The sequence below is a fragment of the Myotis yumanensis genome, unplaced genomic scaffold, assembly GCF_028538775.1.
Source record: "Myotis yumanensis isolate MYYU_CA2020_CCGP unplaced genomic scaffold, mMyoYum1.0.hap1 SCAF_23, whole genome shotgun sequence".
Lineage (NCBI taxonomy): Eukaryota > Metazoa > Chordata > Mammalia > Chiroptera > Vespertilionidae > Myotis > Myotis yumanensis.
In genome coordinates this window covers 4,231,831-4,293,353 of record NW_027223774.1, presented here as the reverse complement: position 1 = coordinate 4,293,353, position 61,523 = coordinate 4,231,831, and the positions used below count along the sequence as shown (strand labels likewise).

General features: G+C 47.7%; 3 protein-coding genes across 11 annotated transcripts; all 3 read right to left on the bottom strand.

Annotated features, from left to right (window-relative positions):
• Positions 1-8,451: 8,451 nt before the first annotated feature.
• On the bottom strand, positions 8,452-26,199 carry LOC138999680 (T-cell-interacting, activating receptor on myeloid cells protein 1-like). Of its 8 annotated transcripts, none has more exons than XM_070401872.1 (7): positions 26,145-26,199; positions 15,905-15,937; positions 15,478-15,783; positions 14,864-15,160; positions 9,718-9,856; positions 9,496-9,536; positions 8,452-9,360 (listed from the first exon to the last, which is right to left on the bottom strand). In XM_070401872.1, exons 1-6 carry the CDS (start codon positions 26,176-26,178, stop codon positions 9,530-9,532), a joined length of 816 nt encoding a protein of 271 aa, XP_070257973.1. In that variant the 5' UTR covers positions 26,179-26,199; the 3' UTR covers positions 8,452-9,360; positions 9,496-9,529. The 8 variants fall into 8 exon arrangements, with proteins under 8 accessions (XP_070257973.1, XP_070257974.1, XP_070257975.1 ...); XM_070401873.1 differs by having other exon boundaries at positions 8,452-9,338; XM_070401874.1 differs by having other exon boundaries at positions 8,452-9,262.
• A 2,229-nt stretch (positions 26,200-28,428) lies between these two features.
• LOC139000288 (T-cell-interacting, activating receptor on myeloid cells protein 1-like) lies at positions 28,429-35,699 on the bottom strand. The gene is made up of 8 exons (XM_070402533.1): positions 35,597-35,699; positions 35,440-35,503; positions 33,365-33,372; positions 32,724-32,960; positions 30,629-30,925; positions 29,019-29,157; positions 28,797-28,837; positions 28,429-28,638 (listed from the first exon to the last, which is right to left on the bottom strand). The coding sequence occupies exons 1-7, from the start codon at positions 35,697-35,699 to the stop codon at positions 28,831-28,833; spliced, it is 855 nt and encodes a 284-aa protein (XP_070258634.1). The 3' UTR covers positions 28,429-28,638; positions 28,797-28,830.
• Positions 35,700-43,316: 7,617 nt separating this feature from the next.
• Positions 43,317-60,912, bottom strand: LOC138999682 (T-cell-interacting, activating receptor on myeloid cells protein 1-like). Of its 2 annotated transcripts, XM_070401877.1 has the most exons (11): positions 60,693-60,912; positions 55,506-55,538; positions 55,088-55,384; positions 54,474-54,770; positions 48,531-48,641; positions 47,163-47,201; positions 46,672-46,755; positions 46,540-46,567; positions 46,088-46,125; positions 45,605-45,642; positions 43,317-43,988 (listed from the first exon to the last, which is right to left on the bottom strand). In XM_070401877.1, the coding sequence occupies exons 1-11, from the start codon at positions 60,724-60,726 to the stop codon at positions 43,845-43,847; spliced, it is 1,143 nt and encodes a 380-aa protein (XP_070257978.1). In that variant the 5' UTR covers positions 60,727-60,912; the 3' UTR covers positions 43,317-43,844. The 2 variants fall into 2 exon arrangements, with proteins under 2 accessions (XP_070257978.1, XP_070257979.1); XM_070401878.1 differs by lacking the exon at positions 48,531-48,641.
• Positions 60,913-61,523: the final 611 nt, after the last annotated feature.

Genomic DNA, 61,523 nt, shown 5'->3' with positions numbered 1-61,523 from the left:
TCAGTCTTGTGTGGGAGACTGTAATCATGAGAAAGATCAGGAAAGTTTGGTGACTGGGTGTAACCCTGTCTTCACCCTTGTTGTTACCTGAAGCCCCACATAGGCCTGTGTCTTCCGACAGTTTCACCTGTAATACAAGAACCCCCATAGTAAAGTCTACCAGGGGCCTTGGGTGATATAAATAAAGTCATAATATTTGCTTCCATTTTAAAAAAATACGTTTTTATTAATTTCAGAGAGGAAGGAAGAGGGAGGGAGAGAGAAACAACAATGAGGAGAGTGAATTATTGATCGCTGCCTCCTGCACACCCTTTACTGGGGATCGAGCCCACAACCCGGGCTTGTGCCCAGACTGGGAATGAACCTGGACCCTCTTGGTCCATGGGATGACACTCAATCCACTGAGCCACCACAGCTGGGCTGCTTGAAATTTTTAAGAGTTCATGGAAGACTATGTACTTCATACCATGGGGAACGCAAGATGTCACCATGAGCAGGTGGAAGACAGAGTCCATGCTGTTCACCACATTATTCCCAACGTTCCACAGGTCCTGGCCCGTAGTATGACCTCTGTGAAAGCACATTGACTGACTGGTGAGGTGCCCCAGGTTAAGAATGATTGAGAGATCTTACCAGGATGTAGAAAGTTGGCAACCTTACAGTCTATTCCTATCTTCCATCAGCTTCACTCCATCCCAACCTCACACCATAGAGACTCACATTCATTTGGTGGCGCAAGGAATTGGCTGAGAGGCAGAGAAGCCCTATGGTAGGATAGTGCCAGTTGTGACAACCTTAGTCTTCTTTAAAGGTTTCTGACCCCATCTTTGCCATTGTGTGTTTCATCACATGATGTCTAAATGGGACAAAGTTTACTGCTTAGTGTCCTAAAACAAACCTTGAAAAATCCAAATGGATATTCCAGAAAAGAGAAAGCATACCTTCTTTCTTGTCTCCCATACAGCTGTAGTTTTAGGATATTTCACTCAATGGTTCTTAACTTTGCCTGCACATTGGGCTCCCGTTGTGACTAGTAAAAAGTCCAGGGTCAGACCGAACCACAGTAGAATAAGTCAAAGAGTCTTCAAATGGAGCTCAGATATCTGTATGTTTTTACATCTGTTCCTTGAGTGATACAAGTATGTAGCCAAGAAGGGGAACCGCTGCTATGACTGAACCAGGGCAAACATTGCTCAAGCCATGTGAAGCATCCTCAAAAGCAACTAATGGATAAAGAGACTTCCAAGTGAATCATGACTGGTTTTCTCAATGGTTAGTGCAGCAGTTCTCAACCTGTGGGTCGCGACCCCTTTGAGGGTCAAACGACCCTTCCACAGTGGTCGCCTAAGACCGTTGGAAAACGCATATATAATTACATACTGTTTTTGTGATTAATCACTATGCTTTAATTATGTTCAATTTGTAACAATGAAAATACATCCTGCATATCAGATATTTACATTACAATTCATAACAGTAGCAAAATTACAGTGATGAAGTAACAACAAAAATAATTTTATGGTTGGGGGTCACCTCAACATGAGGAACCGTATTAAAGGGTCACGGCCTTAGGAAGGTTGAGAACCACTGGGTTAGAGCATCAGCCCGCAGACCAAAGGGTCACAGGTTGGATTCCGGGTGAAGGACACATGTCTCAGTTGCAGGTTCAATCTCCTGCCCCTGTCAGATCATGTGCAGGAGGCAACCAGTGGTATGTCTCACATCTGTGTCTGTCTGTCTCTGTCTCTCTTTCTCCCTCCCTCACTCCCTCTTGTGCCCTCCCTTCTCTCTTCCACTCTTCCTCTAACAATCAAAGGGAAAAATATCCTTGGATGAGTATTAAAAAAAAAAGAGAGACTTACAAGTGAAAGTGATTGTGTCCATCTCAGACCATTCATAGCTATTCTCCCTTAAGTGGAATGGAGGTAGCACACTTTTGTCTGAGTGTTAAATTTACCTGAAAATATCATGCCTATACAGCCATAGCATTGTAATGAACATATTAACTGAACAAGGAGTTTAGTTCAGCATGTATTGCTAAGAACGGGAATTTCCTCTCTTTGTTCCGTACGAAGCATCAGTTTAGTGTTTCAGGGGAGGGGAAATGAGAAGGCACCAGGCTTTCTCCACAAGCACATGGATACAGCAAGAAAATTGAATCTGTGGCATGAAAAAGGCAAGGTAGTGACTGTGCCAAACACTGGAAGGAAAGGTCCAGTCAGGGTGACCACAGAAAATGGATGAAGGAAAAGTGCAGAGAGAGCAGACACCTGTGGACACCTGAACGCTCTCAGATGCTGCATCTGGAGAGAGAGCCTGTGTCCGGAGCATCAAAGTCCTGGGAGCCTGGACCTTTGTCCCCTGCCCAGCTCTGTAGAGTGGGTGGAGCCCGAAGAACAGAACCTCTCCCAGGTAGCGGACTGTGCTGGGCGGGCAGTATAGCACCACGTCAGATGTTAGCACAGCTGCATAGGTGGGGGAAGACCAGTGCCAAACAGCTGCCTGTGTAAATGTACACGGCAAACTGAGCAACTGTGGATGTGAGATTGAGATCCTATGGGAGCAAGTTGGTGTCAGTGAGTCCGACTGTGAGGGCTCCTGAAGTTGTCTGTAGCTGTTGGGAGATCAGGGTGGAGAAAGGGACTGGCATGTGTCCAGCTTAACCTGTAAATTAAGCTGAGACAATAGGAGATACGATCATAAAGCCTCATGAAGCAATTTGAAGTGCAGAACCCAATCCTCTTGATGTGACATCCTCTAGCTGAGTATCGAGCAAGATTCCAAAACATTGAAATGCTCCTCAAGTCCCACCTCTTCAACACCAGCCCCTCGCAAACTCTCAAAGACACTGGTGATGGGGAACGGGGAGCCTGTCATTGGAGGTGTCGTGAGTGGGGTGTCCTCTGATGCCTGAGGCTTTGCCCAGAATGATTGGAGGAACTTGGCTGTTGAGATATAGACTTTGAGCCACCCTTTCTTAAACTTGCCCAGCCACAGACCATCTCATCTCATCTCAACTTTGCACATCACCCACACAGAGAAGAGAGGAGACCCTTCTCAGAAGACCTGATAAAGGGACATAGTTCTCTGAGGGACAAAAGAAGGGAGGGACATACTTTCTCACTTGTAGATGATGGGGAGTGCTCTGCAGGGGGAGCGGGAGAAAGGGAATTTCCAATAGAAATAGCACCTGAGCCAAAGGGAGGAGACGGGAGGTTAAAAGGGTTCATTCCCATGGAAATAAAGAGACTTAAGATACATACAAGGCCTCTGATCATAAAGATAGCGCTGCAGATGTAGTAATTCTCCTCTGTACAGATAAGGGTGTCAGCCCACTCCGCATCCTGTATGTCAAATGCAGCTCAGCCACTGTGTGCAGAAGAGAGACTCCAAACGTGAGCTGGGTTCTCTTACCTCCTGGAAACAACCAGAAGGCCTCGGGATGGAACCCTACACTTCCTTCAGATGAGATTCTCACATCAAGAAAGCCCTAAGGGCTCTCCTAGAGTCTAGTGCTCAGACAAATGTCAGAATCAGGACCTAGGTCAGTGACCACACCCAAGCCAGGAACCTCACACTGTTCCTGTGCGAGGAAACCTGGGTTTCCTGTCACAGAGAGACACCCTGAGATGCACCCCAGCTCCACACCAGGGCACGTTCATAAAGAGCGTTATTGATTCACAATTCACACACCATATAGTCTCCATTGACAGTGCATGTTTCGGTGGCTTTCCTGTATTCCCCGATGTGTGCAGACTTCACATCAACTTTAAAACATGTTCAGGGCCTCACGATGACATCCCATGCCCTCAGGCCATCGCTCCCCTCTTCTCCTGCCTCCCCCACCCTCCCCCAAACAACCACTAATGTACCTTCTGTCTCCATAGATTTCTGGACGGAAATCACACCATGTAATCTTTGTGATTGGCTGTTCACTCAGCAGGGTGACCCAGGCTCCTGTCGTGCCCTTAGAATCCCCCAGCCCAGCATCTGTTCACTCGGCCCAAGGACATTGCGGTTCTGAAGACCACATACCTGTTTCCCTTTACATTTTGTGAAAACCAAGAGAAACGATAAAGCTTAGGAGGAAGACAGGCCTGGACTTGCATTTTGAGTTTTCTGCTCACTGTGGGACACCCCACTTTCAGTCTCCAGGTCCTCACTTACCACTGTGGACAGTTCCCATCACACAGGATTGTTTGAAAGGATCTGAGAGGTGTTTCCCGCCGTGTGGAATGCGGAGCACAGGCGCTCTGTGGGATGCTGTCAGCTAAGCCAGTGACAGTATTCTATAGCCCTGGTCACGGCATCACACACTTCGCTCCCTTTCAGATCACACTAAGCCAGTGGTTCTCAACCTTCTGGACCTTTAATTACAGTTCCTCATGTTGTAACCCAACCATAAAATTATTTTCGTTGCTACTTCATCACTGTAATGTTGCTACTGTTGTGAATCATAATGTAAATATCTGATATGCAGGATGGTATTAGGCAACCCCTGTGAAAGGGTCGTTCGACTGCCAAAGGGGGCGCGACCTACAGGTTGAGAACCACTGCACTAAGCCATTTTTTTGTTGTTAATCCTCACGTGAGGGCATTTTTTCCATTGCTTTTCAGAGACAGTGGGAGGGAGGGAGAGAGTGAGACAGAGAAACATCTATGTGAGAGGCACATCGACTGGTTGCCTCCTACATGCACCTGAACTGGAGGGCGGGAAGCTAACCCACAACCCAGGTACCTGCCTTTGACAGAACCGAACTGCAGCTCTTTGGTGCTCAGGCCGATGCTCTAACCACTGACCAAACACCCACTAGGGCTAAACCCCTTTGTTCAAATCAAGGAGAAAAGTTAATGTATGGAATCACACTTCTGACACCGCCTAAAAAAGAGAGTGTTCCTCCATGGGCTCAAACTTGACAATGAACAGCAAAGACTAGAATTCTTAACATTTTCCACCTCTCCATTGTATTGTTTTTTATAGTAACCTTTCTTTTTTTTTTTTTTTTTTTTTTGGTAAGTGACTACATTATTAGTTACAGTCTTGCTACATTATTTCAAATAAATACATTCATTTGATATGAAGAAAAAGAGTTGACACAGGGCCAATAAATTATTAATTACATGAAGGTGGTTAGACATAGAGCACGATCATGACTGTGGAATACACATATTGCTATACTGAGAAACACTTGATACGTAAGTGGCCATAAAGCCTGCAGCATGGGTCCTGACATGTGTGAAGCAATCAATAAATAGAAGGCAGTGTTATCTCTGTTGTATTCATCACATCTCTCAATCAATCCACCCTTGTCTTGAATCCCAGTATATCAATGCTAAGAAACTTACCAAATAAGAGGAGAGAAAGGAATTCAGCCACCATACTGAGCCTGCCACTGGATTCAAGGACAGTTTCAGTTTTACAACCACAGGAGGAAGGACAGCTTGATTAGGGTGGTGGCATCTTTGTTCCAGCCCATTTCTTCCTTCCCTTCACGTGACCCCACAAGTTTGATGTCACAACCACATTCATTACTTTTTATTGTTAATCCTCACTGAAGAATATTTTTGCCTTGGTTCTTAGAGAGAGTGGAAGGAAAGGGGAGGGGAAGAGAGAAGAGAGAGAAACATCAGTGTGAGAGAGACACATTGATTGGTTGCCTCCTGCACAGGCTCTGACCGAGGCCATGGATCAAACCTGCAAGCCAGGTACCTGCCCTTGACCGGGAATCAAACCTGTGACCCTTCGGTGTATAGACTGATGCCTTAACTACTGAAATGAAATCACATTCTTTTTTTAAAATATATTTTTTTATTGATTTCAGACAGGAAGGGAAAGGGGGAGAGAGAGAGAAACATCAATAATAAGGGAGAATAATTGATTGGGTGCCCCTGCACGCCCTCTACTGAGGATCGAGCCAGCATCCTGGGCATGTATCCTAGACCTGTATCCAACCCAGAACCCTTCAGTCCACAGGCTAATGCTCTATCCACTGAGCCAAAACAGAGAGGGCTGAAACCACATTCTTAAAATGACACCAGGCATTGTCACATGGAACATTCTGAAAATGACAATATTTTGGAGATAGAGAAGAAATCATTGGTTGCCAGGGTTGAAGAATGGTGTTAGGAAGAGAGGTGGGTGTGAATGTAAAGAGATAGCATGAGGGTTAGCGTCATGGTGATGGACTAGATCAGTCTGTGGACTGTGTTGGTGGACACATGAATCTGAACATATGATAAAAAGAGAGAGAACTATGCACACACATTGTATTCATGTCAGCTTCTTCCTTTTTTATTATAATGGACTAGAGGCCCAGTGGACAAAAATTTGTGCACTCGGGGGCGGGGGAGGGGGGGGTCCCTCAGCCCGGCCTGTGCCCTCTCGCAGTCTGGGACCCCTCGGGAGATAACGACCTGCTGGCTTAGGCCTGCTCCCGGGTGGCAGAGGGCACGCCCAATCCCTAGGTGCAGCCCCTGGTCGGGCTCAGAGCAGGGCTGATTGGGGAGTTGGGGCGCCGCCACCTGTCATGCACAGAGCAGGGCGGATTGGGAGGTTGAGTTGCCACCCTCAGTCACGCTCAGGGTAGGGCCGATTGGCGGGTTGGGGCACCGCCCCCTGTCACACTCAAGGCAGGGTCGATGGGGAGGTTGCGGCGCCACTCCCTGTCACGCACAGAGCAGGGCCAGTCAGGGTTGGGGTGCTGCCCCCTATCATGCACAGAGCAGGGCCGATCAGGGGGTTGAGCTCCCCCCTGTCACGCACAGAGCAGGGCCCATCAGGGGGTTGGGGAGCTCCCCCTGTCACGCACAGAGTAGGGCTGATAGGGGAGTTGGGGCACCGCCCCCTGTCACACACAGAGCAGGGCAGATCAGGGGGTTGGGGCGCCGCCCTCTATCACCCACAGAGCAGGGCCGATCAGGGGGTTGGGGCGCCGCCACTGTCACACTCAGGGCAGGGTTGATGGGGAGGTTATGGCTCTACCCTGTCACACACAGAGCAGGGCCTGTGGGGGGGGGGGGTTGGGGCGCCGCACCCTGTCACACACAGAGCTGCAGGGCGATCAGGGGGTTTGGGCGCTGCCCCCTGTCATGCTGATCCGGTGCCAGGAGGCCTCTCAGCTCCGCTGATCCGGTGCTGGGAGGCATATTACCCTTTTACTATATAGGATAGAGGCCTGGGGGCCGGCTGGTTTGCCCTGAAGGGTGTCCTGGATCAGGGTGGGGGTCCCCACTGGGGTGCCTGGCCAGCCTGGATGAGGAGATGATGGCTGTTTGCAGCTGGTCACACACCCTTCAGGGTGGGGGTCCCCACTGGGGTGCCTGGCCAGTCTGGGTGAGGGGCTGAGGGCTGCTTTCAGGCTGGCGGTTGTTGACTGAAGCTCCCAACCACTCCTTTTTTTCTATTTTTCTTTTTTTTATTCTGGTCCAGCTTTAGCTCTGGCTCTAGCTCTGAGGCTTCCACTGCTGATTGCGTTCTATAATCGAAACAATGTATAACTCCAACTCTGAGATCCCGGCTGGCTGAAAGCTGGTTTCTGGGATTTTGTTTAGCTTCTATATTTGTTACAAAGTTTCTTAGAGTTGCAGCTCAGAGGCCGGCAAGTCAGGCGGGGAACGTTGGAGTCTGCAGTCACTGGAGCAAACAAGCCTCATGATCGCTTCCAGCTGCCTGGCTGCTGGCCGCTATCTTGGCTGACAGTTAATTTGCATAAGGATATGCTGATTAGCCAATGGGAAGGGTAGCGGTCGTACGCTAATTACCATGTTTCTCTTTTATTGGTGTAGATGAGTAATGGAACCATTGGAGGAAACCAAGTGAAGAAATCTGTGCTATTTTTGTAACTTCCTGTGAATTTAGAATTATTTCCAAATAGACACATTTAAATTGGATATGTGTGAAGAGGAAAAACACAACCTAAATAAACACGCACAGTCACCCACTGGGGAGTGGGAGCATCGCTAAAGCTGTTCCAGGTGAGGCCAAGGGGGAGACTGAGCAGGAGGTGCTTGTAGACTGAGCAACCCCTGTCTCTCCCATGGACCCCACCCGTCTTGTCTGTAAATCGACTTCTGTTTATTTTACAGCACTTGACCAGATAGCAGCCAGAGGGTTTATTCTCAGCACGAGGCATGAGGTTTAGTAATTGAGTGGGAGAAACAGAAAACTTCTCCTGATGCCTGAGGTTACCGAGAGCCCCACAGTGAGAAGTTCAGCAACAGGTACACAGCCCAGGAGTCCCAGCCATCCCCAGCACCCTGAGAAGTGCCGTGGGCAGAACTGCCCCCTCCCCCCCCCCCCCACACACACACCTCATCATACACACAGTGCAGCAGCCAGGAGAAGAGGGACTCAGCTGTAATGAGGGTGAGAGAGGAGCTGACTCCTCCATGGTCTGATGGGCCCAACACAGTGAAGGGAGCAGGGGAAGCAAATAACTTCCGTCTCAGAGAATCACTTTTATTATCATCAGAATGTGATTTTCATAGCCTGTCTCCGGAGTCATGAGAGAGGCGATAATAGTTCTGAAATAAGAGGGAGCATTTATGAAAAAGAACAAGATATCAAACAAGAAACAACAGATCCTGAAAATGAAAATATACTCGATGACATTTTACATCTGCACCGGGAATACTGGGACAACTCAAGAGTAAATTGATACTATAATATAGACTGGATTTCTCCCAAATTAGGTAAAATTATGAGAATATATGAAATAAAATTTAAAAGACATGATAAATACAGTAGTTTCAACATTTGACCAACTGCTGGTCAGAGCAGAAGATAGAGTGGAAGGGAAGCATTAATAAATACTATATAGCAGGGGTCCTCAAACTACGGCCGGCGGGCCACATGCAAATACAAATATTGTATTTGTTCCTGTTTTGTTTTTTTACTTCAAAATAAGATATGTGCAGTGTGCATAGGAATTTTTTCATCGTTTTTTTTTTTTCATAGTTTTTTTTTAAACTATAGCCCAGCCCTCCAACGGTCTGAGGGACAGTGAACTGGCCCCCTGTTTAAAAAGTTTGAGGACCCTTGCTATATAGGAACCCATCTTTCCCCCAGTTTTCAAGGAAGAACAGTTACTACACATGAAACTACTTGCTACCTGGTCACATGCTGAAGTTTTAGGTATTTGTCAAGTCCTCCAAAATGTGTTAGGTGAGTCCGCTCAGTCCTGCCATCGGGCCCCGGTGAAGCGCACAGGAAGAAGGAAGTCAGCGTCTTGTCCTGGGCTGGCTGGGAATGTAGGTTTCACAGCTGTTAAGAATCAGCAGGTCCTGCTGGATCAGGTACTCATCATCTCCCCCTCCCAGCTCCGGGGCAGCTGGGGGACCTGTGGGTAGAGGAGGTGGGGCCTGGGACCCAGGGAGGAACCAGAAGGAAGAATATGGATTCTCACAGCCTCCAAAACAGGTTCTCAGCCAGGAAGAACCACCCTTCTCCCCAGCTTCTCCATACAGGGAGGTTTCAGTAGGAATTGTGGATAGTACCTGCTGCTCTGCTTCTTCCACAAAGATTGGCACTTTAATTGCTGTTTGAAAGGAAAGGAAAAGAGATACTAAATGTCCTTACAATGAACAGAACGGCCACACCGGATGAGGAAAATTCCATCTGCGCCATAATGCGAAACATAAATCTCAATGGGTGGGTTTGGAGGGGACCCTCATATCACTCCCACAGCCCATGACAGAGAGAGGTGCTCAGTCTTTTACCTGGACCCACTTGGAGACCTCCTCTGGCTCCACCAGGCTTCCACCAGGAAAGCCACCATAAGAACCGTAATTAGGGCAGACAGTCCCAGTCGGATGAGGTTACCCGTGGTGTAATCTGTTGATGTGGCACCAGGGGCATCTGAAAGGGAGAAGAGGATCCCCACTGATGTCCCTGCTTCTCAATGGTTCTAGCGGAGGTGACCTTCACGTGCCCACATGTGTGTCCTGGGCAGTGCTCAGCTGTACTGCATTATAGTTCTAATCACTGGGAACCAAATGGGGAGTGTTAGGGGAGCTGGAGTAGTGCTTCATCTTTTTTATATTTTCTCTGCCTTACCTTTCTCATTTATTTGCTTTCATCTCATTTCCACCTCCGTGCATTTCCTTTTCCCCTCCTCCCTCCTTTTGTTAGGAATTTGTGTGCAAGCAACACAGAATCAGAGTTGCCTGTCAGCACTGAAATTCAGCAGCTGCATCAGCACCAGTCCTCACAGCATAAAACTTACACCAGCAGCGAGCTCAGTGAACTTAGTAGCTAAGCATCATGACGTCATGTGTTTAGCTGCAGTCAGGAGTGGCTCAATCTTGTCATTGGTCCTCCTTCCTGAAGAGAAGTCTGCATCCGACCTCCCAGAGGTTCTCCAAGCTGCCCTCACCTCCCAGGGCTCCAAGATCTTTCCTGGTTCCACAAAATTCCACAGACCCACCTGTTCTCATCTTCTGTCCTGAACGACTTTTCATCTTACCATTTCTATTAGGGTCTGTGTTATGTTTTCTAGATCACTCAGTCTTGTGTGGGAGGCAGTAATCATGAGAAAGATCAGGGAAGCTTGGTGACTGGGTGTAACCCTGTCTTCACTGTTGATATTACCTGAAGCCCCAAGTAGGTTTGAGTCTTCCAACAGTTTCATCTGAGATAGAAGAACCCCCCGTGGTAAAGTCTACCAGGGGCCTTGGGTGACATGAATTAAATCATAGCCATTTGCTTGCGGTTTTTAAGAGAGTTCATGGGAGACTATGGACTTCATACCACGGGGGACACAAGATGTCACTGTGTGTGAGCAGCTGGAAGGCAGGACCTCCATGCTGTTGACCACACCATTCCCATTTTTCCGCAGGTCCGGGCCCCTAGTAGGGCCTACACAAATGTACATTGACTAACTGATGAGATCCTCCAATTTAAGTACATGGTGTAGAGATATTACAAGAATGTGAAAAAATGCCAGCTCACCTGCCCAATGTGGCTCAGTGGTTGAGTGTCAACCTATGAACCAGGAGGTCACAGTTGGATCCTAGGTCATGGGCTCAATCCTCATCGGGGGTGTGCAAGAGACAGCCAATCAATGATTCTCTCTCATCATTGATGTTTCTCTCTCTCTCCCTCTACCTTTCTCTCCGAAATCAGGAAAAAATATATTTTCAAAAAGAGATGCAGGCTCACCATAAGTCCGCCTCTAAGCCTCACAATCATCACCAATATCTATCTCAAGGGAGAGAATGTCCTACCTGTGGGCCGTATGAGGGCCACGAAATCATTAGGTCTGGCCCCGCCGAGGCATTAAAGGTGAGTTAATTAAATGTTTGACCAATAGCAGGCTAATGTTTAAGTGGATAATTGTGTATGGCCCATGAATGATGTTATAAATATCCAAATGGCCCTTGGCAGAAAAAGGGTCCCCACCCCTGTTCTATCTGGTGAGTAAGGGTTGGCTCAAAGATGGAGTGAGCCCTACCGTTGAAGAGGGCTAGTTAAGTCAGTCTCAGCCTTACATCTGAAAAGTTTCTGATCCAGTCTTTTCCATTATCTCTTTTCATCTCTTGATTCTCCAAACACGACGAAGGTTGCTGCTTGGTACCCTAAAACAAGCCTCAAAGAATCCCAGTGGGTACTCCAGGAAGGGGAGAGCTTGCATCCCTCCCCTGCGGCACACAGCTGCATTTGTAAGACACTGTAGCCCAGCTGTTCTTCATTTTGGCTGCACACTGGGCTCCCCGGGCGCGGGGGGCGGGGGGGGCTCTTAAAAATTACAGTGGAGAGAGATGGGTACAGCCACTGTGGAAAGCAGTATGGAGTTTCCTCAAAAAATTAAAAGTGGCCAAAACCGGTTTGGCTCAGTGGATAGAGCGTTGGCCTGTGGACTGAAGGGTCCCGGGTTCGATTCCGGTCAAGGGCATCTGCCTGGGTTGCGGGCACATCCCCAGTAGGAGATGTGCAGGAGGCAGCTGATCAATGTTTCTCTTTCATCCATGTTTCTAACTCTCTATCCCTCTCCCTTCCTCAAGCCTTTAAAAAAAAAAAAAAATTAAAAGTGAAACTGCCTTATAACCCAGCTATTCCACTTCTGGGAATATATCCGAAGAAACTTGAAACAGTTATTCAAAGAAATATATGCACCCCTATGTTCATTCCAGCATTATTTACAACTAGAGGCCCAGTACACCAATTCGTGCACGGGTGTGGCCATCCGGCCCGCCCCTATTTCGGGGGGCCATCCAGCCGGGCCAACGGGTGGGGAGTGGTGTGAAGAAGGCAGGAGATTAGCTAGCTGGGCCCAACCCCAATAGGGGTTGGAGGGAGGGGCCCTGGGCACTTGGTAGGCCGGCTCTGCCCCCTGGTTGAACTCCAGTCAAACTCATAGTTAAGAGGACTATTTGCATATTACCCTTTTATTATATAGCATAGCCAAAATTTGAAAGCAGCCCATGTGCCCATCAGTAGATGAGAGATTAAAAAGTTGTGGTACTTGCCCTAGTCAGTTTGGCTCAGTGGATAGAGGGTTGGCCTGCAGACTGAAGGGTTCCCGGTTCTATTATAGTCAAGGGCATGTGCCCAGGTTGCAGGCTCCATCCCCACTAGGGGGCATGCAAGAGGCAGCCAATCAATGATTCTCATCATTGATGTTTCTGTCTCCCTCTCCCTTCCTCTCTGAAATCAATAAAAATGTATTAATAAGTAAATAAGTAGCTCTTTTAAAAAAAAAAAGCTGTTGTACATACACAATGGAAAACTGCTCTGCTTTGAAAGAAAAAAAAACACGAGAAGGAAATCTTATCTTTTGTGACAGCAAAGATGGACCTGGAGAGTATTATGTTATGTGAAATAAGCCAGTCAGGGAAAGACAGATACCATATGATTTCACTTCTATGTGGAATCTAGTGAACAAAAGGAACTAATGAACAAAATAGAAACAGACTCATAGATACAGAGAACAGACTGACAACTGTCAGAAGGGAGGGGGAGGAAGAGGTGGCAGTAAAAAATGTAAAAGGATTAAGGAAAAAAGACACATCTCTTAGACAATTGTATGGCGATTACCAGAGGGGAGAGGGTAGGGGGAAGTAGGAGAAGGAAAAGGAAGGATAAATGGTGATGGAATGAGACTTGACTTGTGGTGATAAACACACAATACAGTACAGATTATTAGAGAATTGTATCCCTGAAACCTGTATAATTTTGTTAACCAATGTCAACCCCATTAAATTCAACTTTAAAAGAAGAAAGGAAAATCGCAGCAGGCAGACCAGACCGCAAAAAACATTTGAATCAGAATTGCTTGGAGTAAGACTCAGGCACCAAACTTTCAGAATCCCCCAGATGATGCAGATACTGAGCTGCGATGGAGAACCACTGTTTTAACTGAACCCAGAAAAACGTTTATTAAGACTAGAACATTGACACTGATATTCACAGTTGGCTTAGAAAGAAACTTCCTAATGAAAGTGATTATGGATATCTCTCACCAGCCACAGCCTTCCTGCTCAGTGTGGTCGGCACAGTTTTTTCTGATGCTAAAATACCTTTAAAATTAACATCAAGCCTGTTTATGAACATTGTTATAAGAAAGATTGATTTAAGTCAACGGATGTTGGTTAGGCCTGTGTTTCTAAGAGATTTCTTCTTTTTACGCTGTGGGGGCCAAACAGTTTTTGTCTTAGTAGCGAAAAGGGGGAAGTTGCCAGGCCTTCGTGCTAAAATTGCATGGGACAATAAAAAATATTATATTTTAGCCGTGGCTGGTATGCCTAAGTAGTTAGCGCATCGGCCTGTGCACTGAGGGGTCATTGGTTCAATTTCCAGTCAAGGGCACATACCTGGGTTGCAGTTTCATTCCCTGGTCCTGGCCAGGGCATGTGTGGAAGGCAACCAATCGATGTTTCTCCCTCCCTTCCTCCCCTCCCTCCCTTCCTCTCCCTCTAAAAATCAATGGAAAAAATATCCTTGGGTGAGGATTAAGAAGATAAATATATTTCATGTTTTTTGAGGAAAATTCATAAATAGACACAAGGTGAAAAGACTCAAGTGTCCCTCAAAGAATAAATGGATAAATAAAATGCACAGTCCACAGAATACTCTTCAGCCATAAAAAGGAATGAAAGTGTGACACATGCTATAACATAGATGGACCTTGAAAACATTATGCATATGGCCCTGGCCAGTGTGGCTCAGTTGGTTGAGCACTGCCCCATGCACCGAAAGTTCATTGGTACGATTTCCAGTCAGGGCACATGCCCAGGTTTCAGGCTCTGTCTCCAGTAGGGGGCATGCAGGAGGCAGCGGATCATTTTTTCTCTCTCACATTGATATTTCTCTCTCCCTCTCCCTTTCTCTAAAATTAATAAAACCATATTTGGGAAAAAAACATTCTGCACATAAAATTAACCAGATTCAAAAAGACAAATATTGTATGATTACACTTATGCAAAGTACCTAGGAGAGGCAAATTCATAGAGACAGGAAGTAGAACAGAGGTTACCAGAGGTTTCGGGGGAAGAGAAAATGGGCTATGGGTATTGAGTTGATGTTTGGTACAATGAGAACGTTTGGGTGATGATGGTTGCACAACATTCTGAATGTACTTATATATTTAAATTTTATTTATTGGTTGTTTTTTTAGCAAGGGAGAGAGAAAAATACATCTAAGAAAAATATATCTCTCTACTTATTTATGCATTCATTAGTTGATTCCTTAAAAAAATTTTCTTTATTGATTTCAGAGAGAGTAATGGAGAGGGAGAGAGAGACATCAGTGATGAGAGAGAATCACTGCTCGGCCACTTCCCTCATTCCCCACTCTTGATTGAGCACCAACCCAGGCATGTGGCCCAACTAGAAATCCAAACTCTCAAAATCTTGCAGAAACCTTACCTGTCACCGAGATGGTGAGCTCCTCACTGGGACTTGAGGCCCAGAAAGGAGCCCTTGGTTGGTAGTACACGCAGCTGTAGGCCCCAGTGTCACTGCCTGTCACACTTGGCAGGGAGAAGTCTGTCTCCATTCCTACTGCACTCCGGAGCTGTATGGGTGTTGAGGTTCCTTTCTTCAGTAGAGCAAACATGTAAGATTCAGTCAGAAGCCAGGACTGCTGGCACTGCAGAGTCACATTTTCTCCTTCAGTCACCTCACCTTTTTGATGGGCGTGGAGGGAAGGTTTACGTAAAAATCCTGTAAGAAAAGGAAGCTCAGAAGTCATGGGCAGAAGCCTCGGTTCCCCACTCAGGCTTGTTGTCCTGGCAGGTTCCCAGGGAGTGTGGGAAGTGACAGACACCTGACCTCACCCTCTTTCTGCTCTGACTCCAGGAAGGAGATGTCCCTCCTACAAGCCCTGGATGAGGGCAGGGTCCCCAGCTCTGTTCCTGTCCTTCTCCATCTCACCTCCCATCTACACTGGAGGTGAGACCCCTGTTCCTCTCTCATTCTCTGGGTCCCCCCTCATCCCTGTCCTAGGGAGATGGTGTGTCATTCTGAGCACCCGTTCTCACCTGTCACCAGTAGTAGAAGGACATCACTGGGCGGTGACCTTCTGGTGGGGCTCATTGTCCTGTAACATTCACAGGTGTACTCTCCAGCGTCACCAAGTTTTACGTCACTGAGATGAAACTCTGCCAGGCCCTCTGGGGAATCAGGAGATGGCGAGGACTCCAAAGAAACGTTGTTCTTTCTGAGAGCAAACTTTATGTCCCTGAAAATGACCTCACGGATAGGAATGGAGCATCGCAGTGTCACATCACTATTGGCAGGAACCACCCAGCTGGGCCGGGCATGGATGGAGGGCCTGGGAAGTGACCCTGGAAGGAAGCAGAGTCCAGGTCTGGATTAGATTTACTCACCTGCTGTTCTAAAGAAAGAGAAGGGGTGAGGGGGATTTGGAGTGAAGGAGAAGGAACGCTTTCCTTTAGAAACACTCACCGTCTCTTCTTAGGTCTTGGCCAGCACACAGCCCTGCAAAGGAATCATCCATGAGACAGAAGCTCCTGCCTGGAGCCCACGTCATCACCCTGACCTGGTCCCCAAGGGACCACCCAGGGCTTTTGCTGCAAATGGACCCCTCATCATCCTATTCCCCATCAGGCCCAACTCCCTCCCCGACAACCCAACTGGCATCACAGTCTATTCTCGGCTTCTGTTAGTGGCCCAGGGCTGCTCTAACAAATTACCACAGTTCCTGGCTTATCACAACACAGTGTACCATCCTGCCATTCGGTCAGTGTGAGAAATCCAGCATCGGGTCTCACTGGCCAAAATCAAGATGTTGGCAGGATTGCGTTCCTCTGGAGGCTCGAGGGGAGAACCCATCCCCTGCCTTCCTTAGTTTCTAGAAGTGCTTGCGTTGGCTTGTGGCCTCTTCCCCCATCTTTTTTTTATTTTCCTTTTAATCTTCACTGAGGATATTTTCCATTGATTTTAGAGAGAGGGAAATACCGATGTGAGAGAAGCACATCAGTTGGTTGCCTCCTGCATGTGCCCTGACCAGGCCCCGGGCCGGGGAGGAGCCTGCAACCGAGGTACATGCCCTTGACCAGAATCAAACGCAGGACCCTTCAATCCACAGGCCAACACTCTATCCACTGAACCAAACTGGCTAGGGCGTCTCTTCCCCCATCTTTGCACCCAGCAATGGTTGGATGAGTCCGACTTCCTCTTCTCCTCTTTACTACTTTAAGGAACATTGTGATTGCATTGGGGCCAATGAGGTAATTCAGGATCCTCTCTCTCAGGTCAGCTGCTTAGCAACTTTGGGTCCATCTGCCACTTTAATCCCTTTGCCACAGAAGGAGACATAGTCACAGGTTCGGGGAATCAGGGAGCCTGCTACACAGTGTCTCTACCTTTTTCACTTGTCCCATTTTTCCATCCCAGGTTCCTCTCCTCTCAACAATGCCCCCATGATGTTGGATGGCCTTTCCATTTTCCTCCAGAACTGACCCACTTCTCCACATCATTCATCCTTTTTTATTGAATTTATTGGGGTCACATCCTATATAATAAAGAGCTAATATGCTAATTAGACCAGGTGGCAGAATGACCTTCCTGAATGACTAGTGGGTGGGGCCGCAGGGCCGAGAGGCAGCCAGGCTGCGAGGGCTGAGTCCCTTGCACGAATTTCATGTATCGGGCCTCTAGTTGGTTAATAAAATTATATAGGTTTCAGGGGTACAATTCTACAATATATCATTTGTATGTTATATTGTGTGTTCACCACCCCAAGTCAAGTCTTCTTCCACCACCATTTATCCTTTACCCTCTCCTACCTCCCCTCACCCCCACTTCCCTCTGGTCCATCATCCATCCTTTACCCACCTTATTCTTCTACCATATTCTGCCATGTTGTCTCTAGATTTCATGGTGGAGGAGAAGACAAAGGACATGATCACTTCTGAATGTCTCTATCACCCCAAGTGGTCGCTGAGGTGACCTCTGATGTGTCACATTGTAGAGGGCAAAGGCCCCCTCCCCTCCCCTGGTGCTTTCTATTCTAGACCGTGAGAGACATCACTGGTGACAAAAGCCATTTGGAAAAGACACCTCGGTTTTAATGAGAAACACAACAATTGGTTGCCTCCTGCATGCTCACCCTCGTTCATCCTCCAATTGGTTATTCCTCATGCCCTGGGGAAAGTTCATATCTGGAGTCACTAGAACTTGTGCCCCTCGAGGGCAGAGAATATATCCTCGGTGCCTGGGACAGTGCCTAGGTTTCTGCAAAGGTTTGACAATTTCGTGTTGACTGACTGAGTTGAAGCCTTAGAGAAGGGAGGGAGGGTCATTTGCAAAGATTTTTGATGACTTAGAAATAGCAGTGATCTCCCCAAACCCCTCTCAGCACAACACCATACCCACCCACAGCAACTGAGAGGGAGCAAGAGGTGGGAAGACCCCAAGCCTATGGCAAGGGCATCGGCTGCTGAAAACTTGGTCCTTTGCCCTCGTGTATTTCTTCCCGCTCTCAGAATGGCCACGTGCGTCTCTGGCTCTACCATCAGCCATGGGTAACCTCCCTGGTGCTCCAGAGCAAATCTCAGCAATCCAAAACCCATATGACTCGGAGGAGTGACGCTTGTGTCCCCCACCCTCCCATCTGGTGGCCGCACTTACAGCTCTAAACCGAACTGGCCCCAGGAGGTGTGCCTTTAGACACCAAGGTGGGTGGTCTCGTTTGATTAGCTTAGGACAGTGATTCTCTGCAGGGGACACTGGGCCACATCCTGGCAACTTGCAAATACACAATACAGTGTCGTTCACTCTAGTCGCCATGCTGGTATAACAGACCCCAGAACTTACTCATCTTACAGCTGGAAGTTTGTACCCTTTGACCAACATCTTCCATTTCTCCCACACACACCCAGCCCCTGGTAACCACCATTCCTCTCTCTGTTTCAATGAGTTCGGCATTTTTAGATTCCACATATGAATGAGAACATGCAGTATTTGTTCTCTCAGTCTGACTTGTCTCACTTAGCATAATACCACCAAGGTCCATCCACATGGTTGCAAATGGCAGAATTTCCTTCTTTCTCATGGCTGAACAGTATTACATTATCTAGCTACATTGCAGATACATGGATAGACAGAAAGACAGAGGACAGATCTCACTCCTTTAGCCACTCATCTATTGATGGACACTTAAGGGTTTTTTTTTTATGTTTTCACTATTGCAAATAATGCTGCAATAAACATACAGGTGCAGATATCTCTGTGAGGTCGTGTTTTCAGGTCCTTCAGATTACACACACACACACACACACACACACACACCCCCAGAAGCAAAATTGCTGGGTCATGTGGTAATCCTATTTTTAATCTTTGGAGGAACTTCCACAGCGGCCACACTAGTTTACATTTCCACCAACAGTTCCCTTTTCTTCACATCTCTTCCCAACACTGACCTCATCTCAGGGATGGCCGTTGTACCAGGTGGTGAGCAGTTGTGACAGAGCCCTTGTGGCCCAGAGCCTCTGTCATTCCGGCCTCTACCTGAAAGGCTTGCCAACAGCTACTGAGCTCATCGGATCCACTGTCACTTCCCTGCCCTAGGTTTTCCCAGCCATGGCTTCCTTCACTCACCCTCCAAATATTTCCACCCCAAGTTATCACCTTTTATTCTTATTCTTTTGGCATTTTTATATGTTTATTGCTTTGAGAGAGAGAAACATCAGCTGGCTGCCTCCTGCATGCATCCCGACCGGGGACCAAACCCGGAACCTGGGTATGTGGCCCGACCAGAAATTGAACTGGAGACCTTTTGGTGCCTTGGACAACACTCCAGCCAACTGAGCCGCACTGTCCAGTGCAAATCCTGACCTTTTGAAGTTCCCAGCCTGGCTCAGGGGGAACTTGCTGCCTTTGGGACTGTGCAGACCCGAATTTGAATTGAACTTCTCCATTTCTTTGTCACATCTGGTGTCAGTCTCAGATTCCTCACAGAGAGTATGGGGATGTGACTATTCTGCAGAATTTTTCTAAGACATGTAACATGCAGTCATACAAAGACACAAGATTAACATTGACTCTGTGTGAGAAAGTTGTTCTCTTCTCATTCTATCTCTGTCTTTTTTTTTAATCCTCACCCGAAGATATTTTTCCATTGATTTTCAGAGAGAGTGGAAGAGAGAGGGAAAGACAGAGAGAAACATGGATGTGAGAGAAACACATTGATTGGTTGCCTCCTGCAGGGGCCCTTGCTGGGGAGGAGCCTGCAACTGAGGTAGATGCCCTTGACCCGAATTGAACCCTGGACCCTTCGGTCCCCAGGCCGAAGCTCTAGCCACTGAGCTAAACCGGGTACGGCTATTGATTTTATTTTATTTTATTAATTTAATTTTATTGTTTAAAGTATTGCAAATAGTAGTACATATTGGGCTATTGATTTTAGAGAGAGAGGAAGGGCGAGGAATGGAAAAGAAGAGAAACATTGATGAGAGAGAAACATCGATTGGCTGCCTTTGCATGCCCCCTACTGGGGATCCAGCCCACAACCAGGGCATGAGCCTGGAACAGAACCTGTGACCTCTTGGTGCATGGGACAAGGCTCAACCAGCGGAGCCACACCGGCCAGGCAAAATGTAAGTTTTTTTCTTATTGTTGCCACTCCTCCCAGAAGTTACTGGCCCTGGCCGGGTGTCTCAGTTCGTTGGGGCATTTTCCCATACACCAAAAGGTTGCAGGTTCATCCCCAATCAGAGTACATGCAGGAGGCAACCGATTGGTATTTCTCTCTCACATTAATGTCTCTCTCTCTCTCTCTCTCTCTCTCTCTCTCTCTCCCTCCCTCCCCCGCCCCCTCGCCTTCTCTCTCTCTTCCCCCCACCTACCTTCCTTTCTACAAACATATCCTCAGGTGAAAATTAAAAAAAAATTACTGCCCTAACCAGTTTGGCTCAGTGGATAGAGCATTGGCCTGCGGACTGAAGGGTCCCAGGTTCGATTCCGGCCAGGGGCATGTACCTTGGTTGTGGGCACATCCCTAATAGGGGGTGTGTAAGAGGCAGCTGATCGATGTTTCTCTCTCATCGATGTTTCTAACTCTCTATCCCCTCTCCCTTCCTCTCTGTAAAAAAATCAATAAAATATATTTTAAAAAATTACTGGATGAGTTTTCCTAAAATCTGGAGTGACTTTAGCATGGTTTGACTTAAAACATAGGCTAAGAATAAATTCTATGTAAACGGGGAGAAACCAAGATGGCAGCACAGGTAAACACAGGAGATTGCTGCCTCGCACAGCCACTTCAAAAATACAACTAAAAAACGGAACGTACATCATCCAGAACCACAGGAAGGCTGGCTGAGTGGAAATTCTACAACTAGAAGGAAAGAGAAAAGCATACTGAGACTCAGAGGAAGTGCAGTGCGGAAGTAAAATACAAAGGTGCGGTGGTGCATGCGGAGAGGGCTGGCGACTGAGGACACGATTGTCTTTTTCAATCGGGAGGGAGTCTCAGGCTCTGAGCTCCAGTTCCGGGTGAGTCTCTGGGGATCCAGACTCAAACGGGAGAAACAGGACTGTCTGGCATCGGTCGGAACTTGAGGGCAGCTTTCTCTCAGAGGTGCCAGGGCCTCTGAGAGCAGCCATACTGTTCACTCCGCCCTGCCCTGTTGATCCCCTGGGACCCCATGCTGCCCAAGCCATGCAAGAAGACTTTTGCATATGAAAGGCCCAACCCTTTGTAATCTGAAAATAACTTAACAAACTGCAGCTGCCCCAAGGCCCCAGGGCAACTTGCATTGCTTTACAGCTGGCTTCTGCTGGGTAGCCTCAGGCAGAGGCTAGATTTGCACCTCCTTAGATCCAAGAGCCAGTGTACCCAGTGGTCAGAGTGGGACCATCTAATTACAACTCAGATCCATAAGGGACACACTCAGGGGGCAGACTCAGTGAGCACCAAAGCCCCACTGAAGCAAGTGTTGCCCCATAAGGGTGTCTTCAGCACAGAAGTTCTCCCACCATAGGTACAGCTGATTCTCACAACCAATTGGCCTGGCGGTCAAATCCTCCCAGTGTTACCTACTACAATCAAGGCTTAACTACAACAAGACTGTGCACAAAGCCCACAAGGGAGTGCACCAAGAGTGTCTACCTCAGGTAATTGGGGAGGCTGAGCCACTGGGCCCTATAGGACACTTAGCACAGAAAGCCACTCTATCGACACAGCGAAGCATAAAAAATACCGAGACAAAGAAACAGGACACAAATGACAGAAATGGAGGAAAGCAAACTACTGGATATAGAGTTTAAAACCACACTTTTAAGGTTTTTCAAGAATTTTCTAGAAACTGCCGATAAACTCAATGAGACCCTCAAGAAATCTAGTGAGACCCCTCAATGTTGTGATAAAGAACCAACTAGAAATTAAGCATACACTGACTGAAATAAAGAATATTATACAGACTCCCAACAGCAGACCAGAGGATCACAAGAATCAATTCAAAGATTTGAAATACGAAGAAGCAAAAAACACCCAACCGGAAAAGCAAAATGAAAAAAGAATCCAAAAATACTAAAATAGTGTAAGGAGCCTCTGGGACAGCTTCAAGCGTACCAATATCCGAATTATAGGGATGCCAGAAGAAGAGAGAGAGCAAGATATTGAAAACCTATTTGAAGAAATAATGACAGAAAACTTCCCCTACCTGGTGAACGAAATAGACTTAAGTCCAGGAAGCACAGAGAACCCCACGCAAAAGGAATCCAAAGAGGACCACACCAAGACACATCATAATTAAAATGCCAAGAGCAAAAGACAGAGAGAGAATCTTAAAAGCAGCAAGAGAAAGAAACTCAGTTACCTACAAGGGAATACCCATACGACTGTCAGCTGATTTCTCAACAGAAACTTTGCAGGCCAGAAGGGAGTGGCAAGAAATATTCAAAGTGATGAATACCAAGAACCTACAACCAAGATTACTTTATCCAGCAAAGCTATCATTCAGAACTGAAGGTCAGATAAAGAGCTTCACAGATAAGAAAAATCTAAAGGAGTTCATCACCACGAAACCAGTACTATATGAAATGCTGAAAGGTATCCTTTAAGAAGAGGAAGAAGAAGAAAAAGGTAAAGATACAAATTATGAACAACAAATACTCATCTATCAACAAGTGAATCTAAAAATCAAGTGAATAAATAATCTGATGAACAGAATGAACTGGTGATTATAATAGAATCAGGGACATAGAAAGGGAATGGACTGACTACTCTTGGGGGGGAAAGGGGTGTGGGGGATGCGGGAAGAGACTGGACAAAAATCGCGCACCTATGGATGAGGACAGTGGGTGGGGAGTGAGGGTGGAGGGTGGGGTGGGAACGGGGTGGAGGGGAGTTATGGGGGGAAAAAAGAGGAACAAATGTAATAATCTGAACAATAAAGATTTCATAATAAAAAAAAGAGAGCGACTTCCAAGTGAAAGTGATTGTGTCCATCTCAGACCATTCATAGCTATCCTTCCTTAAGTGCAATGGAGGTAGTACACTTTTGTCTGAGTGTTAAATTTACCTGAAAATATGCCTATACAGCCATAGCATTGTAATGAACATATTAACTGAACAAGAAGTTTAGTTCAGCATGTATTGCTAAGAAAGAGAATTTCCTCTCTTTGTTCCGTACGAAGCATCAGTTTAGTGTTTCAGGGGAGGGGAAATGAGAAGGCACCAGGCTTTCTCCACAAGCACATGGATACAGCAAGAAAATTGAATCTATGGTATGAAAAAGGCAAGGTAGTGCCTGTGCCAAACACTGGAAGGAAAGGTCCAGTCAGGGTGACCACAGAAAATGGATGAAGGAAAAGTGCAGAGAGAGCAGACACCTGTGGACACCTGAACGCTCTCAGACGCTGCATCTGGAGAGAGAGCCTGTGTCCGGAGCATCAAAGCCCTGGGAGCCTGGACCTTTGTCCCCTGCCCAGCTCTGTAGAGTGGGTGGAGCCCGAAGAACAGAACCTCTCCCAGGTAGCGGACTGTGCTGGGCGGGCAGTATAGCACCACGTCAGATGTTAGCACAGCTGCATAGGTGGGGGAAGACCAGTGCCAAACAGCAGCCTGTGTAAATGCACACGGTAAACTGAGCAACTGTGGATGTGAGATTGAGATCCTATGGGAGCAAGTTGGTGTCAGTGAGTCCAAGACTGTGAGGGCTCCTGAAGTTGTCTGTAGCTGTTGGGAGATCAGGGTGGAGAAAAGGACTGGCATGTGTCCAGCTTAACCTGTAAATTAAGCTGAGACAATAGGAGATACGATCATAAAGCCTCATGAAGCAATTTGAAGTGCAGAACCCAATCCTCTTGATGTGACATCCTCTGGCTGAGTATCAAGCAAGATTCCAAAACATTGAAATGCTCCTCAAGTCCCACCTCTTCAACACCAGCCCCTCGCAAACTCTCAAAGACACTGGTGATGGGGAACGGGGAGCCTGTCATTGGAGGTGTCGTGAGTGGGGTGTCCTCTGATGCCTGAGGCTTTGCCCAGAATGATTGGAGGAACGTGGCTGTTGAGATAGAGACTTTGAGCCACCCTTTCTTAAACTTGCCCAGCCACAGACCATCTCATCTCATCTCATCTCAACTTTACACATCACCCACACAGAGATAAGAGGAGACCCTTCTCAGAAGACCTGATAAAGGGACATAGTTCTCTGAGGGACGAAAGAAGGGAGGGACATACTTTCTCACTTGTATATGACGGGGAGTTGGTGGGGGGGAGGGGGAATTTCCAATAGAAATAGCACCTGAGCCAAGGGGAGGAAATGGGAGGAAAAAAGGGTTCATTCCCGTGGAAAAAAAGAGACTTAATATCCATACAAGGCCTCTGATCATAAAGATAGCGCTGCAGATGTAGTAATTCTCCTCTGTACAGATAAGGGTGTCAGCCCACTCCGCATCCTGTATGTCAAATGCAGCTCAGCCACTGTGTGCAGGAGAGAGGCTCCAAACATGAGCTGGGTTCTCTCACCTCCTGGAAACAACCAGAAGGCCTCAGGATGGAACCCTGCACTTTCTTCAGATGAGATTCTCACATAAAGAAAGCCTTAAGGGCTCCCCTAGAGTCTAGTGATCAGACAAATGTCAGAATCAGGACCTAGGTCAGTGACCACACCCAAGCCAGGAACCTCACACTGTCCCTGTGCGAGGAAACCTGGGTTTCCTGTCACAGAGAGACACCCTGAGATGCACCCCAGCTCCACACCAGGGCACGTTCATAAAGAGCGTTATTGATTCACAATTCACACACCATATAGTCTCCATTGACAGTGCATGTTTCGGTGGCTTTCCTGTATTCCCCGATGTGTGCAGACTTCACATCAACTTTAAAACACGTTCAGGGCCTCACGATGACATCCCAGGCCCTCAGGCCATCGCTCCCCTCTTCTCCTGCCTCCCCCACCCTGCCCCAAACAACCACTAATGTACCTTCTGTCTCCATAGATTTCTGGATGGAAATCACACGGTGCGATCTTTGTGATTGGCTGTTCACTCAGCAGGGTGACCCAGGCTCCTGTCGTGCCCTTAGAATCCCCCAGCCCAGCATCTGTTCACTCGGCCCAAGGACATTGCGGTTCTGAAGACCACATACCTGTTTCCCTTTACATTTTGTGAAAACCGAGAGAAACCGTAAAGCTTAGGAGGAAGACAGGCCTGGACTTGCATATTGAGTTTTCTGCTCACTGTGGGACACCCCACTCTCAGTGTCCGGGTCCTCACTTACCACTGTGGACAGTTCCCATCACACAGGATTGTTTGAAAGGATCTGAGAGGTGTTTCCCGCAGTGTGGAATGCGGAGCACAGGCGCTCTGTGGGATGCTGTCAGCTGAGCCAGTGACAGTATTCTATAGCCCTGGTCACGACATCACACACTTGGCTCCCTTTCAGATCACACTAAGCCCTTTTTTTGTTGTAAATCCTTACGTGAGGATATTTTTTCCATTGCTTTTCAGAGACAGTGGGAGGGAGGGAGAGAGTGAGACAGAGAAACATCTATGTGAGAGGCACATCGACTGGTTGCCTCCCACGTGCACCCCAACTGGAGGGCGGGAAGCTAACCCACAACCCAGGTACCTGCCTTTGATGGAGAACCGAACTGCAACTCTCTGGTGCTCAGGCCGATGCTCTAACCACTGAGAAACACCCCCAGGGCTAAGCCCCTTTGTTCAAATCAAGGAGAAAAGTTTAGTGTATGGAATCACACCTCTGTCACCGACTGAAAAAGAGAGTGTTCCTCCATGGGCTCAAACTTGACAATGAACAGCAAAGACTAGAATTCTTAACATTTTCCACCTCTCCATTGTATTATTTTTTATAGTTACCTTTTTTGGGTGGGGGGGGAGGGTAAGTGACTACATTATTAGTTACAGTCTTGCTACATTATTTCAAATAAATACATTCATTTGATTTGAAGAAAAAAATTGACACAGGGCCAATGAATTATTAATTACACGAAGGTGGTGCAGGCATAGAGCACCATCATGACTGTGGAATACACATATTCCCATCCTGAGGAACACTTGATACGTAAGTGGCCATAAAGCCTGCAGCATGGGTCCTGACCTGTGCGAAGCAATCAATGAATAGAAGGCAGTGTTATCTCTGTTGTATTCGTCACATCTCTCAGTCAATCCACCCTTGTCTTAAATCCCAATATATCAATGCTAAGAAACTTACCAAATAAGAGGAGAGAAAGGAATTCAGCCACCATACTGAGCCTGCCGCTGGATTCAAGGACAGTTTCAGTTTTACAACCACAGGAGGAAGGACAGCTTGATGAGGGTGGTGGCTTCTTTGTTCCAGCCCATTTCTTCCTTCCCTTCACGTGACCCCACAAGTTTGATGTCACAACCACATTCATTACTTTTTATTGTTAATCCTCACTGAAGAATATTTTTGCCTTGGTTTTTAGAGAGAGTGGAAGGAAAGGGTAGGAGAAGAGAGAAGAGAGAGAAACATCAGTGTGAGAGAGACACATTGATTGGTTGCCTCCTGCACAGGCTCTGACCGAGGCCATGGATCAAACCTGCAAGCCAGGTACCTGCCCTTGACCGGGAATCAAACCTGTGACCCTTTGCTGTATAGACTGATGCCTTAACTACTGAAATGAAATCACGTTCTTTTTTAAAAATACATTTTTTGTTGATTTCAGATAGGAAGGGAGGGGTGGGGGAGAGAGAGAAACATCAATAATAAGGGAGAATAATTGATTGGGTGCCCCTGCACGCCCTCTACTGAGGATCAAGCCAGCATCCTGGGTATGTGTCCTTGAGCTGAATCCAACCCAGGACCCTTCAGTTCATAGGCTAATGCTCTATCCACTGAGCCAAACCAGATAGGGCTGAAACCACATTCTTAAAATGACACCAGGCATTGTCACATGGAACATTCTGGAAATGACGATATGTTGGAGATAGAGAAGACATCATTGGTTGCCAGGGTTGAAGAATGGTGTTAGGAAGAGAGGTGGGTGTGATTGTAAAGAGATAGCATGAGGGACATCTTCATGGTGATGGACTAGATCAGTCTGTGGACTGTGTTGGTGGGCATATGACAAAAAAATGATAGAACTGTGCACACACATTGTATTCATGTCAGCTTCTTCCTTTTTTATTATAATGGGTGAGTCATGGAACCATTGGGAGAAACCGAGTGAAGAAATCTGTGCTATTTCTGGAACTTCCTGTGAATTTAGAATTTTTTCCAAATAGACACATTTAAATTGGATATGTGTGAAGAGGAAAAACACAACCTAAATGAACATGCACAGTCACCCATTGGGGAGTGGGAGCATCGCTAAAGCTGTTCCAGGTGAGGCCAAGGTGGAGACTGAGCAGGAGGTGCTTGTAGACTGAGCAACCGCTGTCTCTCCGATGGACCCCACCCGTCCTGTCTGTAAATCCAGACTTCTGTTTATTTTGTGGAACTTGACCAGATAGCAGCCAGAGGGTTTATTCTCAGCACGAGGCATGCGTTTTAGTAATTGAGTGGGAGAAACAGAAAACTTCTCCTGATGCCTGAGGTTACCGAGAGCCCCACAGCAAGAAGTTCAGCAACAGGTACACAGCCCAGAAGTCCCAGTCATCCCCAGCACCCTGAGAAGTGCAGTGGGCAGAACCCCCCCCCCCCCCACACACACACACCTCATCATACACACAGTGCAGCAGCCAGGAGAAGTGGGACTCAGCTGTAATGAGGGTGAGAGAGGAGCTGACTCCTCCATGGTCTGATGGGCCCAACACAGTGAAGGGAGCAGGGGAAGCAAATAACTTCCGTCTCAGAGAATCACTTTTTTTTTTTTTAATATATTTTATTGATTTTTTACAGAGAGGAAGGGAGAGAGATAGAGAGTCAGAAACATCGATGAGAGAGAAACATCGATCAGCTGCCTCCTGCACATCTCCCACTGGGGATGTGCCCGCAACCCAGGTACATGGCCTTGACCAGAATCGAACCTGGGACCTTTCAGTCCGTAGGCCGACGCTCTATCCACTGAGCCAAACCGGTTTCGGCGAGAATCACTTTTATTATCATCACAATGTGATTCTCATAGCCTATCTCCGGAGTCATGAGAGGAGATAATAGTTCTAAAATAAGAGGGAGCATTTATGAAAAAGAACAAGATATCAAACAAGAAACAACAGATCCTGAAAATGAAAATATACCCGATGACATTTTACATCTGCACCGGGAATACTGGGAACAACTCAAGAGAAAATTGATTCTATAATATAGACTGGAATTCTCCCAAATTAGGTAAAATTATGACAATATATGAAATAAAATTTAAAAGACATGATAAATACAGTAGTTTCAACATTTGACCAACTGCTGATCAGAACAGAAGATACAGTGGAAGGGAAGCACTAATAAATACTATATAGGAACCATCTTTCCCCAGTTTTCAAGAAAGAACAGTTCCTACATGTGAACTACTTGCTACCCGGTCAGATGCTGAAGTTTTAGGTATTTGTCAAGTCCTCCAAAATGTGTTAGGTGAGTCCGTTCAGTCCTGCCATTGGGCCCCGGTGAAGCGCACAGGAAGAAGGAAGCCAGCGTCTTGTCCTGGGCTGGCTGGGAATGTAGGTTTCACAGCTGTAAAGACTCAGCAGGTCCTGCTGGATCAGGTACTCATCATCTCCCGCTCCCAACTCCGGGGCAGCTGGGGGACCTGTGGGTACAGGAGGTGGGACCTGGGATCCAGAGAGGAACCAGAAGGAAGAATATGGATCCTCACAGCCTCCAAAACAGGTTCTCAGCCAGGAAGAACCACCCCTTCTCCCCAGCTTCTCCATACAGGGAGGTTTCAGTAGGAATTGTGGATAGTACCTGCTGCTCTGCTTCTTCCACAAAGATTGGCACTTTAATTGCTGTTTGAAAGAAAAGGAAAAGAGATACTAAATGTCCTTACAATGAACAGAACGGTCACACCGGATGAGGAAAATTCCATCTGCGCCATAATGCGAAACATACATCGCAATGGGTGGGTTTGGAGGGGACCCTCCTATCACTCCCACAGCCCATGACAGAGAGAAGTGCTCAGTGTCTTACCTGGACCCACTTGGAGACCTCCTCTGGCTCCACCAGGCTTCCACCAGGAAAGCCACCATAAGAACCGTAATTAGGGCAGACAGTCCCAGTCGGATGAGGTTACCCGTGGTGTAATCTGTTGATGTGGCACCAGGGGCATCTGAAAGGGAGAAGAGGATCCCCACTGATGTCCCTGCTTCTCAATGGTTCTAGCAGAGGTGACCTTCACGTGCCCGCATGTGTGTCCTGGGCAGTGCTCAGCTGTACTGCATTATAGTTCTAATCACTGGGAACCAAATGGGGAGTGTTAGGAGAGCTGGAGTAGTGCTTCATCTCTTTTATATTTTCTCTGCCTTCCCTCTCTTCATTTATTTGCTTTCATCTCATTTCCACCTCCCTGCATTTCCTTTTGTTAGGAATTTGTGTGCAAGCAGCACAGAGAATCAGAGTTGCCTGTCAGCACTGAAATTCAGCAGCTGCATCATCATCAGTCCTCACAGCACAAAACTTACACCAGCAGCGAGCTCAGTGAACTTAGTAGCTAAGCATCATGACGTCATGTGTTTAGCTGCAGTCACGACTGGCTCAATCTCATCATTGGTCCTCCTTCCTGAAGAGAAGTCTGCATTTATATCCCCCATTGTACCCATCCCAACTCGTGCAAAGTTCATCTCTAAACCCATCACCGACAATGTTCCCTGAAGGCAGACTCCATGGGGTGAAATGGGTAACGACCCTGCTTCCCAGGAATCAGGGAGCTCTGGGCACCTCTCAGGGCTGGCCGTATGGACCATCTAATTATAAAACATTCACCGACCACTTTAGAAGATTCAGCAGCAGAAAATGCAGCATATAGAACTAGCACACAGGGTGCCATAGCAGGAAACAAGGTAACCACAGATTAATTCTGCCATAAGTATCATGAGATTAAAAAAACAAAACAACACATTGCATCCATCACCATCCAGCAGGAGGCTGTGGAACGCCACATTCTGAGAACAAAAGTGAGTCTTGGTAATACTCTCGCTAAAACCAACCAAAATGTTAAGAGATGCAGAGAGCTGTAGAAGGAATGGTGGTGATGCAGGTCTGATAAAGTTGAAGAACAGCATGAGAAATTAAGAATTCAGAACAAAGAAGGGCAAAGGAGTGGAAATTAGGAGGTGAGAAGCAGAAGATGACAGATCTTATGGGCTATTTATATATTTTTATAAGTTCTCTTTTAAAAACTTTTATTTCAGAGAAAGAGAGAGAGGGAGAGAGACAGAAACATCAGTGGTGAGAGAGAATCATTGATTGGCTGCCTCCTATACACCTCCCACTGGGAATTGAGCCCACAGCCTTGGGCTTGTGCCCCTAACTGGAATTGAACCCGGGACCCTTCAATTGCAGGCTGACGCTCTGTCCAGTGAGCCAAATCAGCTTAGAAGAGAAAAAAGTTCTCTTTTTTAAAAACATTTTTTATTGACTTCAGTGTGGAAGAGAGAGGGAGAGAGAGGTAGCAACATCAATGATGAGAGAGAATCATCACTCAGCCAACTCCCGCACACCCCCAATGGGGATTGAGCCCACAACTTAGGCATTTGGCCGGACTGGGAATTGAAGTTCACAAAATTTTACAGAAACCATACCTGTCACCAAGATGGTGAGCTCATCACTGGGCTCTGAGGCCCAGAAAGGAGCCCTTGTTTGGTAGTACACACAGCTGTAGGCCCCAGTGTCACTGCCTGTCACACTTGGCAGGGAGAAGTCTGTCTCCATTCCTACTGCACTCTGGAGCTGTATGGGTGTTGAGGTTCCTTTCTTCAGTAGAGCAAGCGTGTGAGGTTCTGTCACAGGCCTGGGCAGCTGGCACTGCAGAATCACGTTTTCTCCTGCAGTCACCTTGCGCCCTGGGCGGGCGTGGAGGAAAGGTTTAGGTAATTCTCCTGTAAGAGAAGGAAGGTCAGAAGTCATGGGCAGATGCCTTGGGTCCCCGCTCAGGCTTGTTGTCCTGGCAGGTTCCCAGGGAACGTGGGAAGTGACAGACACCTGGCCTCACCCTCTTTCTGCTCAGACTCCAGGAAGGAGATGTCCCTCCTACAAGCCCTGGATGAGGGCAGGGTCCCCAGCTCTGTTCCTGTCCTTCTCCATCTCACCTCCCCAACTATTAGGTCCATGGTCGGCAAACTGCGGCTCTTTGGCCCCTTGAGTGTGGCTCTTCCACAGAATACTACGTGTGGGCGCGCACGTACAGTGCAATTGAAACTTCATGGCCCATGCACAGAAGTCGGTTTTCGGCCTGGGCGAGTCTATTTTGAAGAAGTACTGTTGATATTTGGCTCTGTTGACTAATGAGTTTACCGACCACTGTACTAGATGTACTAGTTAATAATGGCAGATTTTGTAATCAAAGAAAACACAATAATTTCAAGAGAAACATCAAAAGTCCTTTATTCAAAGTAATGTCCATCACTAGTTACACATTTCCCCCATCTTTCAGGTAATTGGTGGATACCGTCCCAGTAGAACTTTTCTTGTTTTGAGGCAAACCATTCAGAGACCCAATTTTCCACTTCTTCGTACCTTTTGAAGTGCTGCTCAGAAATTGCGTGTGCCATCGATCAGAATAAGCAGTAATCTGAAGGAGCAAGGTCTGGTGAATACCACGGGTGGGTTAATACTTCCCAGGCAAGATCTTTTAACGTGTCTTTAACTGGTTTTGAAGTGTGTGATCGTGCGTTATCATGAAGCAAAATTACTTTGCCATGTCTTCTGGCACATTCTGGTCTTTTCGAGATCAAAGCATGGTTCAAATTGATTATTTGTTGTCGGTAGTGATCAGTATTAACGGTTTCACCTGGTTTTAGAAGCTCATAATACACTACACCTTCCTGATCCCACCAAACGCAGAGCATTGTTTTCTTTCCGAAGCAATTTGGCCTTACAGTAGATGTTGATGGTTGACCTGGGTCAACCCATGATTTTGTGCGTTTGGGATTCTCACAATAAATCCACTTTTCATCGCCAGTCACAATTCGATGCAAAAAAGACTTTCTTTCGTGCCGTTGAAGCAACATTTTACTGATGACTTTTTGGTTTTCCATTTGTCTTTCTTCAGTTGATGTGGCACCCATTTTCCTTCCTTTAAAATCTTTTTCCATTGCTTATAAACGATCAGAAATTGTTTGCTGAGCAACGTTTAATCCTTCTGCAAGTTGTTTTTTAGTTTGACACACATCTTCATCCCATAATGCTTGTAATTGTTGGTCTTCAAACTTTCTCGGTTGACCTGGACGTTCTTTGTCTTTCACATCGAAATCATCACTTTTAAAGCGTTTAGACCAGCGTTCACAAGTATCTTGAGATGGAGCATGTGCACCATAAGCTTCCCGAAGTATGCGATAACTTTTTCTTCAAAATAAACTAATGAATTAAAACTTCCCCAGATGCTCTTTTTTTGGCACGAAATTCAACATTTTTAAGCATAAAAATATCTATGATGTTAACACCTTCAGAAAACTTCACATGAAGTTTTGAAGCTTGCTGTCAATACAACAAAATAGCATGCATATCAAATCGCATATATATCAACATATGTGTAACTCCATCTATTGAAGAAATCCGCATTATTAACTGGTACACCTAGTACACTGGAGGTGAGACCCTGCTCCTCTCTCATTCTCTGGATCCCTCCTCATCCCAGTCCTAGGGAGATGGTGTGTCATTCTGAGCACCTGTCCCCACCTGTCACCAGCAGTAGAAGGACATCCCTGGGCGGTGACCTTATGGTGGGGCTCCCTATCCTGTAATATTCACAGGTGTGCTCTCCAGCGCTCCTGGTGTGTAGGTGAGGGAGGTGAAATTCCGCCAGGCCCTCTGGGGAATCAGCAGATGGCGAGGACTCCAAAGGAGCATTGTTCTTTTTTTTCTTTAATTTTATTTTCTTGTTTAAAGTATTACAAATAGTAGTACATATGTCTCCTTTTTATTCCCCATTGACCTTCTCCCAGCCTCCCCTACCCCCCCGGCACATGTCCTTCCCCCGCCCCCCAGTGTCTTGTGTCCATTGGTTGTGCTTATATGCGTGCATATAAGTCCTTTGATTGATCTCTTACCGCCCCCCCCAACACTCTCCAGCCTTCCTGCTGTACTTTGACAGTCTGTGTAATGCTTCTCTGCCTCTGTATCTATTTTTGTTCATTAGGTTATAATGTTCTTTATGATCCATAAATGAGTGAGCAAACTCCACTCCCAGTCAGGAGTGGAGCATCGCAGTGTCACATGACTGTTGGCAGGAAGCACCGAGGTGGGCCAGGCACGGCTGGAGGGCCTGGGAAGTGACCCTGGAAGGAAGCCGAGTCCAGGGCTGGACTTGGTTTACTCACCTGCTCTTCTGAAGAAAGAGAAGGGGTGAGGGGGATTTGGAGTGAAGGAGAAGGAACGCTTTCCTTTAGAAACACTCACCGTCTCTTCTTAGGTCTTGGCCAGCACACAGCCCTGCAAAGGAATCATCCATGAGACAGAAGCACCTGCATTGAGCCCTCGTCATCTTCTGGTGAGCCTGCATCTTTTTAAAAAAATATATTTTAAATATATAAGCCGGGGTGCTTGTAATTTTTAGGAGAGTTTATGGAAGATTATGTACTTCATACCAGGGGGGACACAAGACGTCACTGTGAGCCGCTATAAGGCAAGGACTCGGTGCTGTTCACCACATTATCCTTGTGTTCCACAGCTCCTGGCACATAGTAGGGCCCAACAATGCACCTGGACTGCTCATGAGATGCCGCAGTTTAAAGACGTTATAGATCTTACAAGGGTGTGAAAAGATGCAGCCTTGGCTCAATGGTTGAGCATCAACCTGTAAACCAAGAGGTCACAGTTCAATTCCCGGTCAGGGCACATGCTCAGGTTGCAGGCTGGATCCTCATTGGGGGTGTGCAGGAGGTAGCCAATCAACGATTCACCATTGATGTTTCTATCTCTACCTCTCCCTTCCTCTCTGAAATAAATAAAAATATATTTTAAAAAGTGAATAAAAGAGAACAGAATCTTACCTTCTGTGACAGCAAGAATGGACCTGGAGAATATTATGCTAGAGAAATAAGCCAGTCAGAGAAAGACAAATACCATATGATTTCACTTATATGTGGAATCTAATGAACAAAATAAACAAATGAACAAAATAGAAACAGGCTCATAGATACAGAGGACAGACTGACAGCTGTCAGAAGGGAGGGGGATAAAAAAGGTGAAAGGGTTAAGGAAAAACAAAAAAACACACCTCATAGACAAGCAATAGTGTGGTGATTACCAGAGGGAAGGGGGTGGGAGGCAGCAGGACAAGGTAGAGGGAGGATGAATGATGAAAGAAGGAGTAAACTCACAGTACTATATACAGATGATGTGTTGTAGAATTGTATCCCTGAACCCTATATAGTTTTGTCAACCAACGTCAATCCCGTTAAATTCAATTTTTTTATAAAAGGAAATCGCAGCAGGCAGACCAGACAGCAAAAGCATTGCATCAGAATTGCTTGGTAATAAGACTCAGGCACCAAACTTTCAAAATCCCCCAGATGATGCAGATACTGAGCTGAGATGGAGAACCACTGTTTTAACTGAACCCAGAAAAATGTTTATTAAGACTAGAACATTGACACATATTCACAGTCAGTCAGCTTAGAAAGAAAATTCCTAATGAAAGTGATTATGGATATCTCTCACCAGGCACAGCCTTCCTGCTCAGTGTGGTCGGCACAGGTTTTCCTGATGCTAAAATACCTTTCAAATTAATATCAAGCCTGTTTAGGAACATTGTTATAAGAAAAATTGATTTAAGTCAACGGGTGTTGGTTAGGCCTGTGTTTCTAAGAGATTTCCTCTTTTTACCCTGTGGGGGCCAAACAGTTTTGTGTCTTAGTAGAGAAAAGGGGGAAGTTGCCAGGCCTTCGTGCTAAAATTGCATGGGACAGTTTTAGCATGAGCAGTGGTTAGAGCTTCGGCCCAGGCACTGAAGGGTCCCTGGTTCAATTTTCAGTCAAGGGCACATACCTCGGTTGAAGGTTCAATCCCCAGTGTTGGTCAGGACATGTGTGGGAGGCAACCAGTCAATGTTTCTCTTTCTTCCTTCCCTCCCTCCCTTCCATTCTCTCTAAAAATCAATGGGAAAAATACCCTTGGGTGAGGATTAAATATATACACTGAGGCCAGGTGCACAGGATTCGTGCACTGGTGAGGGGCGTGGCCTGTGGGGATCGGCCTGCTGTGGGCGCGCCTCTCATCCTGGTCAGCCAAGTGGCTGTGGATCCGCCCTCTGAGTGGCTGGTCCCTGGTCCAGCATCTTCCGTGGAGCTGGAGCACTCACCTCTCCAGGGGACCCAATCAGGGCCAGGCCCAGGGACAACAACACTGAGAGGCGGCAGAGTAGGCCTCAGTCCCGCAGCAGTCACGAACCCACCTCCCAGCGTCCGGGGTCAGCTCTGTGAGCCCGGCTGCAGCGCTCCTGTGCGGCTTGCAGGCATCTGGAGGAGGCAGCAGGGAGTGAGGAGGTGACAATTGCAGCCCGGGTTCCTTCCTGTCAGCCCTGGGGTTTTGCAATGGGAGCAACTGCTCACCCCGGTCAGCCAGGCGGTGCTCCCACTGTGGTAGCACACTGACCACCAAGGGAGCAGCTCCTCTGCATTGAGCATCTGCCCCCTGGTGGTCAGTGCACGTCATAGTGACTGGTCAACTGGTCATTCTGCCGTTCAGTCACTGGGCTTTTATTATATAGGATATATATATCCCTGAAACATATATATATTATTGTTTCTCTCTCAAGTTGATATTTCGCCTTCTCCTTTTCCCTTTCTCTCTCTCAGCCCTAGCTGGTTTGGCTCAGTGGATAGAGCATCAGCCTGCGAACTGAAGGGTCCCGGGTTCAATTCTAGCTAAGGGTACATACCCAGGTTGCGGGCTTGATCCCCCATGGGGGGAGTGAGGAGGCAGGTGATCAATGATTCTCTCTCATCATTGATGTTTCTATCTCTCTCTCCCTCTCCCTTCATCTCTAAAATTAATAAAGAAATATTTTTAAAAATAAAAATTAATAAAAACATATTTGAAAACATGCACATGAAATTAGCCAGACACAAAAAGACAAATATTGTATGATTACACTTATACAAAGTACCCAGGACAGGCAAATTCATAGAGACAAAAACAGAACAGAGGTTACCGGAGGTTGGGAAGAAAGAGAAAATGGGTTCTTGGATAATGGGTACAGAGTTGATCTTTGATACGATGAGAGTTTTGGGTGATGATGGTTGTACAACATTCTGAATGTATTTATACATTTAAAATTTTATTTATTGATTGGTTTTTGACAGAGGGAGGAAGGTAGAGAGGAAAACATCTATCTGTTCTTCTACTTATTTATGCATTCATTGGTTGATTCTTTTTTAGAAATATATTGTTATTGATTTCAGAGAGAAGAAAGGAGAGGGAGAGAGAAACATCAGTGATGACAGAGTCATTGATAGGCCACCTCCTGCATGCCCCCACACTGGGCATTGAGCCTGTAATACGGGCACATGCCCTGACCAGGAATCGAATCCTGACCTCGTCGTTCATGGGTCAACGCTCAACCACTGAGCGACACCAACCAGGCCCTTGGTCCATTCTTGTATGTGCCCTGACCAGGAATCAGACCCACTAACTTTGTGTTTCGGGACAACAACCAACCAATGAATGCATAAGTAAGTGGAACAACAGGTTGATGTTTCTCTCTCTCTCTTCTCTCTCAAAATCAATTGTAAAAATATCTGAATGTATTTAATGTCATTGAACTATACACTCACAAATAGTTAAAAGAATAAATATTACTTACATATATCTTGCCACAGATTAAAAAAAAAAGAGCATAATACAAGTGTTTAAGGTATTGAAAGACATTTCTTTTTTACCGTCAGTGAACCCACAGAGAATGGGAGAAGGTAGAGTTGAGAGATACCTGTGAGCACCGGAACTCACTAGAAGCTGCACTCGGGAGGCAGCATGACCCTGACTCTGGCGCGAGAGCCTGGTCTCTGAGCGTCAAAGCCCTGGGAGCCTGGGCCTTTGTCCTTTTGCCCTGCCTTGCAAAGAGGAGGTAGAGCCCACCGCACTGATCTCTCCTTTCTAAGGGATCATGCTGGGCGAGCAGGGAGGTGCTCCTTCTGCTCTCTGCATAGCAGGTCAGAGACCAGCGGTAAAGACCAGCTTCCTGTCGTGACAGAAAGCAAAGTGGATGGCGAGAACTCAGACTTCCTGCAAGAAAGTTCAAGTCTCGGGGACTCAGAGAGCCTGTAGGCTGAACGAGCTACCCAGAGAGAGTGGCAGTCCCATCTGACTCTCGATGAAGGAAAATAAATTCTGGGTGTCGTGGACCAACTCCTGAGGGAATTGTGGTTATGACTCTCTCAAGTCAGGATGTGCTCTCTCTTGACCCATGGAACATTCTGGAGCTTTTGCAGTGCTGGCCCCTTCTCCAGCAACCTCCTCCTGTCCTCCTCAAGACCCCCAGGGCCCACGCACCTTAAGCTACCCTGTCCGTGGTCTCCTGTGCCCTGCTAATCCGAAGGAGGCTGACCGCTTTGTTGAGCTTGATAGATAGTGGTCAGTCATGTGACATTTATCCAACACTCCCAGGCCCCAGAACATCCCATGTGATCTCACTTCTTTCTTCAGGATGTACCCAAGTAACAGCCAGGAACCTGCTCAGAGGCCTCATTGCTTGGAGGGAGCAACAGGAAGTCTATTAAGAGACTCACTATCTCTCAAAGACAAAATGAGGAGAAAAGTGAACCTGCTCATTGAAGGGAGGAAGCTAATGACGAGCCAAAAGTTGGAAAAGACCCAGGTGCCCATCAGCCAATGGATGGATAAACAAATGTGGTCTATGCATAAATGGAATGTATAGACACCAAGTGGAATATTACTCAGCCATGAAAAAGAACGAGATTTTTTTCATCCAGGGAAGATTTCTGGAAGGAATTGCTAGTGGAATCAGCGCCTGACCAAGTAAACATTAAAAATACCATTTCTCGAGCATGGGCTATGCGCCTCAGTATGTGTCACGCATGCTGGAACCTCGCTGTGAAGCTGACCCTGAAAGATGAGGAAACGCTTCAATATTGACATGTTTCCCAAGGCCTCCCAGGTGTGTGTGCAGGGGCTGAGCCTCCAGGCACGTGCCTCGTTCCCTACCTCCCCACCGACAAGCCTCTGACATGAGGGATGCTCTGGAGCAGCCCACGCACGGGCTTGGGATCTGAAAATTGTGGCAACTGGAGAAAGCCAAGTGCAAAGGACCACGCTAGGTCAAGTCCTCCCCTCCTGATTTTTTAAAATTGATTTCAGAGAGGAAGGGAGAGGGAGAGAGAGAAAAAAACATCAATGATGAGAGAATTCTTGATCGGCTGTCTCCTGCACACCCCCTACTGGGGATCAAGCCCGAAACCCAGGCATGTGCCCTTGACCGGAATCAAACCCAGGACCCTTCAGTCCTCAGGCTGATGCTCTATCCACTGAGCCAAACCAGCTAGGGCCTCTCCTGACTTTTGTGGCTACCAAGCTCTGTTGGTTTCTGAAAATACTCATTTGAGTTACATCCTGGCTCCATAGCTGGGGGCATATGGCCTTTCTCATCTTTCCCTCCTCAGGCTTTTTCCAACCCCACGTCCTTGCAAACACTCCCAGGATGCGTCTATACTAAGGAGCCTTGTGTCTGTGTTTCTTTTAAGGTACTGGGAGGAAAGTTTTGGGGATCTAGGCAGTTCTGGGTGGAAATTCCGCTTCCCTGCATCCCGTGTGTGCGTGCCGATTCAGTTTGCAAACTCCCACTGGATGCTCCACCTGTGGGAGTGGACCTAGTTCCCTCGCGCGGGGTTTTGTGTTGTTGTCGGGTCACAGCGGTGTTTCCCAAGTGTGGGACGCAGCCATCGCTGCCGTGTGCTGCTTCCCGGGGAAGGGAGGAGGCTCAGCGCAGGCTTGCTTTGATCAAATGTCACATGACTGACCACTGACCAGTGCCTTTGATTTTATCAACAGGAAAGTCTGTTCAGAGCTGGCCTCCGATGCCTCTCCTTCATGGCTAACTGCCTTTATACCAAAGAAATAGCAGGTTTCAGGCTCAGAGGCTTGACAAGCAACAGTGTATAGTTGAAATATTGTTGCCTTGGCCAGTTTTTCTCAATGATTGGAACCTCCGCCTACACACCGAAGGGTTGAGGGTTCAATTCCCAGTCAAGGGCACGTACCTGGGATGCAGGTTTGATTCCCCAGCCACTGCCGTGGGGCACATGAAGGAGGCAGCCAATCTGTGTGTTTCTCTCACATCAGTGTTCCTCTCAGTCTCTTTCTCTCCCTCCCTGCTTTCCATTCTAAAAATCAATGGGAACAATATCCTTGGATGAGATTAACAAAAAATATGTATTGGCCCTCACCAGTTTGGCTCAGTGGATAGAGCGTCGGCCTGCGGACTGAAGGGTCCCGGGTTCGATTCCGGTCAAGGGCATGTACCTGGGTTGCGGGCACATCCCCAGTAGGGAATGTGCAGGAGGCAGCTGATCGATGTTTCTCTCATCGATGTTTCTAACTCTCTATCCCTCTCCCTTCCTCTCTGTAAAAAAATCAATAAAATATATTTTAAAAAATATGTATTGTAACATTGTTTCCTTCTCATTGTATTGACTTCATAGTTACCTTCTTTTTGACACCAGGTTTTTATTTGTGCTATTGATACAAAGTTTCTACCTTAAACACTTTTATTTAAGTAAAATATCTGAATCAATAAGAAAACCATGAGACATTCAGCAAAAATCATAAAGTTGGAGCAAGACTCATTGAGATTTGGAAAACACAGGTTTAGAGGTAGTGTGTGTGTCTTGGCAAGATTTTTTTTTTTAATGTATGTCATGCATAAAAAGTTTATTTGCTATGCAGGTACAAAGAAATAAAAGATCATTCTATTCTCGAAAAGTATCTAATAGTCTAATACAGACCTATTGAAAGAGGAGTTATACAAAGCAAATATAAAAAATACAATTGGCAAGATTTTTAAAAAATATATGTTTATTGATTTCAGAGAGGGAGAGAGATAGAAACATCAATGATGAGACCCTGAAAGATGAGAAAACGCTTCACGCTGTCTCCTGCACGCCCCCAACTGGGGATCCAGTCTGCAACCCGGGCATGTGCCCTTGACAGGAATCGAACCTGGGACCCTTCAGTCCGCAGGCCAACACTCTATATCATTGAGCCAAACCGGCTAGGGTTTGGCAAGATTTTTAATCACATGCACTCAGTAAACCACAGTTGATGTTATTATTTCTCTCCTCAGCGCTGATTCAAACCTCTCACCAATTATATTATTCTCTACAGCCCCACACACCGCACCGCACCACCCCGCCCCTCCCCGCCCCGCCCCGCCCCGCTAGACTTACTGAGACAGAGGAGAGGAAGCAGTGTATGGATCATAGTGTCACGTCAGCCTGTCCTGGAGTCCTGCACCAGCGCCGTCCACAGAAGCGCGAAAAGCTGGGGTGGTCACAGTTCCCCCCTGACGGCGGAGTGTGGGCAGTTATGACTTTCCTCTGACTTCTCACTTCCCTCCTCCACAGCCAGTTTCTGGAAGCGTGTTGTGCCATCGATTGCAACATGTTCCTCCCAACTGACCTTCAAGAAGAACTTCCCCTGTCTCCGTCCGACTTCAGGCACCAAGCAGGCAGCTCCCCAGGTGCCTAAGACTGGAGCCTGCAGAGTTCTATGGAGGCGATGAAGGTACTTTGCTCAAAAATAGTGGGAATCCTGGGCAAATGTTCAGGTTGCTAGACATTGTACACAGGCTCAGAACTGACGGCTTGGGCCAGATTGTCCTCCCCATCTGGCAGGCAGGTTCAGTGGCTACAGAAGACTCTCAGAACCCCTCGCAATGCAGTGAGTCTACGGGTAGTGCAGGAAAAGGGTACACACAACAGTGACATAGACCGAATAAACGGGGGAGAGCCCTGGCTGGTGTGTGGCTCAGTTGGGCGTCATCCCCTGCACTGAAAGGTTGCTGGCTCAGTTCCCGGTCAGGGCACAGGCCCGGGTTCTGGGCTTGATCGCCACTAGGGGGCGCGCAGGAGGCAGCTGATTGATGTTTCACTCTCACATCAGTTTCTCCCTCTACCTCTCCCTTCCCCTCTCTCTCAAAATCAGTGAAAAGGGGGGAGGGGTTGATTGATGATGGACGGAGACTTGCCCTGGGGTGGTAAACACACAATACAACATACGGACGATATGTTGCAGAATTGCATACTGAAACCTTTATAATTTTATTTACCAATGTCACCCCAATAAACACAGTAAAAAAATAAAATGAGGATCAGCATCCCAGGCAAAAGGATCCCCAAAGAGCAGGCATGAGGCCCAATTTTCTCCCCATTCCGAGGACTTTACAGATGGGCCTTCTCTCGCAGCAGAAACCATGACCTTATTCACAAAATCTCCTCAGAACCGGAGCCCAGAGTGAATCCTAGGCTGGGTTTCTCACTCTGTGACGGGCACGTTGGCATATGCTTGCTGCATGCCCAGCCCCAGCCGGCAGAGCCCTCTGTGGTGTCCCCAGGACCCAGTGTGAAGCGTCACGTTCATGATTGCCAATAAGCAATGCTGACAAGCTGGCGCAGACCTCCCCAGAGCGCCTGGGACCTGCGGCTACGAAGCAGTGCTGATCACCGGCGTGCTTGGCTTCATGGCCAGGCGCCCACGTCACAGGCACGTTGTTACACCAGCAGGATGGCTCGGGCCAGTTCCTGCTCACATCCGGCCTCACAGCACAGTCCTCCCAGACCCTCTGCGCGTGGGGACTGCACCACAGTCTTCGGGGTTCGCACTGATTTTGTGAGGCCACACTTGGCACTTAAAATCGTCTTTGAGTCCTAGCCTGTTTGTCTCAGTGGATAGAGTGTCAGCCACAGACCGAAGGGTCCCAGGTTCAGTTCTGGTCAAGGGCATGCACCTTAGTTGCAGGCTCCTCCCCAGCCCGGGCTCTGGATGTGTTTCTCTCACATCCATATTTCTCTGTCTTTCCCTCTCTCTTCCACTCTCTCTGAAAATCAGTGGAAAAAATATCCTTGGGTGAGGATTTAAAAACAATAACAAATAAAATCATCTTTGAGCCTGGCTGGTGTGGCTCAATGGTTGAGTGTCGACCCATGAACCAGGAGATCACAGTTCCATTCCTGGTCAGGGCACATGCCCGGGTTGCAGGCTTGATCCCCAGTAGGGGGCGTGCAGGAGGCAGCCGATCAACAACTCTCATCATTGATGTTGCTATCCCTCTCCTTTCCTCTCTCTGAAATCAATTTTTAAAAAGCATTTAAAAAAATAATAAAATCGTCTTTGACTCCTGGGAAATGAATGTGTGTGACTCACAGGCTCTCAGACAGTGGCTCCCCCCGAAATGAGATGACCAGGAGGTGTGAAATCACAAGCACTTCTTTTCTTTTCCTCTCCATCAGCGTACCACACCTCCTCACGGCTTTTTGTCTCTAGGTCAGAAAATATTGGTGCCTCCGCCGCTTAGAAGAGTAAATCCCAGTTTACCTGCATGTTGAACGATCTCCAGCTTCACCGTACAGGTGACTTGGTGTGCTTCCGGCCCAGTGTGTTTGGTAGAATTCCTTTGGGCTCATTGACTGGAGGTAGGTATACTGAGGCCCAGCAAGGCAGGGTCCCTTGCTCAAAGACAGAAGTGGAACCCAGCTCGGTCTCAAAAGCCCGTTCACTTCCTGTTCCAGGAAATCATCTGAAGCTGATTCTCACCTCCTAGTGGTGAAGTGTTTCCTTGTCGCAGCACCGTGCTGTGGAAGCTGCACGGAGGGTCTGAGTGAGCACATTCGTTCTCTGTTGCCGTGTTACCATATTACCACAAACATAGTGGCGTAAGCAACACACCCATATTCTCTCCTCGGCCCGAGGGCCAGGGAAACAGGCACAACCTATCAGGATCCTTGGGCTGCAGTCACTGTGTCATCCAGGGCTGGGGTCTAATCTGAAAGCCGGACTGGAGAAGGACCTGCTTCTGAGCCGCAGTGCAGTTCCAACACGTGCCACCTGGAGTTGGCACAGCCCGCACAGGTTGGCGGCCAGTGCCCACAAGTCTGCCCCTCACTGCAGACACCAGCTGCAGGCTCAGGTGTTCCCCGGCCACCTGCACTTCTGACCAACAGCCAGACATGGTGGCGCTTCCCACTACTACTTCCGCTCAGATTCAATAATTTCCTAGAGCCACTCGTAGAATTCAAGGAAGTGCTATACTTAGGGTTACAATTTTATTAGATAAAGAATACAAATCAGTACCAGCTCAGTGAAGAGAGACACACACAGGATGAGGTCTGGGAAGGTTCCAGAAGTGAAACTTGCTATGCCCTCAGGGTGTGTCCACCCTCCAAGTAAATGAAGGTGTGTCACCAACCCGGAAGCTTTCCAGTCTCCGTGTCCAGCATCTTCGCTGGGATGTCATCACACAGCCGTGGTTGATTGGATTGTTGCCCACATGACTGAGTCCATCCCCAGCCTCCCTCTTCCCCAGAGGACCGGCTGATAGCACCTGGCTCCGATCCCCAACCTTCTCATCACGTGGTTGACCTTCCCGGCAGTGACCAGAACCCCCGTCCTGAGTCCCCTTTCAGCATATCACTCTATGTCAGTGATATCTCTCACTAAAAAAAAATAAACGTTACTTTCTTAGAAGGAGGAAACGAGCCTGAAGTGGAGATTGGCCTAGTCCCCCAAGGGCCCTCTGCCCCATGGTCCACCCCTTGTTGGAGGTTCTTCCTGGTGCCAGGTCTTCTCCTGCTACATCTTGAGGGCCGAGTACACGCAGGTTTCCGGGGTCTGCGGCACCTGGCTGGAGGGGCCCTTGCTCAGGGCTCTGGTGTTCAGCTCAGCGTACGTCACGCCCTGAGGTTCTTCAGCTCTTGACACCTGAGATCCTTCATCCTGAAGGGAAGTGAGGAGAATAGGATCGAGTATTTCATGGAGAAGGGAGGGGTGTTTCATGGTGAGGACTGGGCAGTCATGGTAACAGCGTGGCAGACAGCTTTCCAGGGCCCCTCCCCAGAGCCTCCTACTCCTCAAGCCTTTGTGAGGTCCCCTCCCCTTTTTTTTTCTCTTCAATCCTCACCCCAGGATGTTTTTATTGATTTTTAGAGAGAGAGGAAGGGAGAAAGAAAAATATTGATGTGAGCTAGAAACATTGATCCAGTTGCCTCCCGTATGCACCCCAACCAGGGATCAAACCTGCAACCTAGGTATGTACCCTGACCAGGAATCGAACCCTGAGCCCTTTGGTGTACTACATGATGCTCCAACCAACTAAGCCATCGGCCCAGGCTTGAGGGTTAGCCAGACCTAGTGTCTTACATCTGTTACAGGAACACAGCAAAAACAAAAATACGCCCAAAGGACTGGATGTTATGTCAAAGATGAGCGGACGAAGGACTGTGCCTTCTCTCATGCCCACTGTCCACGGCTTCTCTACTGTCCCCGGCCGTCCCAGGCTCGCTCACGCTGATGAAGCCAGCTGCCATGTGAGGAGCTGCCCTACGCAGAGGCCCCCACGGCCAGCGTGGTCTCCGGCCAACAGCCAAGGAAGTGAATCCTGGCAGCAACCACCTGGGTGAGTGTGAAAGCATGGCCTCTCCTAGCGAAGCCCCCATTCAGCCCTGGCCGAACGCTCCTCACAGCTCTGCGACCCAGAGGGAGACCCAGCTCAGCCGCACCAGGTCCTCGCCACAGGTAGGTGGATCGATGCTGCTTTAAGCAGGTATGTTTAGGGATGACTTGTTACGCAGCAGTAGATAATTTCTACAGACAGGTACCAAAATAAGTGTTAGTAGGAAACCCTCAGGATGGGTAAATCCATAGGGACAGAGAGCAGGTTAGTTACTGCCAGGGGCTGGAGGAGGGGGGAGGGAATGGGGCGTGACTGCTCCGAGGGCGTGGGGGTTCCTTTGGGGGAAATGTCTGGAACTAGATGATGGTGATGTGGCCCAACATTGTGAACTTAGCAAATGTCGCTGAATCGTACACGTTACAGCAGTGAACTTTCTGTTATGTGCATTTTGACAGTTTTTAAAAAATTGAGTTATAAAGGGAAAAAGGTAAGGGTTACTTTTAATATTGCTACTGATAACCGATGCAGGGTCTGCTCTGTGGAGCACAGTGTGGCAAGTGCTTTACAGAGGGACCTTACGATATTTTCATTAAGAGGTGGGATTAGCCCTGGCTGGTTTGGCTCAGTGAATAGAGCATCAGCCCGCAGACTGAAGGGTCCTGAGTTCAATTGCAGCCAAGGGCACGGACCCAGGTTGCAGGTTCACCCCCGCACTGTGAGCTCATTAAACCACCCCGTTAATCCTCCGAGGAAGTGTCCTCACAAAGGCATCATGGGATGAGGGTCCCACGGCCAGAGTCACATAGATGAGTTCAGACTGGTTCTCCTGAAATGTAGAGGAAGGGCTGGGGCAGATGAAAGCAAAGGCCCAGGCCACTGACAAAACTAACGGGGCGCGATGGAGAGCCTGGGCTGAGCGAGGGGCTGACGGGAAACTCACCAGGGCAGGAGAGCAGCTCTGCATAGCTGGAGATGCATCTGCAAGGGAGAAGATTCTACCATTTGTTCACTCCCAGCTCCAGGGGTCATGTCCCCACACACACACACACACGCACACAGCTACACATGTATACTCACATAACGCACACGTGTGCACACACTAACGCATGCAATACTCACATATACACATTCACACGTATATGCACACAAACATCCAACCTACTCATGTGCACATGTGCACAAACAACATACAAACCACACAGACATACACATGCTTACTCAGTGCACACATTGTACTCGTTCTGAACATGTACATACATGTGTTCACATGAATATGTGCCCGGTTACATGTGCAGACATGCGCACAGCACCCATGTGTGCACACACCACATGCCTGCATCCCATACTCATGTAAACATTTACAAACAGAACACACGGACCATCCCCCCCCCACCAACACCATTTTCTTTCCCAGGTTGATTACCTGTCACCACCTCTTCAGCTTTCTTAGAAGAATGGGAGCTGAGAGAGAGAAACAGTGAAGTATTGGAGATCAAGGAAGTTGCGGGGGAGAAATCAAGATCCTGTGTGGGAGGAGGTGAGACGCAAAGAAAGTCACCCAAGTCTCCCCACCTCCTCCCAGCTCAGACGCCCCACCCTCGGGTCTCCGAGTCCTCATATGCTCAGGAAGGTCTTGAGGGCCAAGGAGAAGGAAGTGGTTGGGGACAGCACGGCCATGAGGAAAGAATCCAAGGAAAGGACATTGCGTGGGAAGTGGAGGGGGGTGGTAAGAAGAGAGAACATACAGATTCGGGGTGGTCGTGGGAGCTGGGCTGAGGCACATAAAAGGTTGATGTAACAAAGAAGAGTAAGTAGCCCAGGGAATAAGAGAGGACCCGTGAAGTGTTGGCTGGTGGGGTTCTCTGAGTGGCCTACCTTTTGGTCATCTTTTTAAGAGCTGCCCCTGGGGATGAAAAAGAGAAGGGGAGGAATGAACCCTGTGGTGTTAGCTTTGTCGTTATGTTTCCCCCACTGCCCCCAGAAGACTCAGCCACTGTCCTGACTCACCGCAGCAGGTGTACTTGCAGATGAGGAAGGCTGTGAGGAGGAAGAGTAGGGGGACGATGACAATGAGGATGATTTCCGTGGTTCCTGTGAGGGGAGAGCAGGGGGGAGGCCCCGTTGGTTTCCCGAGACCTGTTCTGGTGCCTAACCATGTCTCCCATTGATGGTGTTCCTGGGACATGCTGGAAACTCACTACCCTTCTCTCCTGCTCACAAGTATCCCAGGGGGAGAGAGAAAGAATGATGCCCATTTTACAGAGGCACAAGCTGAGGGCCAGAGAGTTGAAAGGTTTCCAAAGGCACCCAACTACCGAGTACCCACAGCTGGGACTCCAACCCCACCCACCTCGAAAGACATTGCATTGAACCACAATCTTCTGGCATCACCAGAATATAGAGAAACACCCCCAAGGATGTTCCCAGCAATAGAGCGCTCTCGGGGAGCCTCATCCCGTGTTTGAAGGACTCTATCCCAGGAGGGTCTCTTCGCTTACCTAGTGCCGCTCCTGCTCCCGTAGGAGACTCCGTTCCATCTAGAAGACAGAATTCCAAGTCGCAGAACAACCATCACAGTATACCATTGGTGTGTAATTTTTAAAAGTCTATATCACAGGTGTATCTATATTGTAAGCATATTAAAAACATGCACACAAATGAAAACACCAAGGTCAGGGTGGACGTTTCCACCGGAGGGGGCGAGATCACGGGTATGGTGTGGGGAGGAAAAGAGGACTTCATTTGTGGGGAGAAAGCAACTTGTAGCAAATATGACTAAATGGGGATGAGTGTCGTTCTGGGTGGTGATGCATGACTATCTGTTATCTTATTATTTCTATTCTGTTAGGTAGTATTTTTCAAATTTCCAAAAGGAAACAAATATAGGATATATAGTATATTATATTGTATATAGGATATATGCTATATATTGCAATAATTATAACTGAGATAATCTCTCTGTGTGTATATATAATATATATCATAGCCCTGGTCAGTTAGCTCAGTTGGTTAAAGCACATCCCAATATACCATGGTTGTGGGTTTAATCCCCAGACAGGTCACATACAGGAATCAACCAGTGAGTGCATGAGTAAGTGGAACAACAAATCAGTGTTTCACTCTCTCCTTTTCCTCTCTCTCTCTCTCAAATCAATAAGTAAAAATATAAAAATTTTAACCATATATATATATATATATATATATATATATATATCCCTAAGCGACCGGTTGACCATTTGAACGATTGCTATGACGCACACTGACCATCAGGGGGCAGATGCTCAATGCAGGAGCTGCCCCCTGGTGGTCAGTGCGCTCCCACAGGGGGAGCACCACACAGCCAGAAGCCAGGCTCATGGCTGGTGAGCGCAGCTGCAGTGTTGCGAGCATCTCCAGCAGTAGGCACAGCGGGACCAGGATGAGGGGGAGCAGCAGTCCGAAATCCCCCAAGGGGTCCCGGATTGCGAGAGGGTGCAGGCCAGGCTGAGGGACCCCACTGGGGCATGAATCCATGCACCGGGCCTCATATATATATAACACATACTGATCGGTAATATTTCTCTGGAGAACCCAGGATAGCACAGCTGGACAGAATTCTCATACATCAGATACAGCTGTGGCTCCAGGATAAATGGAGTATCTCGCCCGTTTTCTATAGCGCTTCTGAGGACAATATAGTAAGAACCCAACAGAGCGTGTTTTGAGTGCCTGCTCACATACCCAACATTTCATCTTCCCCACCGCCACCTCGCTGTTTTGTAATCCTGCTGCAGGGAGCGGTTAGAATAGAGGAAGGGTGGGTTTTGTTTGTTATAGATAAGCAAGCTGAAGCTCGAAGAGGTTACTTGAGCTGCACCAGGTCACACCTGTGAGTAGCGGAGTGTGGCTGGAGCCACATTCCAGCGTCGCTAGCTCTGTACTTGTGGCACTCTTCGTTGCTTCATCATCCACAGTTGTGGTGTTCATGGCTTGGGTGCCTTGGAGTTGACAAAATAGAAGAAAACGGGCCTGAGACCCCGGGAGCGCCCCTCCTTCAGTTCGTGCTTCGAAAGGAGTGGCCACAGGGAGCTCACAGTTTCCTGGCACCCATCCCACCACACATTTCCTCTGTTGCCCACGCTCCCGCCTCAGGGCCTTCGCTTCTCTATCTCACCAGGCATAGCTTCCTTCTCAGAGCCACCGCCAGGAAGCTAGTCATCACAACCCCTCCTGCGCTCTCAGCCCTCCCTGCCCACTGCGCTCCGCTTTCTGCAGAGCCCGAGGCGGCATTGAACTTGTGCAAGTTCAGAAGGAATGAATAACTGGGAAGGCAGATCGAACTTGGGAATGAAGGGAGAGAAACACACGAGGGACCTTGAAGCAGATGGTGCCAAGCGAGGTGACAGATATTTCCTGAACAGCCGCTGGTTTGGGGCACACATTTTAAGTAATTAGAGGCTCCAGGGACCGGAGGAGAGTATGTTGTCCATCCCCAAAGTTCCTGCCAAGAACACGGGTGTCTCACTGCAAACTAGACGATGGGTCTACAGAAGGATTTCTCAACTTTTGCACTGACAACATGTGGGGCTGGATGATTCTTTATGGGGAGGGGGTCCTGAGCATCAGCATCTCTGGTCTCTGCCTCCTAGATGCCAGGAGCCGCCCCCTACCCGGTGTGACCTCCAAAAATGTCACCAGACATTGCATTTGTCACTGGGTTGAGAACCAATGGTCTACGGAAAATGAGGGCTGAGGTTAAGGTCAGTTTCCTCTTTCCTTCTGTCGGGATTACTGCCACCCACCTCGCTCGGCCTCCCGCCTGGGCCGATCAGGTGACCCTCACATCTCCACGAGTTCACCATGCTGGTGTGGAAGCAGGTCAGGCTTCTGGCCCCACAACAGCTTCGAAAACTCAGGGCTTAAGAAAGGCTCTTGGGAAACCCAAAGGGGAACCCTTGGCCTGTTTGAGTCATGTACCCCTGCACCTGCCCGTCATCTGCCCTCCACGCACACCCCCACCGACATCCTCCTCTTTTCCTCAGTGTGGCCCCTGCTGACTCTTTTCAGGACTTGGACAGCAGCTGGAAGGTGTAGGTTGAGCTTGACAACAGTTGCCTTGGCCATTCCAGGTCACCTTTTATTAGTATACCGGCATCTGCATGTCAGAAGCAGCAGTAATTACAAGCATCGAGTAAGAAACTCACAAGTTCCTCATATGCCAGAATAAGTAGAGGAATGGGGAAAAAAAAGATTAATCAGCAGTTGTGGAATAACCAAAAGTATTTAAAAGTTCCTCCTTCTGTGGAGAGAGATCCAACTTATTATGTCTTTCTTCTTCCCATTTTGCTGCTTTAATTTCAGAGAGGAAGGGAGAGGGAGAGAGAGATAGAAACATCAATGATGAGAGAATCTTTGATCGGCTGCCTCCTGCATGATCCCACTGAGGATCGAGCCCACAACCCGGGCATGTGTGCTGACCAGGAATCCAACCATGACCTCCCTGGTTCATAAGTTGATGCTCACTGACTGGGATTCCCTCTCTGTTTTATCACCCCTTTTGGAAAAGATCATCTCATCTGTGCTTAAAAGCTTGTCACATACAATTGAACTGAGTTAAAGAGACAGACACACACCCCTGACCTTTGTAGAACCTGGAAGACCTTCAACATCATATAATTTCCCACCGATCTTCCTAACTAATAGTAATGAAAACATTTACCATTATAATGACAGGGAGACACACATTCTCTGGCCTACTGTTTTCTGGAAGGTCTCCCATTAGGAATGTATCCCTTGATAAGACTGTTTCAGAATTCAGAGGGAGAAGTTTTGGATGTTCATGATGATGACAACAGCAAATACTCATATGGCATTTGCTATGGAGAGCATTTAGATAAAATGACTCATCAGATTCTTGCCATGAGTCCATCATTTTGGTGCTACTATCAACCCCATTTAACAGGTGAGGAAACTGAGACAGAGACAGGCTCAGTAATCTGGGAAAATGGGTTATTCGTTAATGGGCCCCAACTAAAACCAAATGGTTATTATAATTATTTGCAAAACAAAGCTCCCTTCACACCATTCCCAACCATGGGGCCATTTACCCAGGTGCTGGGTGCTCGTTTCTCTCCAAGTGGTTCAGGTTGTTTGAATGTTACACCCCCTCCCCCCCCAAATATCTATCCCTGGAAGGAACACTGACTATCTTTCCTATTGACCTAGAGAACAGAACAGGGTGAATGGACCACAGAGCAGGAAAGCTGTCCCAATGCCCAGGCTTGCCGCCTCACCTTGGGCTCCATGGCCCCAGCATGGGGTAGAGGGGACAGTTCTCCCTGTTGTCAGTGGTCTCCACACCAGCATTAGTGGCCTGAGTTTCCTCCTATGGCCAGGGGTCTGTGACTCTGTGACAAATGCCTTTGCTGAGTGCATGTCCCCCTCGTTAGACGCTCCAGTCCATCAGGCTACCAACCAAATACCACAGGCTGGGCAACTTCTAAACATCAGACATTTTCCAGTCACGGTGCTGGAGGTTGGAAGTCAGAGGTCAGGGTGCCAGCATGGTAGAGTGAGGGCCCTTTGCTGGGAGGCAGGCTTCATCTATCCTCACATGGCACAATTGGACAGGGAGCTCTCTGGGGTCTCTTCTATAAGGGCACTAATCCCATTCACGAGGGCTCCACCCTCATGACCTGAGCACCTCCCAGAGGCCACATCTCCAAATACCATCACATTGGGGCACTAGGATTTCAACACATGGATGTGGGGAGACACAGACATTCAGAGAATAGCACCCTTCTTTCTCTTTGGAACTTCTCATTCCCCCTGGATGGAGTGGGGATTTTCTTGCCTCACCCTCCAGTGAGCATGTCCCCATGGTTGGGCCACAGGCTGAATGGACCAGGACCATTCACAGTCCCTCCCCAGCTCTTTGAATGGGGTCTGGGACAGAAGATCCGTCCCTTCTCCAAGGATAGAACTTGTGAACTCATCTGTTGAAAGCCGTGCTCTCTGCCCAAAGAGGAAGCTAGTCCAGACTCAAAGGGTGAGACAGACACAGTAGAAACACACGTGTCAGGAAAAGAATCAGGCAGAACGTCAGTTTGTGCTTCTGGTCCCTGAAGCCCACTGGCATCCATGCATTTCCCATAATTCACTAGTTCATTAGCCTGTGGTTTCCAGCCTGGTGTAACGTGGCCTCCCAGGGAGCACCTGGCAAAGTCTGGAGACATTTCGGTTGTCACAAGTGGCAAGGGAGACATGTAGTGAGTAGGGGTGAGGGATGCTGCTAAACACCCTCTGAAACACAGCATGCATCCTCCCCCCCCCCCATCACCACCGCCAAAGAATTAGCCAGCTCAATATGTCAGCAGTGCCAGGTTGGGCACTGAATGATCCCATTAATTCTGTGGACCCATGTATTACCCTCCACCGCCACACTTTTTCTAGGCTACTTCCAAGTAGATTTTTGTCACTTGCAACTAAGTGTCTTTTTTGTTCTTGTTGTTAATCCTCACCTGAGGATATTTTTCCATTGATTTTTAAAGAAATTGGAAGGGAGGGAGAGAAACAGAAACATCGATGTAAGAGAGAGGCATCAATTGGTTGCCTCCCGCACGCACCCTGGCCAGGGCCAGGGATTGAGCCTGCAAGCGAGGTACATGCCCTTGACTAGAATCAAACTCAGTACCCTTCCGCCTGTGGGTCCACACTCTGTCCTCTGAGCCAAACCAGCTAGGGCAAAAATACAACTACTGTATGATTCCACTTATATGAGATGTCTATACTAGTCATATTCATAGAGACAGGAAGTAGAATGTCGGTGCCAGGGACTGGGGGAGGGAGAATGGGGAGGAGTTGTTTAATGGGGACAGAGTTTTAGTTTTGATTGGGGGGAGGGGCAATCGGGGGCGGGGTGTTCCAGGTGGATGGCAGGCCGGCCCCACCCCCTGGTCAAAATTCCGGTCGAATTCCTGATTGAGGGGACAATTTGCATATTAGCCTTTTATTATATAGGATAGCCAAAATATGGAAACAACTAGATGTTCATCAATATATGAATGGATAAAACAGAAGCAGATATATATGTGTGTGTGTGTGTGTGTGTGTGTGTATGTGTGTGTGTACACAAAGGCATACTGAAATATCACTCAACCATGAAAAAGAATGGAATCCTGCCACTTGTAACAACATGAATAGACCTAGGCGGTATTAAGTGAAATAAGTCAGAGAAAGACAAACACCATATCATTTCACTTATGTGTGCAATCTAAAAGAACTAAACAAATGAACAAACTAAACAAACAGACTCATAAGATACAGAGGCTTGGGTGGTGGGAGTATGGGCAAAAAGGTGAAGGGGATTAAGAGGTGCAAACTTACAGTTACCATATAAGTAAGTCGTGGGGATGTAAAGTACAGCATAGGAAATACAGTCAATTATCCCATATAATAAAAGGCTAATATGCAAATTGTCCCCTCAGGAGTTTGACCGCCCGCTATAATGTGTGCTGACCACCAGGGTGTGGCACAGAATGAAGAAAGGCACGGCCAGCAGCCGGGGGAAGGAAGGCCCTGATCAGCCCTGATTGCCGGCCAAGCCTAGGAACCCTACCCATGTATGAATTTCGTGCACCAGGCCTCTAGTATCATAATAACTTTGTGTGGTGACAGATGAATAGTGGACTTTTTGTGGTGATCACTTTGTTAGGCATATAAATGTGAAATCTCACTATGTTGTACACTTAAAACTATTGTATAGCAAGTATACTTTAATTTAAAAGAGCTTTACAGCACCAGCCAGCATCGGCCCAAGGACTAGGGCCATGTACCTTGGTTGCAGGCTCAATCCCCAGCCCTGGTCAGGGTGTGTGCTGAAGGCAACCAATCGATGTGTCTCTCTCACATCGATGTTTCTCTCTCCGTCTTTCCCCCTCCCTTCCACTTTCTCTGAAAATCAATGGAAAAATATCCTGTGTGAGGATATGAGCTTTACATTCTAGGAATTTTTTAAGTGGTTAAAATGGTAACTTTTATATTATGCATTTTTACCACAACTTTTTAAAAAAGTCACCCCTTTTGCCGAAACTGGTTTGGCTCAGTGGATAGAGTGTCGGCCTGCGGACTGAAAGGTCCCAGGTTCGATTCCAGTCAAGGGCATGTACCTGGGTTGCGGGCACATCCCCAGTAGGAGATGTGCAGGAGGCAGCTGGTCGATGTTTCTCTCTCATCGATGTTTCTAACTCTCTCTCTCTCCCTTCCTCTCTGTAAAAAATCAATAAAATATATTTTTAAAAAAAGTCACCCCTTTTTAAAAAAAGTCTAAGCAGGAAAAGAAAACCTCCACTTAGTTGAGTTAAAAGGCACGAATGGTAGAGAATGAAAATGAAGCGCATCTGTCCGGAGGCCTCTGAGTATGTCTGGGAAAGATATTTCCCAGGCCCTTTGCTATTCTACCCCCTCCTCTGCCTTCTTTGTGGACCCTCCTACTGTATGACTCCAGGAGGTATCATGCACACTTTAGTCTGAATGAGTGTGGCCTGCCAGGTGGGGACTCTGAGGTTAGATCTTACTTTCCTAGTGGGGCCAGGTATCACAAATCCCCCAGCCTCCTGTCTTGTGATTCTCCACCACTCACACTCCCTCTGTTAGCAGAAGATCCTGTCCATTCCTCCACGGCATCCTGGCCCTGACTTCCTTTCCCCCACGTGACTTTTCCCAGCTCCAGAGTCCTATAGGGATGGAACCTCCTTCTGATGTACTCCAGGTGGCAGAACGTCAGCTGGCAGATAACCCAGCCATCGTCCCCCTGATGGTCAAAACCTTACCTGTCACCGAGATCATGAGCTCATCACTGGGCTTTGAGGCCCAGAAAGGAGCCCTTGTTTGGTAGTACACACAGCTGTAGGCCCCAGTGTCACTGCCTGTCACACTTAGAAGGGAGAAGTTTGTCTCCATTCCTGTTGGACCCTGGAGCTGTATGGGTGTTGAGGTTCCTTTCTTCAGTAGAGCAAACATGTGAGGTTCTGTCACATGCCTGGGCTGCTGGCACTGCAGAGTCACGTTTTCTCCTGCAGTCACCTTGCGCCCTGGGTGGGCGTGGAGGGAAGGTTTAAGTAATTCTCCTGTAAGAGAAGGAAGCTCAGAAGTCATGGGCAGAAGCCTGGGGTCCCCGCTCAGGCTTGTTGTCCTGGCAGGTTCCCAGGGAGTGTGGGAAGTGACAGACACCTGGCCTCACCCTCTTTCTGCTCTGACTCCAGGAAGGAGATGTCCCTCCTACAAGCCCTGGATGAGGGCAGGGTCCCCAGCTCTGTTCCTGTCCTTCTCCATCTCACCTCCCATCTACACTGGAGGTGAGACCCCTGTTCCTCTCTCATTCTCTGGGTCCCCCCTCATCCCTATCCTAGGGAGATGGTGTGTCATTCTGAGCACCCGTCCTCACCTGTTACCAGTAGTAGAAGGACGTCACTGGGCGGTGACCTTCTGGTGGGGCTCCCTGTCCTGTATTCACAGGTGTACTCTCCAGCGTCACTGAGTTTTACATCACTGAGGTGAAACTCTGCCCGGCCCTCTGGGGAATCAGGAGAGAACTTGAAAGAAGCATTGTTCTTTCTGAGAGCAAACTTGATGTCCCTGAAGTCGACCTCCTCAGCAGGAGTGGAGCATCGCAGTGTCACATCACTATTGGCAGGAGCCACCGAGCTGGGCCAGGCATGGATGGAGGGCCTGGGAAGTGACCCTGGAAGGAAGCAGAGTCCAGGTCTGGATTAGATTTACTCACCTGCTCTTCTGAAGAAAGAGAAGGGATGAGGGGAATTTGGAGTGAAGGAGAAGGAACGCTTTCCTTTAGAAACACTCACCATCTCTTCTTAGGTCTTGGCCAGCACACAGCCCTGCAAAGGAATCATCCATGAGACAGAAGCTCCTGCCTGGAGCCCACGTCATCACCCTGACCTGGTCCCCAAGGACCACCCAGGGCTTTTGCTGCAAATGGACCCCTCATCATCCTATTCCCCATCAGTCCCAGCTCCCTCCCCGAGAACCCAACTGGCATCACAGTCTGTTCGCGGCTTCTGTTAGTGGCCCAGGGCTGCTCTAACAAATTACCACAGTTCCTGGCTTATCACAGCACAGTGTACCATCCTGCCATTCGGTCGGTGTGAGAAATCCAGCATCGGGTCTCACTGGCCAAAATCAGGATGTCGGCAGGATTGCGTTCCTCTGGAGGCTCGAGGGGAGAACCCGTCCCCTGCCTTCCTTAGTTTCTAGAAGTGCTTGCGTTGGCTTGTGGCCTCTTCCCCCATCTTTTTTTATTTTCCTTTTAATCTTCACTGAGGATATTTTCCATTGATTTTAGAGAGAGGGAAATACCGATGTGAGAGAAGCACATCAGTTGGTTGCCTCCTGCATGTGCCCTGACCAGGCCCCAGGCCGGGGAGGAGCCTGCAACCGAGGTACATGCTCTTGACCAGAATCAAACGCAGGACCCTTCAATCTAGAGGTCAACACTCTATCCACTGAACCAAACTGGCTAGGGCGTCTCTTCCCCCATCTTTGCACCCAGCAATGGTTGGATGAGTCCGACTTCCTCTTCTCCTCTTTACTACTTTAAGGACCATTGTGATTGCATTGGGGCCAATGAGGTAATTCAGGATCCTCTCTCTCAGGTCAGCTGCTTAGCAACTTTGGGTCCATCTACCACTTTAATCCCTTTGCCACAGAAGGAGACATATTCACAGATTCCAGGAATCAGGATGTGGACATCTTCAGGGAGCCTGCTGCACAGTGTCTCTACCTTTCTCACCTGCCCCACTTCTCCATCCCAGGTTCCTCTCCTCTCACAATGCCCCCATGACGTGGATGGCCTTTCCATTTTCCTCCAGAATTGACCCACTTCTCCACATCATTCATCCTTTTTTATTGAATTTATTGGGGTCACATCCTATATAATAAAGAGCTAATATGCTAAATAGACCAGGTGGCAGAATGACCTTCCTGAACAGGTTTCAGGGGTACAATTCTACAATATATCATTTGTATGTTATATTGTGTGTTCACCACCCCAAGTCAAGCCGTCTTGCATCACCATTTATCCCCCCACCTTGACCCTCCCCTACCTCCTCTCACCACCCCCCTTCCCTCTGGTCCATCATCCATCCTTTACCCACCTTATTCTTCTACCATATCCTGCCATGTTGTCTCTAGATTTCATGGTGGAGGAGAAGACAAAGGACACGACCACTTCTGAATATCTCTATCACCCCAAGTGGTCGCTGAGGTGACCTCTGATGTGTCACATTGTAGAGGGCAAAGGCCCCCTCCCCTCCCCTGGTGCTGTCTATTCTAGACCGTGAGAGACATCACTGGTGACAAAAGCCATTTGGAAAAGATACCTCAGTTTTAATGAGAAACACAGCAATTGGTTGCCTCCTGCATGCTCACCCTCGTTCACCCTCCAATTGGTTATTCCTCATGCCCTGGGGAAAGTTTATATCTGAAGTCACTAGAACTTGCGCCCCTCGAGGGCAGAGAATATATCCTCGGTGCCTGGGACAGTGCCTAGGTTTCTGCAAAGGTTTGACAATTTCATGTTGACTGACTGACTGGAAGCCTTATGAGCAGGGAGGGAGGGTCATTTGCAAATATTTTTGATGAGCAGAAATAGCAGTGATCTCCCCAAACCCCTCTCAGCACAACACCATACCCACCCACAGCAACTGAGAGGGAGCAAGAGGTGGGGAGACCCCAAGCCTATGGCAAGGGCATCGGCTGCTGAAAACTTGGTCCTTTGCCCTCGTGTATTTCTTCCCGCTCTCAGAATGGCCACGTGCGTCTCTGGCTCTACCATCGGCCATGGGTAACCTCCCTGGTGCTCCAGAGCAAATATCAGCAATCCAAAACCCATATGACTCGGAGGAGTGACGCTTGTGTCCCCCACCCTCCCATCTGGTGGCCGCACTTACAGCTCTAAACCGAACTGGCCCCAGGAAGTGTGCTTCTGGACACCAAGGTGGGTGGTCTCGTTTGATTAGCTTAGGACAGTGATTCTCTGCAGGGGACACTGGGCCACATCCTGGCAACTTGCAAATTCACAATACAGTGTCGTTCACTCTAGTCGCCATGCTGGTATAACAGACCCCAGAACTTACTCATCTTACAGCTGGAAGTTTGTACCCTTTGGCCAACATCTTCCATTTCTCCCACACACACCCAGCCCCTGGTAACCACCATCCTCTCTTTGTTTCGATGAGTTCGGCATTTTTAGATTCCACATATGAATGAGAACATGCAGTATTTGTTCTCTCAGTCTGACTTGTCTCACTTAATACCACCAAGCATAATACCACCAAGGTCCATCCACATGGTTGCAAATGGCAGAATTTCCTTCTTTCTCCTGGCTGAACAGTATTACATTATCTAGCTACATGGCAGATAGATGGATAGAAAGACAGACGACAGATATCACTCCTTTAGCCACTCATCTATTGATGGACACTTAAGGTTTTTCTTATGTTTTCACTATTGTAAATAATGCTGCAATAAACATACGGGTGCAGATATCTCTGTGAGGTCGTGTTTTCAGGTCCTTCAGATTACACACACACACACACACACACACACACACACACACCCAGAAGCAAAATTGCTGGGTCATGTGGTAATCCTATTTTTAATCTTTGGAGGAACTTCCACAGCGGCCGCACTAGTTTACATTTCCACCAACAGTTCCCTTTTCTTCACATCTCTTCCCAACACTGACCTCATCTCAGGGATGGCCGTTGTACCAGGTGGTGAGCAGTTGTGACAGAGCCCTTGTGGCCCAGAGCCTCTCTGTCATTCGGGCCTCTACCTGAAAGGCTTGCCAACAGCTACTGAGCTCATCGGATCCACTGTCACTTCCCTGCCCTAGGTTTTCTCAGCCATGGCTTCCTTCACTCACCCTCCAAATATTTCCACCCCAAGTTATCACCTTTTATTCTTATTCTTTTGGCATTTTTATATGTTTATTGACTTGAGAGAGAGAGAAACATCAGCTGGTTGCCTCCTGCATGCATCCCGACCGGGGACCAAACCCGGAACCTGGGTATGTGGCCCGACCAGAAATTGAACTGGAGACCTTTTGGTGCGTTGGACAACACTCCAGCCAACTGAGCCGCACTGTCCAGTGCAAATCCTGACCTTTCAAAGTTCCCAGCCTGGCTCAGGGGGAACTTGCTGCCTTTGGGACTGTGCAGACCCGGACTTGAATTGAACTTCTCCATTTCTGTGTCACATCTGTTGTCAATCTCAGATTCCTCACAGGCAATATGGGGATGTGACTATTCTGCAGAATTTTTCTAAGACATGTAACATGCAGTCATACAAAGACACAGGATTAACATTGACTCTGTGTGAGAAAGTTGTTCTCTTCTCATTCTATCTCTGTCTTTTTTTCCTTTAATCTTCCCCTGAGGATATGTCTTTATTGATTTTTAGAAAGAGGAAGGGAGAGAGAGAAAAAAAATATATTGATTGGTTGCCTCCCATACGCACCCTGACCAGGGATTGAACCCATAACCTGGGTATGTGCCCTGACCAGGAATCAAACCAGAAACTTTTTTGGTGTGTGGGCCAACGCTCCAACCAACTGAGCCACCCAGCCAGGGCCTGTCTCTGTCTCGATCACAGAAGAATACCACAGCTGGATACAATTTCCAACCCATTTCCTTTTTACTCTAATTTGTATTTATTGACTTAAGAGAGCGAGAAACAGCAATCTGTTGTTCCACTTATTTAGGAATCCAAAGAGGACCACACCAAGACACATCATAATTAAAATGCCAAGAGCAAAGGACAAAGAATCTTAAAAGCAGCAAGAGAAAGACCATCAGTTACCTACAAGGGAGCACCCATACGACTGTCAGCTGATTTCTCTACAGAAACATTGCAGGCCAGAAGGGAGTGGCAAGAAATATTCAAAGTGATGAATACCGAGAACCTACAACCAAGATTACTTTATCCAGCAAAGCTATCATTCAGAATTGAAGGTCAGATAAACAGTTTCACAGATAAGGAAAAGCTAAAGGAGTTCATCGCCACCAAACCAGTATTATACGAAATACTGAAAGGTATCCTTTAAGAAGAGGAAGAAGAAAATGGTAAAGATACAAACTATGAACAACAAATATGCATCTATCAACAAGTAAATCTAAAAATCAAGTGAATAAATAATCTGCTGAACAGAATAAACTGGTGATTATAATAGAATCAGGGGCATAGGAAGGGAGTGGACTGACTATTCTTGGGGGGGTAAAGGGGTGTGGGGGATGCAGGAAGAGACTGGACAAAAATCGTGCACCTATAGATGAGGACAGTGGGGGTGGGGGGTGAGGGCGGAGGGTGGGGTGGGAAATGGGTGGAGGGGAGCTATGGGGGGAAAAAGAGGAATAACTAATCTGAACAATAGAGATTTAATTAAAAAATACATTTTTAAAAAATAAAATCAATAAAAATTTAAAGAATAAAAACCTGAAGCAATTTGAAGAAGAATATCACTTATGAAAGAACACAGACATGTGCCCCTGCCGGTGTGGCTCAGTGGTTAGAGCGTCAGCCCGAGGACTGAAGGGTCTCAGGTTTGATTTATGAACCTGGGTTGCAGGTTCAATCCCCAGCCGGGTTTGGGCATGTGCAGGAGGCAACCATCGATGTGTCTCTCTCACATCAGTGTTTCTCTCCTCCCCAGGCTTTCCCTCCTTTCCACTCTCTCTGAAAACCAATGGGAGAAAATACCCTCAGGTGAGGATTAACAACGAAAAAGTATACAGACATGTGACAAGCATCTGGCAAAATGCAATTGAGAAGTCCAGCAACGACTGAATTGGGGAAGCATATAGAGGAAAATGTGTGTAACGCACCCAGCACATTCCTCGTTCATAATAGGAAAGCTTCTGCTCTTTGCTTACCCGTCCAACCCCGTTACCTACCCCACAAGTTGCCCCAAGTTCAGTTGCCTCCATAGCCCAACTCATCACCACCCTCAATGGCCCTCCATCCCCTATACTTACCAACGCAGAACAGAGCCAGGAATGGGAGGGTCATGGTGGCCCCCGACGCCTCTTTCGAGGATCTTTCTTGAGTTTTGCTGTTTGTCGGAATGGTCTCTTGACTCCCGGATATGCAAAACCAGCACCGTTTTTAATCCTCCACTGATAGATACCCCCAGTTTCTGCCTCACAGTTGAAATCAGGAAGCTGTGACTATTTATTGCAACACCCTCTCAAGCCACTTCCCATCGGCTTGACTCTCAGAGCCGCTTGGCGGCAGAGCCCAGCTAGCCCAACGTTAAGGCGCATTCGCAAGTGTGTGCAGTATGTGAGAACTTGCTCGTCGAATTATTTTATAGCCCTTGTGCCCTTCTACGCGGCCACAGAATTCAGCTGGAGCTATGGCAACCAGAACAGCCGCTCCGTGTCTCTCTGGTCAACGGGGCTTGCATGGAAGTGACACGTACAAGTTCAGAGTTCCGCCCCTCCGGAACGTCAGAGGGCTGGGGCTGGGCCAGAGCTGACAGCAAAGAGATGAGACATTGTGGTGGCATCGGGAGGGAGGGAGAAGCCGGGAGGATGAGGAAACGGACCCTGTAAGTCAATGGTTCTCAACCTTCCTAATGCCGCGACCCTTTAATACAGTTCCTCATGTTGTGATGACCCCCAACCATAAAGTTATTTTCGTTGCTACTTCATAACTGTAATTTTGCTACTGTTATGAATCGTCATGTAAATATCTGATATGCAGGATGTATTTAGGCGACGCCTGTGAAAGGGTTGTTTGACACCCATCGCGACCCACAGGTTGAGAACCGCTGCTGTAAAGGAAAGCTTAAGAAAAAGTGTTCC

What these genes read in the sequence shown, in the direction of transcription:
- LOC138999680 (XM_070401869.1), bottom strand. Translation starts at nt 26,178, where the DNA reads ATGGTGGCTGAATTCCTTTCTCTCCTCTTATTTG. An exon ending in CCTTCTACTACTGGTGACAG is followed by an intron (nt 15,161 to 15,477) that starts GTGAGAACGGGT and finishes CTTTTCTTACAG; the next exon opens with GATTTTTACGTAAACCTTCC. An exon ending in GCTCACCATCTCGGTGACAG is followed by an intron (nt 9,537 to 14,863) that starts GTAAGGTTTCTG and finishes CCTTTCAAACAG; the next exon opens with CAATTAAAGTGCCAATCTTT.
- LOC139000288 (XM_070402533.1), bottom strand. Translation starts at nt 35,699, where the DNA reads ATGACGTGCACTGACCACCAGGGGGCAGATGCTCAATGCAGAGGAGCT. An exon ending in CCTTCTACTGCTGGTGACAG is followed by an intron (nt 30,926 to 32,723) that starts GTGGGGACAGGT and finishes CTTCTCTTACAG; the next exon opens with GAGAATTACCTAAACCTTTC. An exon ending in GCTCACCATCTTGGTGACAG is followed by an intron (nt 29,158 to 30,628) that starts GTATGGTTTCTG and finishes TCTCCCTTTCAG; the next exon opens with ATGCCCCTGGTGCCACATCA.
- LOC138999682 (XM_070401877.1), bottom strand. Translation starts at nt 60,726, where the DNA reads ATGACCCTCCCATTCCTGGCTCTGTTCTGCGTTG. An exon ending in CCTGGCTCTGTTCTGCGTTG is followed by an intron (nt 55,539 to 60,692) that starts GTAAGTATAGGG and finishes ATTCCTTTGCAG; the next exon opens with GGCTGTGTGCTGGCCAAGAC. An exon ending in CTTAAAAAGATGACCAAAAG is followed by an intron (nt 46,126 to 46,539) that starts GTAGGCCACTCA and finishes TCTCTCTCTCAG; the next exon opens with CTCCCATTCTTCTAAGAAAG.